This window comes from Alligator mississippiensis, chromosome 5 (genome assembly GCF_030867095.1).
Source record: "Alligator mississippiensis isolate rAllMis1 chromosome 5, rAllMis1, whole genome shotgun sequence".
Classification (NCBI taxonomy): Eukaryota; Metazoa; Chordata; order Crocodylia; family Alligatoridae; genus Alligator; species Alligator mississippiensis.
Window position 1 is genome coordinate 105,909,535 of NC_081828.1, and position 72,089 is coordinate 105,981,623.

Genomic DNA, 72,089 nt, shown 5'->3' on the forward strand with positions numbered 1-72,089 from the left:
GGGCATGGAGAGGCCCCAGTGTGCTCCCCAGCAGACCTGGAAGTGGACCAGAAGTACTTCTGGGTTCACTGCTGAGCACACTGTGGGACACTCCATGCACCCCACCACTGCAGTGATCAAAAGCCGCACTGCTCAAGGTATGTAGAAAAGGTATGTACCTCAAGGTATGTAGAAAAAACTTTTAAAGCTGTGCCTGCGTCTGAATTGCTGATTCGCTGAATCAGCATCAAATCATCAGATTTCAATTCAGCCGAATCGAATCAGGGATAGTGATCCAAATCAATGGATCGCATCACTGTCCCTGATTTGTGCCAAATCTGAATCTGAATTGAATATGGCCCATTTTGCACATCCCTACCGCCCAGCTTCTAAAAGGCTGAGGGCTGTATAGCCCTTGGCCACTAGGGGCCAGACCAACAGGACCGCAACTGGGGGGAAATGGGCCTCCAGGGGCTGCTTACCCTTGTGCCCCCCTGCAGCACCCCTCCCTGCTGTACCATGTGCCCAGGCAATCCCCACACTGCAGCACATACCCCCTCTTCTCCCCTCTACATCCCCCAAGATGTACTACATGTCCTGCCTCCCCATTGCTCCCTATACCTTCTAGGTGCCCCAACCCACCCTTCACTTCCCAGCCATGTGCTTCCCCATTTCATCATACCATTCAGCCCAGGCTGCAAGTTCCCCAGCACTGCAGGCTGTGCCATGCTGTACCACTCTGCTCCTTAGGGAAGGAGCAGGAAAGAGAAGTCAGAAGGGGCAGGAGCTGGGAGCCCCTGGCTGCTGTTGCAGCTGGAGCAATAGGGGGAGCAGCAACCAGATGGGAGTTCAGGGGTCACAGTTTCACAACTTGGGGGCCACATGTAGCCAGCAGACCACCAGTAGTACAGCCCTGCTCTATACAGATTCCAGGTTCATATTAGCTTGCTTTACTATGATTTCTCTCTTTTTTTTAAACTTGTTTTTGCCTGATTGTTGCATTTAATAAAAATGAATGTAAGATGGAATTTTGAGTTTTCACTATCCCCACTGAATATATCAAGATTTTCAAAACTAAAACCATGGATTCATATTCCAAGATGGGAACAAATACATAACCATTCTAACTACATATCCATTAGTTATTGGGTATCTTGTTAGAAATACAATGTGTAGCTTCAGAAATCAGTGACCTTCTCCTGAGAAGCAAGGGTACCTACATGAACTCTGTTGCTTGGAAGACCTTTTCCCATGCTTGGCAGGTGTGCCTTAAGTTAATTCCCATAGCTACATAAACTCCAATAGAGTATAGTTTATAGAAACTGGGACAAAATCTTTTATTCCTCTGCAGGAGATATCCCTAACAAGTAAAGCAGCAGGAACATTTCTATCTCCCCAGTGTAAAGTAATGGTTAAACACCCAGATTTATCTCCTCTTAATTCTTCACAAGGATGCTTGTGGCTGACTTCAATAGTAGGGGTTTTTTTTCACATCCATTGCTTTTCACTACTGTTTCAATGTAACACTCTTTAAAGGTATAGACTTTTGAAGCTGATAGATAAGGTATGTGAAATCCAGATCTTTTACATCACTCTTTTAATCTACCCAGCTCAATATTTTAAAAGATCTTTATTCTCTTTCAAAATTTCTGTAATGAAGATGTCATGCCTGTCAGGGATGACCTCCTATGTTGATACTTTCCCATTAATGTTTTACACTTTTTTCTTTCCAATTTTTTTTTTTCAGTCACTTCCTGGAGAGAGTCTAGATTGGCTTCTAATCATCTCTGCAACTTCTTGTGAATCTGACTCTCCCAGTCCACCTGGAGGGAAAGATAGAGACCAAAGTTATCACATGGCTGGAGTTCCCTAGTGTGGATGTTCCTCAGTGTTAACTTACCATGATAAGAGAGAAAAAAATAATACTGACATTATTCCTCTAATTTCTTAAGGAAAAATAATGCCATCCAGTAACTAAATTAAATAAAACAGAAGGGAAAAATGTGACTAACATATGGTGTTAGGTTCTGTCAACATAGCATTATTTTATTATTTCTTTGTACTTCCTTATTTGACTGTTGGCTTTGGTCACCATCAGGATCCCATTTTTGCTAATCACTGAATAGACACCAATAAAAATGGTCCCTGTCCCAAAGATTTTATACGATGTTGTTCCATCTTCATTCCTATGTATTAAGTATGAAAAGAAGATCCATTATAAGATTGTATGAATGAAATTCTACAAGAATTCACTTCCACATTTAAATTCATGTGGAACAACCCTATTGTTTCCATTTACTTGATTCCTTCTACTAGGAACGAAGTAAATGGAAATGAGACATAAGCACATTCTGAAGAATTAAGTTGAATTTAGTTGTATCCACAGATGTTGCACTAAAGATAAAATGGTGTAAGCGCATTCCACTCTCATGAAAGCCTTTGGGACAGAATAACTTGTGACTTTTAGGATTACATGCAGTAGATCAGTTGGCATAACATTTTACAACAGTGAACTTGCACTAGTGCTTTTCCATGGGTGTGCAAAACAAGTGTATTGTATTATTCAGATAATTACAATCATGTAATAAATAAAGCATGCATGTTATATTGAAGACACTGCTACAATACATGTAGCCAGTGAGTGCGTAGTGGGGAACACCATGAATCCCTATTGGGAAAAGTGAATAGAAATCCAATAATAAAAAAATAAATAAAAATAATAATTCTTATATAAACAGATATTTATTTAGATTAAATGGATTTCTTTTTAAGTAAAACTTATTTAAAATTAAATCTGAAAATCAATGTTAATTTTAACTTACTATTCCTGTTCAAAGAATATAAATTAATTATTGAGCAGTGTATACTTTCTGTCCAGGTTAAAAAAAAAAACAAACAAACAACAACAACTCCCGAAGTAATGGTAGTTACTGGCTAATTGCTTGAAAGGATTGGTGGATTTGTACTTTTAAGACTAAATCAGAGTTTCATAAGCTTTCATAAGCAGTTGCTTATTTTCTTATATACTAAGATCACTTGGAACCAGAGTTTCAAAGGAGCATGGGAAACAAGCAGGATGAACTAGCGCTCCTGCTTGCACAAAGCATCTATGACTTAGTGGGGCTAACGGAAACCTGGTGGGATTCATCCCATGACTGGGCGGTACATATTAAGGCCTATAGATTGTACAGAAAGGACAGGGTGGGGAAGAAAGGGGGAGGGGTTGCGCTCTATGTCAGTGAGCAATATACATCAACCCTCATCAAGACGGAATCCAAGGATAAGGAAGTAGAAGGATTGTGGTTTGGCTACATGGGGGGCAAGGAGAAAGGGATTTGGTGGTAGGGGTCTGCTACAGACCCCCACATCAAGGGGAAGAAAGAGATTCGGGGCTCCTGAGGCAACTCTCGGAGACCATAAAAGCTAAAGAGGCGGTAGTCACGGGGGACCTAAACTACCCAGACATCTGCTGGGAGACGCAGACAGCAAAGTCCCACCGCTCACACAGGTTTCTAACCTGTGTACAGGACCTCCACCTGACACAGGAGGTACATGGTCCCATTAGGGGGAATGCCATACTGGATCTGGTATTGGCAACGGGAGATGACATGGTAGCGGACCTCCAGATTGGTAGCCATCTGGGGGACAGTGATCACCTAATAATAGGATTCACCATAAGACTTCGAGTGAGTAAGGTAACTAGTAGGGTGAAAGTGCTAGACTTTAGGAAAGCTGATTTCAATGAACTCAGGCGATTAGTCAAGGACTCACTGCAGAGTAGGAGTTTTGAAGAAATGGAAGCCCAAGAAGGGTGGCTGTGCCTTAAGGAAACGATTCTTCGGGCACAAAGCAAGACGATCCCCGAGCGAGGCAAAAGAGGGAAAGGGGCCAGGAGGCTTCCCTGGCTGACCAGAGAAATCCAGGGCAGCCTAAGGGACAAAAGGGGAGCACATAAAAAGTGGAAACAGGGAGAGATCACCAAAGATGAATATACCTCCTCTGTTCGTGCTTGCAGGGAGGTGGTTAGACAGGCCAAAGCTACCATGGAGCTGAGGATGGCAACCCAAGTAAAAGACAACAAGAAATTGTTTTTTAGATATATAGGGAGTAAAAGGAAGGCCCAGGGAGGAATAGGACCCCTGCTAAATGGGCAGAAACAATTGGTGACAGACAGGGGGGACAAGGCTGAACTCCTCAACGAGTTCTTTGCCTCAGTGTTCCTAAGAGAGGGGCACAACAAGTCTCTCACTGGGGTTGTAGAAAGGCAGCAGCAAGGTGCCAGACTTCCATGCATAGACCCTGAGACGGTGCAGAGTCACTTGGAAGAACTGGATGCCTTTAAGTCGGCAGGCCCGGATGAGCTATATCCGAGGGTGCTGAAGACACTGGCCGACGACATTGCAGAGCCACTGGCGGGAATATTTGAACACTTGTGGCACACGGGCCAAGTCCCGGAGGACTGGAAAAGGGCCAACATGGTCCCCATTTTCAAAAAGGGGAGGAAGGAGGACCCGGGCAACTATAGGCCAGTCAGTCTCACCTCCATCCTTGGCAAAGTCTTTGAAAAAATTATCAAGGCTTACATTTGTGAGAGCCCAGCAGGGCTAATTATGCTGAGGGGAAATCAGCACGGGTTCGTGGCAGGCAGATCATGCCTGACCAATCTAGTTTCTTTTTATGACCAGGTTACGAAACACCTGGACACAGGAGGAGGGGTGGATGTCGTACACTTAGACTTCAGGAAGGCCTTCGATACGGTATCCCACCCCATACTGGTGAACAAGTTAAGAGGCTGTGACTTGGATGACTACACAGTCCAGTGGGTGGCGAATTGGCTGGAGGGTCGCACCCAGAGAGTCGTGGTGGATGTGTCGGTTTTGACCTGGAAGGGTGTGGTCAGTGGGGTCCCGCAGGGTTCGGTCCTTGGACCGATACTCTTTAATGTCTTTATCAGTGACTTGGATGAGGGAGTGAAATGCACTCTGTCCAAGTTTGCAGATGACAAAAAGCTATGGGGAGATGTGGACACGCCGGAGGGCAGGGAACAGCTCCAAGCAGATCTGGATAGGTTGGACAAGTGGGCAGAAAACAACAGAATGCAGTTCAAGAAGGAGAAATGCAAAGTGCTGCACCTAGGGAGGAAGAATGTCCAGCACACCTACAGCCTAGGGAATGACCTGCTGGGTGGCACTGAAGTGGAAAGGGATCTTGGAGTCCTAGTGGACTCCAAGATGAACATGAGTTGGCAGTGTGACGAAGCCATCAGAAAAGCCAATGGCACTTTATCGTGCATCAGCCGATGCATGACGAATAGGTCCAAGGAGGTGATACTTCCCCTCTATAGGGCGCTGGTCAGACCGCAGTTGGAGTACTGCGTGCAATTCTGGGTGCCGCAATTCAAGAGGGATGCGGATAACCTGGAGTGGGTCCAGAGAAGGGCCATTCGTATGGTTAAGGGCCTGCAGTCCAAGCCCTACGAGGAGAGACTAGAGAAACTGGACCTTTTCAGCCTCCGCAAGCGAAGGTTGAGAGGCGACCTTGTGGCCGCCTATAAATTCATTACAGGGGCACAGAAGGGAATTGGTGAGTATTTATTCACGAAGATGCCCCTGGGGGTTACAAGAAATAATGGCCACAAGCTACCAGAGAGCAGATTTAGATTGGACATTAGGAAGAACTTCTTCATAGTTCGAGTGGCCAGGGTCTGGAACGGGCTCCCAAGGGAGGTGGTGCTCTCCCCTACCCTGGGGGTCTTCAAGAGGAGGTTAGATGATCACCTAGCTGGGGTCATCTAGACCCAGCATTCTTTCCTGCTTATGCAGGGGGTTGGACTCGATGATCTATTGAGGTTCCTTCCGATCCTAACATCTATAAATCTATGAAAGTGCGTAATTACACATTACACTTAGAATGTGCAAAAGTTAAGCAGCATTAAAGTTAGATCATGTCTGAACAGTTGTACATTTGTGTCTTAATACCCGCTCTGACCTGTACTGCTCTGACTTGCTGCTGGAAGGCTGGCAAGCAGGGCTGTAGCTAGGAGTTACAAAGTCTATCCCTACTTGCCAACTCTCCAGTACCTGCCACTGCTTTTTCCCCCACAAAGGTGCCTCCTCCCTCCCCACTACCTTTTCCTTGTTTCTTGGCTTCCCACTCCTGAGCTGCTTCTGGTTCTGCCCCTGAAATATGTCACACCAGGGACTGTTCAGAGGGCTGCGTTCAGCCCAAAGTGGCAGTGATAGCAGCAGTGGCAATGTAGTTGGGGGTGGGGGGTTCTCTCCTTACCTACTACCTGGCAGATGGAGAAGAGAGGGGAGCTGTGCTCAGCCTGAGTGCAGCAGAAGCAGCAGTAGATGTCCCCATCCCCATCCCCATCCCTGTCTCCTTCCCTTCCTCTCTCCACATCCATCCACCAGTGCTTGGCTGTCCAGACTGTCTCTTCAGGGCATAGGAGTTTGGGAGGATAGCTAGTCACTTGGGAGTGGTGCCTTCTGCGATACTGAAGGACCACAAAATACTGATATTAGCCCTCTGGAACGGACTAAAGTTACTGCAATATGGGCTACTGAACACTATCTGGAGTTAAAACTCATTTGAAGAGAATTAACTCTGAGACATTCAGAGTTTGTCTTTTCCTGGCTTAATCTGCAGACACTTTCATTTTAAGAGCATTCAACACATTTGAAAGGTAATATGTAACTACATCCTTAAAGTACTAAAGAAGCTTTTGACAGAGGTAGCCCATTTTGCAGGTGAAGTGAGGATATGTTCTGTATTTCGATTTATTCAGCTATACCTTTCAAAGGTTAAAAGTGATTTTGTCAAATAAGCAGGACAATTTTCTTCTCCTTTTTTCAACCTATGAGTAAAATCAAGGTGAGATGATGAGATTTGCTTGCTCTCACCACTTAAAGAGCATCAAGACCAAAAAATTCAATTCAGCTCACTAATCACAGATAAATCTTTGTTCAATAAATGAGTTTAAATGTAAATATTTTTGCTAACATTTTTGTTTTTCTTTGTCAAGCATATTTGCCAAACATAATTAAAAATGATTTTTCAAAAGTTATTTTTGCTGTTTTTAACTGAATTCTAGTTTCTATCCAACTATAACAATTTGAAAAAATTATCAAGGCTCACATTTATGAGAGCCCGGCAGGGCAGATTATGCTGAGGGGAAACCAGCACGGGTTTGTGGCGGGCAGATCGTGCCTGACCAACCTAGTCTCTTTCTATGACCAGGTTACGAAACGCCTGGACACAGGAGGAGGGGTGGATGTCGTACACTTAGACTTCAGGAAGGCCTTCAATACGGTATCCCACCCCATACTGGTGAACAAGTTAAGAGGCTGTGACGTGGATGACTGCACAATCCGGTGGGTGGTGAATTGGCTAGAGGGTTGCACCCAAAGAGTCGTGGTAGATGGGTCGGTCTCAACCTGGAAGGGTGTGGGCAGTGGGGTCCTGCAGGGCTCGGTCCTTGGACCGATACTCTTTAATGTCTTCATCAGTGACTTGGATGAGGGAGTCAAATGTATTCTGTCCAATTTTGCAGATGACAAAAAGCTATGGGGAGAAGTGGACACGCCGGAGGGCAGGGAACAGCTGCAGGAAGACCTGGATAGGTTGGACAAGTGGGCAGAAAACAACAGGATGCAGTTCAACAAGGAGAAATGCAAAGTGCTGCACCTAGGGAGGAAAAATGTCCAGCACACCTACAGCCTAGGAAATGACCTGCTGGGTGGCACAGAGGTGGAAAGGGATCTTGGAGTCCTAGTGGACTCCAAGATGAACATGAGCCGGCAGTGTGATGAAGCAATCAGAAAAGCCAATGGCACTTTATCGTGCATCAGCAGATGCATGACGAATAGGTCCAAGGAGGTGATACTTCCCCTCTATAGGGCGTTGGTCAGACCGCAGTTGGAGTACTGCGTGCAATTCTGGGCGCCACACTTCAAAAAGGATGCGGATAACCTGGAGAGGGTCCAGAGAAGGGCAACTCGTATGGTCAAGGGCCTGCAGACCAAGCCCTACGAGGAGAGACTAGAGAAACTGGACCTTTTCAGCCTCCGCAAGAGAAGGTTGAGAGGCGACCTTGTGGCTGCCTATAAGTTCATCACGGGGGCACAGAAGGGAATTGGTGAGGATTTATTCACCAAGGCGCCCCCGGGGGTTACAAGAAACAATGGCCACAAGCTAGCAGAGAGCAGATTTAGATTGGACATTAGGAAGAACTTCTTCACAGTTCGAGTGGCCAAGGTCTGGAACGGGCTCCCAAGGGAGGTGGTGCTCTCCCCTACCCTGGGGGTCTTCAAGAGGAGGTTAGATGAGTATCTAGCTGGGGTCATCTGAACCCAGCACTCTTTCCTGCCTATGCAGGGGGTCGGACTCGATGATCTATTGAGGTCCCTTCCGACCCTAACATCTATGAATCTATGAATCTATTATTGCCCTAAATAATAAGTGAAAATTAGTCATTTAACAATGTGTTAACCATTTTCTAACATAATGAAATATAAAAAAACCCCGGAAAAATATGGTTTAAGTTATCTGTTTGAACAAATATCTATGAAAGCTATCAAAACTTCTGCTTAGTCAAAAAGTTATCAGATTTTACCAACTTCATGAACAAACTTCTCTGTAACAAAACAAAAAATGCAAGTGCATAACAAGATTGAAATAATTTATTTAAATCATGGTATCCTGATTCCTTTAAAACTAGTGTTTTAAATCACTCTGATTTAAGTCAGTCTTCTCTGGTATTAAGATGGAAGAGATACCCACACTGGGGAGCTTATGTTCACTATCCACCTGTTTTTGATCTCCTCATAGTCACTTGGCATATCTACCTGTGCCCCTATGGCACCGTTGTTATGTTGTGCCCCTATGGCACCGTTGTTCTTTTTGAAGTACTAAATGACGGCACAGTAACAGCCCGTACTGAACTGTGCCAGCAGCACACGGTTATTTTCAGCCGCTACATCACCGTAGCAATGTGCTATAGTGCAGAAGCACATTACTATGGGAACATAGTGGTGCTGTCACAGTTTGTGCTCACCAATGCTATGTCTCTGTAGCGTGTTGTTACAGTATTATAGTGTCTTACATAGATGTGTTGAGTATGATGCAATTTTAGTGCTGGTCCCTCTGTAGCTCCTCTCTCAACTCTCTTTTCTACAAGGTTGTAGCTAAAGCTATGAGTGTAAGCTAAATCAACTTCAGATTTGCACATGTTCAGTCTGTTTCAGATGCTTTTATTCGTTTCCCCATCCACTTTCTTTTATGCTCCTTTGTTGTGTGTTGGAATTGCTTTATGCATTTCCAAAATGTGTGGCTTGATACAATTTAAATTTAGGATAATGCCTGTCCCATGCTTAATCAAATACTGATTTAGATATGCACTCAGCTCTTCAACCAGCCATTTTATCTTTTTTTTTTTTTTTTACTTTTAGCCCACTCTAATCAGTTGTTTTAAAAAATTGCACACAAAAAGAATCTTTTTTTTTCTAAATATAGACATAGATTTAGGGAATTCATGTAGAACTGGTCAGGAATGCTTCTGTAAATTCTGATACCTTTTGTGGGAAAGGACAGTTTTGAAAAAAACTTCCCACTTTGAAAAGAAAAATGAAACAAATGTCTAAAATTTCCTGTCTTGATATTTTTGGGAACAAAAAAACTAATTTTCATTCCAGCATCATTTATTTTGTTAAAAAATTAAGTACAATATAACTGACAGAGGAAAATAGTAGGTTGAAATGAAAACAACAGTGTTTTAAATTTATCTAAATGAAGCAATTATCCCCCAGCACTGATAATATAAAATGCTCTATTTTTTTAACTTATTAATACATGAATTTTGTTAAAGATTCCCACATTGAATCCTGATATGAAATTAGAAATTTGTTCATGAACTTATATTCTCTCCTAGCCCACACCCCTGTCCTGAACTTCCCTCTCCCCTTCCCCGCCCCCTGCCCCCACCAAGCTCCGGTGCTATCTTCAGGATTCACAGGACAGGGAAGGGATGGAACTCAGTCTGGGGTTTGCCCAACCTGTACTAGAGGGTTTTGTGGGTAGGTTGGAGCCCCTCACTTCAGGGGGGCTCCAATCCACCTTTTCAACCTTCCTGTGCAGGCTGGGCAAAACCCAGATGGATCTCCCTCCCCTTCCTCCTCCCCCTCCCATTCTGAAGACAGCACTGGAGGTGGGGCTACTCTCAGTAAGTCCGTATCTGCTCCTGAGTATTGACAGATGATAATAAAGGCACTTTATGTAAAGGCCCTCATGTAATGAGGGTTCAGATTTTTGTGCAATTGGGCACTTCTAAAGTTCTTTGCAGCTATGCCCTTCTGTAAGGGTATGGCTATAGAGTGCTTTCAAGGGGCTGATTGTGTGACAAATGTAACTTATGTCTCTGCCTTTAAATTACTTAGGGTCTGTGTTTTATACAACAAGCAGGGTATGAAATATTTACCATCTTGCCATGGAGATTCATTTCTTTAACACAGCTAAAGAGTTGTTGTTTGTTGTTTTAGGGTTTAATTTTGCTTTTTGGAGTGTAGTATTTTCAGTAAAGTGCTCTATTTTAGTAAGAATATTTAGATGTATTTTCTTTATTTGTGAAAAAAAATACAATGAAACCCAACTTATAAAATATTGGTTTTGTCAAATAAATACAGGGCATGGCTACACAAATTCTCCATTATGCAGTTGGTACTGTATAGGCAGTATGTATTACCCACCCGTAAATGACTACGCAGTACCCGCCAGTACTGCACAGTCCGGGTGGCGCATGGGTCATATCTGATCGTACTGTGCAGTAGCAACAAGCTACTGTGCAGTAGTGGAAGTGTCAAGTTTATTGCCTGCCAACATTACATTGCCATAGCAATGAGCTACGTAGTCATAGCTTGTTGCTACAGCAGTGTAGCCTGTCATATAGACATGGCCACAGAGACCTGTATGATAAATTTTTTAACCTAAAAAGGATGTATAAAACATGCATATTTGATGCAAACAAGGTCATTTACACACACACACACACACACACACACACACACACACACACACACACACAGGATAATTACATTACAGATATCTGTTTGCATATGCCACCTGTTCTTTTTACATGTGAAACTGTTTATTTTGTGCTTATAGTTGTCACTTTTATAGTAAAATGTATATATTGGAACACTTGTCCTATTCCTGCTTGTCTCTCAGAACCTTTAAAATCATAGTTTAAAAAGTACAACTTGATGTACTCTCACAAATCTAGAAGTCTATCACTCCTAACAGATCCTCTTTTAAGATATCTCATAACTACTTAAATATAGAAAGAAAGCCAGAAAAAATATTAGAATCCTATAAAATGCCTGTTTAGCTTTAAGAGTATAATCATTGGTAATTATATACTATCCAGTTGCTTTATTATGATTATGTGCACCTGCACCATGTCTGATCTTTTTGACGACAGTCAGTAATTTATTTGATGGTCGTTTAGCATCCCCACATCACAATTTATAGACCTGGCATCATGGCCATTTGTGATTTGTTTAAAGCACTGCAGCAAAGCTGGTAAAAAGATGCCATGATGTGCTACAAAATTATTATGTTGTGCTTCCAGCATTTATAAAAAGTGATTTAATATTTAAGCCAGCTGTAGCCCTTAGGATCATTGTATTATTTGAAATTAACAATTAAATTAGATAGTTGAGTTCAAGTAGCAGAGTTTCATGAATGGAATAATATGGTAGTGGGTAGCTGATAGCAGTGCAGCTGGAACTTTATATTGTAAACTCTCATTTGCAGCAGCAGGTCAAACCAGTTAAACCAGCCTCCAATCATAACATGTATATTATTATTTTATAATCCTCTTATACTGAAATCTATTAGTTTTCCTCTAGTTTCTTCATATTTATTCATGTATTTGTCCAAATATCTCCAAGTTTGGGATATATACAATGCCTAAAAGAAAATGTGTCAAAAAATGATTGACTTGTGAAAAACTTTACTGTCAACAGCCCTGATTCCACAAAGCATGTACAAACCTGTCTAACCTTCACCTTTTGCTAAAAATCTAAAGGAATTAACGCACCTACCTTTTCCCAGCAATGCCCCAGAGATCTGTTGCTTCAGAGCAAACTTGATTAATCGAGTCTGCTCTGCATGTGAGCTGAGGCGAACTTCACTGTGCCTCTGTTGTCACCAAAGGACAGTGAGTTCGTGCCCGGTGCGCTTGTGCCAATAAACACACAGGGGTGAAGGATCCAACTTAATCTTTATTTCTGCGCAGAAAGTGGTGCTTGGCAATCATTCGCAAAGCAAGCACCCACACCCCAGTGGGTGTCTGCCTTATATAGCTACGTAACAGGTTAAACTTGCTGATGTGATGAAAGGTATAGCAAGCCCAGCAAGTAACCCCCCCTCCAGCTCCCCCCCAAGTAACCCCCCTTCCAGCTCCGGAACTTTGTTGATACAGCTTTTCCTTCTAGCGAGGCCAGCAATCAGCAACTACGCAACAGGCAATCTCCCCCAGCCTAAACAACCTAATCTATGCCCTTGGTTAGATAAAATACTTTTTCAAAACATAGAAAGCTGTTCCCTGGTTAAAATTAAGTGAAAGTCCAGGGGTGCTTCATCACCTCATGCATTTGTTTAAGCGGTGAAATGCACATCAGCACACAGAAAATAGCAGTGGTGCACTTTTGAACTAAAGTATTTAATTTTAAGCACGTTCATAAGTATTTCCAGATTCAAGGTGCTGAGGATGTGGTGCTACTCAGGTTCTTAAAGGAAAGAATGCACGTAAGTGATTTGAACTGGACCCAAAGTGGGAAACTTGTTATAGAACTGAGCTCTTTGTGAGGAATGACTGGATGACTTATTCTAAATAAAGTTAAGGTCATGTGTAAATCTTTACAGGAACAAGGCCTTGGATTGCAATTTGTCCATGCAGTTCTGTAAAGAGTAAAGAGTCAGAAAAATAAGTTCTTACTAAAAACCAAAACCATGATCAGTAGCTATAAAAAATTAGACTGATCATATTGAGATATAGTTATAAATTTTCTGCATCTGGCAATGCACTGCATTCCTTTTATTGATGATTTGTATTGTAGAAAAGTTATTTTGAAGTGAAAGTTGGTTACTCAATATACTTGTTTCAATTATCCTTACAGATTTTTTTTGTAATAAGTGTGTTACCAGATTTGCCCATCACTTTGGGGTGTGCTTATTTATTAGGGATACATTTCTAGGGTCTTTAATTGTATCAGTGTGCTGCCTGTGTTACTTGTGTTTCTATACGGAGCTGTATATCTCCCTTCTGCAAGCCCTCACTCCCAGTGGAGCTATCTTGCAGGACTCAGTTTCAGTGGGGTTGGGTTCCTCCAGCCACCAAATCAGTCAAATACACTCACAAACACACACACACATTGATGTGACACACCTGACCCGGCTGGGTTGATCAGCATGTACAGGCGGACACCCTCATATGCCAGGAATCAGTTCATTAAGGTAACAATAAAATGCAGTCAGACACAAGCACACAGTTGAACAGAATACCTCTGAATCTGGCTGGGTGTCCAGCTGACACCCTCATGGGCCAGCATTCAGTTCATTAGGGCACGTCTGAGCCAAACTGGGTCAATCAGCCTGTACAAGCTGATCCCCTTATGTGTCTCAAACTCAGCACATCCCAATCTTTTGCCCTAACTGTTCTAGTAGTGGTAGCCTCTTGATGAGCAGACCCCACAGTATTTCTGGGCTTCACAGGGATCTTTGGCTTAGGTAAAAGAAGCATTGCTGCAGAGCAAGTGGGGAAGGGGAAGAAGAGAAGGAAAAATACACCCGGTTACCACCAGTTTGACTATAAAAGTTATTTATTGCTAAGTATATGAAATTTATAATGGTACTAGTAGTAATAGACATGCAAAAGAAAACAAGCAAAAACAATTACAATATTACCCTGGTTTAATTGAGTATTTGGGGAAACGTCGTTCAGCTTAACTAATACAATTTAGGCTCAGAAAGCTATGCCTAGAGAGAGAAAGGTAGAAAGACAAAGAGAGAGTGAGAGCTGGGATCTCACCATTCCAAGGCACTTGGGTGATTTGTTGACAAGCAAAGTTCCCAGCACGATCATTGAAGGGAGACAATCTGTTTCTCTCAGCTTCTTGAGAACAACAGTGGATGGTGTCAGATATTTCTCTCTCTTGAAGCACACTGTTTGCTGCTTTACAGCTTTCTTATACCCTTAGTCCAGTCCCTTCAAAGCATTCTTTTAATTGTGTAAATCAAGAGGGTCCCAAGCCATAATTGATGGAAAATCCTGTTATATAAACAGTTTAAATTTAAATGAATTGCCTTTCTCAGTGACAAGGGGTTATCTAGTTTGGAACATCTCAAGAAATTGATTAACAACCAGGAAAACCATCAAGTTTTAAAGATTAACCAGGCATCTAGGAGCCAGCTTGAAATTATTATGTATATAGAAGATATACTGGAAAGGATACCACATTGTTTCTTCTCAATGGCCTAGCTATGCTTGTACTGTGAAGTCAGCATCAGTGTTTTGTATTTTACCTGTTGTGAATAAGCCTCAGCTTTGCATGACTTTCAGATCTTACTGTAGTCTTTTAACAGACCTGAAGGGATTACTTGGAGTGTTCATAAACTTGGTGGGGAGAACTTCCACCACTCATCCCGGGAAAAATATGACAGCATTTGTGGTTAGGGCTACAATGGACTGGATGCTGTGATGAACCCTTAATGATTGTTCAAATGTCGCCCATACCCCCTCTGACTCAGTCTCTTGCTTCAGCATTCCCTAACCCGGCAACCGAGTTTTAGTCAATCAAGTTTAAATAGGCCTCCCATACTGGGACAGGGGAATGTATGGCCTGAAATGCCTATTAAACTTTTCTTCTGCTTAGTTCTGGGTAGATGAGGCGTGGGGGGGGGGGGAAATAGAAAAAGTCCTTTGTAAGTCCAGCAAGTTGGGTGCCAGGGCTCCCTCAGCAACACAGAGCTGATGGGTAACAAGTGTCCCAGTCATACAAACAAATAACCTAGTCAAGATAGTCCAAACAAGACAGCCTTGCACTTGTACTTGGATCAGAAGTTGCCAGGTTTGTATTAGATTATAATGGTGTCTGCTTTGGATCCTCAGGACTACAAATCATAACACTAGAATCATCAACTCAAAATTATTTTTTAGGAATGCAGCATTCTTATGTAGGCTTTGTCTACCTTGCCCAATTCTCACGTTACTCAAACCACCCCATTCTGTGGAAAATGAGATGAAAATAGAACAGATTACTAGTTGGGATTGCAGAGCCTAGGAATGTAGCCTGTGGTAATTTAGGAGCTACATGTAGGGAAGGACGGAGCTTGATGGATATGTATCATTTCTTCACCAGTCCTACAGAAAGCCTGTAAAGAAACATGGACTGAATTAGTGTTTGTCTTTCCATGGCAGAGGAAGAGGGAGTTCAAAAATTAGGAAGGCCATGACAGCAGGGCTCCCTTCAAAGGCAAGCCTTTAAAGCAGATAGTCCTGGCCTCCTCCAAATCCCTGTAATTTCATTTCTAACTGCTTTTAGAAACCTGGACTGAATGAAATAGAAGAAAGAGTATCTATCGCAGAATTAGCACTCCTTTGGGAAGAAGGCATTTTTATGGAACAATCAAAGGCTATGTATTTACGTTGTACTAGTATTCTATTTTGTTTACTTTGCGTAATGGGAGAGGGATTATTATTCCAGCAGCAAACCTTAATGATACTGGGTAAACGGGAACAAAACAAAAATGACAAAGGAATTGATTGCAATAATCTTTTTTTTGAGGTACTAATTACCATACTTAGGGAGAAAGTGGTGTACTTGAACACTTTCTTCATTACCTTGTTTTTAATCAAGGAAAAAACAGCTGTAGTTTGTGTAATAATAAAGACTTTGTAGCAGACCACATATCACTTTTGTTAGACCACATGTAATTATGATATTACGGATTGGTGCCTAACACAATTAACATTATCTGTACACACTTGAAACTAAAGCCTGATGTGATTACTTAAAAATGGAGATGGCTGGGAATATCTTAGCAAATAAGTTTCCCATTGGAAAATGTTGATACATTGAAGCTGAAACTGTTAGCAAGAAAGTCTCAACAACATTTTTTACCTAAAAAACATATTGAAACAAATTTGAAAAGGACTGAATTCTCTCATTCTTGATATATTTAAATAAAAGAGAATCTTGTTTCCCAGTTCAAAATTATTTTGTTTGAACATTTGATTTTATTAAACAAACATTCAAAATCAAAGTGAAAAGTTTTAAATTTATCAAAGAAAAGTGTTCTGAATGACCCTAGATCAACATAAAAACATATTTTATGTTCTCAAAATATATCAGATTCTGACTTGTAGTCTCAATTTGGGAAAATATATATATATATTTTTTTAAATCTCAAATATTTACCTGCATAAGAAACCCATTTCCCACAGAGACTCCTTACTTTAAAACATCATTCAAATATGGGATCAAAAGAATTACTATACTTTTCCCTGATTCCTCTTTGCACAATAGAATGGCATACATTATGATCTGTATCACCAATGCAGTATTCTGATTTCACTAGCCCACGCAAACTGTGTGTGAAAAATTCCTGTTGCTGCGATGATCAGTGTGTCAGGGCACTGTTTGTGCCTGCCACTTTAAGGGCCAGAAGATAGCAGCCAGCAGGTGCCTGATTAGGGCAGCCATTTTAGATTCAGGGCTGACCATATAAACCGGACATTTTGATGTTGGGAGGCCAGGCAACAACATAGTCTGGCTGCAGGTATCATCTGGAGGTAAGGGATGGTTAGGAGGCTCCTGGTCCTGGGTACAACCTAAAACTGCATCCTGCCAGGAGTGGGTGGCCTGGTGGGGCTCTCAGTGGTGCAGAAGCCCCCAGGAAATACCAGGCCAGTTACCACCCTGGTGAAAGGTGGGTTGGGATGCCTTGACCTCTAGCCCCCACAACCAGGTGGGTTACCCCCTTTGTAGGGACTAGAAGGTGAACCCCAGAGAGAGAGAGAGAGAGAGAGAGAGTCGGGCCATAGACTCTTAACCTGTCTTGACATCCCCCGACAGGTCCAAGCTGGGGACAGTACCAGAAGGGTCAAAGGGATAGGGGCCCACCGTGAGGAACACCCAAGAGCTGAGAGCCTGGGGTTCCTACTGGCCTGGAGGTACGCCAGGGCCGATAGAGCCGAAGGTCCTGGGGGGACCACACCCATAAGGGGGAAGCAGCTCAGGGAGCTATCTAGCTGGGAATGAAGGCAGAACAGGCTGCCTGAACAGAGGGATCTAAGTGGGGGTCCAACTAGTAGGATTCTGGGGACCAGTGCAGGGCCAGTGATATGAATAACATCTGGATGCTATCTGTGAGGCTTGGGCTGTGGTGTAGGGGAGAACCGGAGCCGCAGATAGGGCCCCCTGGCATCAGGGCAAGAAATGGGCTGCCTCCTGCTTAATCGACATCAGTTAATCAATTAACTACAAGGCGTGGTGGGCAAGAAGGCAGGTGGTTAGCCCAGAAACAGAATGGTGGGCCACAGTGAGATCAGCCCTAAGCAGGCTCCCTGTTACAATCAGGGATCTGGGTTTTCCATTTCCCATGGAAAAAACTGAGTAAACTATGGATTGTACCTATTACCAGAAGCAAACATGGATTTCTCATTTTACCAGAGAAACTCATGGATTTTGAAATTTTTCACTGAGCTCCCTGCAGAGTTCCAGCCTTCAGATAGCTGGGAGGTAGCAGGAGGAAAGTGGTGAGATAGGGGGCACCACATGCATGTACATGCACATGGACAAGGCAGCCTGCAGAACAGCTCCAGCAGGTAAGTGGGGTGGAGGGGTGGATTGAGGCCCCTGTATGGGGGGAGGGAGCTGGGCAGAGCTGGGGCTGCTGCCCATCCAGGCAGTGCTTAGAGCCTGGGGCTGCAATATGTGGCTGCAGGGCCCCAGTATGGACCAAGATGGGGCTGTGAGTGGCTCATCTGGGGGAGGGAGAGAGGGCCAGCTCCTCACTGCCACATGCACTCATGGGGAGTAGAGGGGACCCATGCCCCCAGATCTGTATGCAAGGCAGGCTCAGTCTGTGGGCTCAGGCTCCTGCCCTTCTCCCTCCCCCAGGGCCTCTGCAGCCCAGTGGACATGACCCACTGCAGCAGGGAACAGTGGGGCCATGATGGGATCCACTGTGAGCTCTGCGCTGCCCTGGCAACACCTCCTGCACATGCTGCTGCTTTGATAGGTGCAATCCCACGCTGCTGTTCTCACTGCAGCCCTGTGCACAGGAGGTGCACTGCTAGAGAAGTGCAGAGCTCTCAGCAGTGAGAAGCTTCTCCACGTGGCTCCATTCTTCCCTGCCATGCTGGGTTGCTCCTGCTGGGCTGTGGAGGCCCCAGGAGAGTGCAGGGCAGGAGGGAAGATCAGAGCTGTGCAGAGAAGCTGATCACTGCTGTGAGCTACACACTGCCCTGGCAACACACCTCCTGTGCACAGGGCTGCAATGAAAGCAGCAGCAAAGGGTTGCACCCCTCAAAGCAGTGGCACATAGAGGCATGTTGCCAGAGCAGTGCAGAGCTCACAGTGGCAAGGAGCTCCCCATGTGCCCCCCCCCCCGTTCCCTGCCATGCCAGGTCATGCCTGCTGGGATGTGGAGGCCCTGGGGGAAGGGAAGCAGGATGGGAGCCCAAGCCCATAGCCTGTGCCTGCCCCACGTACACATCTAGGGGTTATGGGTCCCCCCTTACCCCCAGGAGTGCACACAGTGGTAGGGAAACACCCCTTCTGTCTGAGCCTGCAGCAGGGGGCATAGGAGGCAGGGGGCTGCAGCCCCAGGTCTATAGCCCTGGAAGCTAGATAGCCTCTGACAGAGCTGGGGGAACAGGGGCTGTGAGTGTTGAGCGAGGGGCACCAGCAAAGCTGTGGGGGCTGTAGAGGGGGGGAGTGAGAGGCAAAACCAGGACTGGTTGGACCGGGGGGACCTTTAATTTTAATTATGCATTTTGGGTTTCTTATTAGGGAATTTGCCTTTTTATTGGAGAACTTGCAATATTTTTTTTTATTAGGGAAAACCAGGATCCCTGGTGATGACGGGAGCATTTCTGGAATGGCAGTGATCAGGACGGGTATCAATACACTGGTGCAGTGTGTCATTCCTATATTCAGTGGAGTTACTGTTTGGGTTACCATCACTGAAAAAGGGCAAAGCAACCACTGGGAACAATGACAACTTGATTTCAGTGGAGTTGCAGTGGAGTAAAAATGTTTTAACAGACTGTAAAAATCTGTCACTAACTGATACATCAGTGCTAACTCATATATACTCAGAATTTAGATTTCCTAGGCACTCGATTTATAGTTTTGTTATGTTCATTTAATACGGGGGGGGTGCAAAATCTGGCCCATGAGCTGGATCCAGTCGGAAGTGGACTTCATTTCCGAGCAGCCCTTACCTGCATGATCAGGGCCACTTCCCATGGAGTCCCCAGCAGCAGCCAGACTCTTATAGTGTGGGACTGGGGTTTCTGTGGAAACCAGCTGCAGCAGTGCTTGGCTGGGTTCTTGTATGGTGACGGCATGGTCTGTAGTTTGGGCAGAGCTGCGATCTGATCCTCCGGGCAGGGGCATGTAGGCAGCATATCCCAGATCTGCCTCGGCTCCTTGCAACAATAACACCATGGTCTGGAGCCAGGTCAAAGCCACAATCTGCCGCCTGCATGCCTATGCCCAGAGCATGCAGGCGGCAGATTGTGGCTCTGCTCTGGCTCCAGACCATGCTGTCATTGCTGCAAGGTTCCAGCCTGGCCCTGGAGTGACTCCATGCCCTGCCACATGCCCTATCAGTGCTGCCAGGGCTGGTCTCCACAGAAACCCCAGCCTTGCACTATCACAGCACGGCTGCTGCGGTGTCCATGGAAACCAGCCCCAGCCATGTGGGTAGGGGCTGCTGGGAAATGGAGTTCAGCCACCTGCCAGATCCACCATTTTGCCCATCCCTGGTTTAATGGCAAGATGCAATCTGATCCCTGATCTGAAGAACCATACTGCCTCCCATGCCACATGTGCATGGCGCAAGGCACGATTTTTTAGATTAGATCCAGTCAATGAATTATTACTTGCCAGTGCAGGAGAAACCTATAATATGATCCCAGGTTCACTTTGCAATGTCAGATTGAAAGAAGAATGCCTTCCAGTTCTGCTCATAATCAGTTCATTGTCATCTCTGGCTCCTGGGATTGCAACAGTGGACTTGAACCAGCACCAGTGTGGACTGGAGCTTGAGTCCTCAGAGCAGTGACTCATTGTTGGTCCCAGCTGGGACATCCTCAAGGCTAGTTTGAGACTGGGACTATCTAGGACAGGGGAATAGGTACAGAGGATCAGAGGCTGCTGATAGGGGTGGGGAACCAAAGGGGACTTTAAACCTCACCAGGGGCCTCTAATCCTCTGTACTCAGTGGCCAGGCCAAAGCTGCTGGGTACTGTGTCCCAAATCCTCAGTGAGGAAGCCTGGGGAATTTCTCAGCACATTCTTTAAAGCTCCCCTAGTACTGTAGTGATTGAAGTTATAATTTAATGCTAGGGTCACGGCACCCCGTCCCACTCCCATCTGCTGCTGGGGATCAGACAGGGGCACTGGGTTTGACCAATGAGAGGATGGCTGTGTCTAAGATACAGCTGGATCTCTACACTCAACTAGTTATTAGGATCTGTCATGGATTAGCCCTGACATGCCACACATTCAGTTTAAGGGGTAATATAAACAAGGCACAAAGGGTGCATCCCCATGAGCATTCAGGGGTATTTCCCTGGGGACAAGTAGCAGTTGCACATTTTTATGCTGCTGCTAGTTGTCCCCAGGGAATGCTCCTGCACACATTCTCTGGCAAATTGCCCTGGGTGGGGTAGAGGAGGCTGGGGCCAGCTTACCTGAGGTCTTGAGGGCCTCCCAAGGCTGCAGCAGTGGGGATCTGGGCATGCAGACCCTGGCCAGAAGCTAGAGCATGACTCTGGCACACCAGGCTCCAGTTTTGGACAGCACACACTGCAGTTATGTGCATCACACTGCATTTTTTCTCCATGCTTGTTCTAGATACTGGGATTTCCTGGTATCTAATTTTGCCATAGCATTGCAAATATGCAGTGCAGCAAACCAATTCACACGGGACATGTGCATTTTGTGGCACTTCAAAAGCCTTCCAGGTGCCTCAAAGTGCACATTCCTACTCATGAGCACATGGCCAAAGGTGTTAAACATTATAAAGGAAATATCTTTGTGGTTTATTTGCTATTTTATCATGCCATAAATTGGCTTTAACATGCCATCAGGTCACTCCTTTTGGAATGATTAATATGGTAATCATGTCCTAGATATAAAGAATGCCAGGGCCCTTGATACTTGTTGTAATTGGAATGAAGTAATATACCACTGAACTTATTAATACTCAAGTATATTATTTTTGCAAAGATATTTGGGCCTGTTTGAAGTCACAGAATTTGGCAGGAATCTGTGACACTTTATTGAACAATCAAATGCATTGATACCAGACCTACATGGCGCTGCCTAAGAGATGATCTGCCATATCCTGTGTTGCTTTATAGGGTTTCAATGCTAAGCAGTTTAGATGCTGGCCCAAATCTTTGCTCTGAACACATAGATGCTAAACTAAGGCATGTTTGTTTTTGGGAGAGCATTTATATCTTTAGTAGCAAAACAAAAAGGAAGGTGACATGGGCTTCTCTGAACTGAAGTCTTCAATACACTCCATCCTCAAATTATTATTATGTATTTACATTACTTGATATCCCAACACAAATAGTGAGCTAAACAACCAGAGAATAACTTTTATTTTATTTTAAGGAAAGAGTGGGTGCATATACATGAGATGCTTAATGTGCATTGGATTAATTCTACTGTGCATTAGTATGGCTGGAAAAACTATCCTAATGTGCAGTGGCTTTAGTACAATGCACATCAAACATCACACAAAAAGCATTCATTAGTGCTAATGCACAGTAGCACCAATTTAAGGTGCATTAAGTTAGTACTGTTACAGGTACTAAACTTAATGCTCAGTAACTTTGGTGCATTAATGAACATGCAGACATGCCCACTAGGTACTATGGAATATCTGACATATTAGAAAGCTTAACCTTCCTTTACTTCACAATAAATAGTTAATGTGTCCATGCACTCTAGTAGTCCTCTTAGAAAAATCTTAGCACACAATATGTCATTAAGTGACACACAATGAAAAAAGTGCAACCAACTTTAAGATTCTAGCTAAACAGGGAAGTGTAAATCATCAGTGAGCTACAAATTATAGGTGTCTATTAAATTGACATTAAATAGACACCCATTAACTCATCCCCTCTGATCTTCTTTGCCATATACTTGCATTTTCACAGACCTGCATTTTGCATATTGGCTTAAGCTTCTTTCAACCCTAGAGAGAACACCAGCAGACTCTTCCCATGCCTGAAGAAGGGTGCCTGTGCCCGCAAGTAAAGAACAATTTTTTTTCCAATTATTCAGGTGGTCTAATAAAACATTTCACATTTACCCAAATAACCTTGTCTGCCTGTTAAATAGACATAGCCTCATTCCTTGACAAACTGTTTTCACAATACAAGGTTTGTACCTGAATTATATTCCATTGTAACCTTTATACCTATAATATGAAAATTCTAGATAAACTTATATTCACAGGGTAAACACTTGACTAGTAGCTTCCCAGAGAACTTCCTAACTCGCATATGGGGTTTTAATAACTCAGTGTTAGAATTGCTGAAATGTTTGTGATTTCTTTATATCTCAATTCATTCCCCAAGGACAGATTGGAGGGGGGGGGGGGGGGTGGAATCCCATGTAACCATTCTCTAAGCTTAGCCAGATTTTTAATAATAAACCTATAATATTCATTTTTTTTTTCTTGACTAAGTAGTTTTGCTGACAGCTCCACTCTTACGTTACGTTAATAAATGCTTCTGTTTTTCCAAATCTAACAAAAAGAGAGAGGTGGGGGGTTTTTTTGTTTTTTTTTTTTTTTTTTTGCTCTGATGTGCTGAACATTGCTTCAAAATGACATATGGTAGTGAATTGTTCTTGAAGATAACTGCCTCAATTTGCATGCTGAATAAGATGTTCATTTAAACTCACAAATGTACATCGCAATGCTTCTTCATAAAAAAAAGTTACTTGGAAAATCCTCCGCAATCAGTAGAAAAAAGATTAAAGGATTTCACTATTTAAAGCAAAATTTATATCTAACATAGATCTCCTGGTTTATTTTTTCTTTGTGAAACCTGGAGATATGGCCAAAAATTGTCAGCATTTGCAGTTTTATCAGGGTACATGAAAATAGGTTTTATTGCCTGAGTTGAAGGATTCACATGAGATAATCTTGGTCATGCATTGTTGGGCAATATTTTTAAAAATACTTCCAATATTTTCAAAGGTACACTACATGCAGCCCTAGCTATGGAGTTGCATGGGAATTTTCTGCAATTTAATAACAAGGAACTGGCAAAACAATAACAACAGAAAATGACAAGCACAGTATAATATTTGAAATGCAATTCAACTGAGTAGAGAATCAGCAATGGTAATTAACTCACCTTACTTGCATTTATTTTCATTATTGTAAACTGTTGCTAAATCTACAAGCCAGCGGCACATTTTCTCAGCGCTTGTAGTGTAGTTACCTTTGGGATCCATTTAAAATTGTTACTTAAATAATTACTTGTCTATCAATGAAGAATATAATGCTTCTTTTGTATTATTTATTTTATTTTTCTTTGCATGTTTTTTTCTGACTTTTCTCTGCATAATATACAATAATGCTGAGACACAAGTTTCAGGAAAAATTCCTATGAAGCTTTAAGAGGGATGCTCAAAACTGTTTTTGTTTATATACTGTAATGGAACAGAAAGATACTAGAAAGGGTCAGAACTGTGATTATGTTCTATCCAAAGGCAGGAACTAGCCTTTGGATAAACATAAGAATATATGGTGCCTCCATTAAGAGAGACAACTTTGCTCAATACTATACAAGCCCACAAAAAGGCTTCCATACATAATATTGGAATGTGCAGTTCTTTCTCAACACAGAAGTTGTTGGACATTAAAATAAAGGATTATTATTCAAATTGGACAACATTGCTTATTTTACTGGATCCTTTAAAATAGCCCCGTCTTGTTTGTAGTGATAGATTTCAGCTCCTTCATCATCTTCCACAGGCTAAATTTGGAGGTCCTTATTCACTTAATTTGACTAGAATTTGACTTGGACAAATTCTCTCTCTCTCTCTCTCTCTCTCTCTCTCTCTCTCTCTCACGATACTCTTTTCTTAAGTAAGATACATATATATATAGAGAGAGAGAGAATAAGATATAAATATAGAATAAGATATATGTGTGTGTGTGTATATCTTACTCTAATTTTCTTAAGCGTCATGTGAAAATTGTCTCAGGACCCTTGGGAGTTTTAGTCATCATAAACAGATGTAAATTATATTGCATGACTTTATATTTTCTCTCCGTCTCTGAGCCTATAGAAAACACAGAAAATTACTAATGACAGGAATCGTGTGAAACAATAAGCTTTAAGAATTGCAAAGCCTTGTATTTTTCCCATGTGTGGTTTATGTTCTGTGCTGTTCCAGTCTCTGGAATTCCCTGAACTGAGTTATGTTATGAATAATTCAGCCACACTGAGAGAGGTGAGATCTCTGCTCCTCTGCCTTTCCTACCCCCCCCCCCCAAAAAAAAAAGGAGTATTCTGCTGGTCTGAGTATATGCACTGTGCATGGAGAATCCCTCTACTTCTTTGTAAAGTTCTTAAAAGGTAACATACAGTGTAACTTGCTGTGCCTGTCTTGAGCTCTCCACTTACGGTTTTTCTAATCGCCCAGAGCTAATTGCGGCCTTACAGACCAACAGTTTGGTCACTGGCACCAGTTACCAAGATCACTAATGGTTCTCTCCTGCCATGTCTTTCATGGAACTTCAATCTTGGAAGAATGGTGCTAGATCACAGATCAGTGGTATCTTGTTAGGTCTAATTATTAGTGTGAGAACATTAGGGCTCTGCCTCCCCTACACCCTGCCTAGCACCAACCCATTGTCATACAAATGTTGCCTGGAAGCAATTTCACTTAGATTTAGTTCAGTTCCACTCTAGGCTTGGCTCGCCTGCATCAAGTTCCAGTCTATACTTGGCCCTTTTAGGCTCAGTCCAAATAAACTAATATACCCCAAAAGGATTCCAGAGGGACAGCATCCACCTCCTCTCTTTCACTCATGGTTCTTTACAAATCAGCTCTCTCTCCTTGTCCTGCAGATCCACCGCTGCCTCAGCTCCACTCTCTGAAGCTGGACCTCGACATCCTGCTTTCAGGTAAGTCATCTGAGTCCTCGGAGTCAGCTTACAGTGCCAGCTCCTGTGTTGGAGGCTGCAACCAATCACCCTTCCTGGGGCCTTTAGCTTGACTGCAGCTTTCATTTAGTTGCTGGGAACCCATTTCTGGTCCCCCTCTTGGGCAGTCTTGTGGGGTTTTTGACTTCTTCTCATCATTTCTGCTGGCAAATCAGCATTGACATGTGCTTACAAAGCACGTCCATGCTGGTGGCAGCTTTTATTTTTCCTTCAGACACCCTTGCCCCTGCCAGTTTCAGCTCGGGACCTAGAAGTGCCTCCAGTGAGTCTTGTGGTGTGGTGGCCTCACCTTTGCAGCCATGTTTCCATGGCATGGCAATCTTGCTGCCCCTGCCACATACAGCAACCAGCAATATGTGATTATTGTTATTATAAAGGCTAATATCCAGGATGTTCCCGAGAATGCCATTGCAGGATCTGAGGTATTTTTTGTGAAATAGATGGAGAAGAGCAGATGTTCTTGTCACAACATCATTGGGATGTAAGGGAATTGGATAGATCACTAAATTTTCCATGGAATACCTGCATGACATTGGAGAAATTATTTAGGACTGTATTCTCAAATCCACTATAGCTATTTTGTATCTCTCAGGTAGAATGGAAGAGCAAAACTTTCAAAAGCTGCCCAGCTTCTGTAGGAAAAAGTTCCCCTATAACTATTTCTATGCCCATCACAACATAAGGGTAATGGAATAATCACTGCTATACAGCTTCTCAGTTGGCGTGTGACTACCTAGGGTGATCTAACTCATGCCAAGGCTGGAGCTGGACCCGAAGCCGACACACTTTCTAAACCTTTTAAGGGTTTGAAACATGTTTCTATAAGTCTATCTCTATCTACTCTGGTGGTTTGCAGTATATTTAAAATCCTGTATTATGCATGGGTTGTTATAGAGCTCATAATGAAAACATGGGGGTAGAAGGAAAAAAAAGCTAAAGGGGAATAGTCATTAAATATAGTTGCATTCCTGGACCTTCACATATCTGCATAAATTCTCAACCACAAGCTTCAGGCTGTAAGTGAGGGAAAAACAGTGGAGAAACAAGGGACATACCCAGTTCACTCTTCTTTTCAGCATCCACTCTCTGCCACTGTGTGACACAGGATATTGGGAATAAGACCCTTGAGGCATTATTGTGGCTATGGGGGAGGCTGAAGGCTATAATTAATACCCCTAAGGTGACTTAGTGTCTGAAGGCATGGATAGGGCCAACAGAGCCCAATCTGTAAATGAGATACAGGTGTCAGTGGGGCACAGAAAGGGATAGTGGATTTGGGGCCTGTTGCCATGAATAGAACTGCAGGCATGGCAGGCAGATGAAGTCAGGTCATGTGTGGATCTGTTGGGCACAGTCAGGGACTCTGGGGGACTGCCTCTCAAAGTAAAATCCAATTTCCATCAAGGCATGGAAGGCAGGATAGTGAGGAGGATGCCCTGAAGAGCAGAGTGACAGGTAGTTCAGCCACTAGGGGACATTGCAACTGCCCTTGGCAGCCAGCCCTGCTACATTGGTGCATTGACTATGAAAGTCATGTGTGAGGGACTCTCTTTTCTTAGTTAGAAATGAGAACCTTTTTTTAGGAACAAAGAAAGGAATAGGAATAAGGAAAGTAATGGCTAGAGGTTTCCTAGCCCAGCCACAAGCAGAGACGAGAGTAGAAGGTGAAGTAAATGGGTGAAGTCACAGCTAGGTAAGATTGAGCATAAGAAGCTACAATTTTATCTTGAAGGATCAATTGATTGGAGAGTACCAATGGAGATACAGCAAACAGTACCAATACTGACAGAACTATGAGATGATGTTAGGCACTGGATAAAAGGGATCTGTGAACAGGTTGATGTAATAGTTACCTGTAGGCACTATTACAGGTATATCAAGCACTTAAGGGCACTTAAGGGTTCCACAGAAACAAAGTCTGAAGATCCAACTAGTGTGGGTAAAAATGTAACAAAAATTTCTGGATCAACTATCTGCCCTAGGGCTGGAAGAAAAGGGCAGCAGGAAGAAACAGAAAGCCAGCTCTGAGACTGAGACCACAGAGGGACTAAAGCACCACCTGCTACACTCCTAGCTATTTTCAGATGAAGTAGCTGAACAAGCAGTATGCTTGTGATGGAAGCTTGCATCTGAATGGTGCAGCCATGAGCAAGCTGAAGGTGACATCACTGAGACAACAGATGAAGATGCAGGAGAAAAAGCAAAATGCAGAGAACTGAGATGCCTAATTGCTACAGAGGCAGAGAGAAGCAAGGAGCTGAAACAACTGCTACTAGTTGAGTCTGAGAAAAGTAAGAAGTGAGGAGAGGTTGGCAGTGTTAAGAAAGGAGATAGCTAATGCTACATGTCATATGTCAGAAAAGGTTCACACCTCAAAGACAGGGGGACCTTAAAACTCAAAAGAAAAGGATAGCCTAGAGGTATCCAAAGATACTTTGAAATAGCAACTAAAAACTCAAAACAAGCACCAGAAGGAGATCCATGAAGAGTGAAAGACTGGCAGAGGAAATAGGTCCAGACTGAGAAGGTCTTGGTGTCATTCCAGGAGTAACTTGCTAAGGCTGAAGCCCTGGTGGAAGAACTAGTGTCATTGAGCTATACGTACCAAGGCCAAGAAAATTAACTGTCCCCCATAGAGTATAAGAATCGGGAAGAGAGGCAGAAGGACATCAGTGCTTTGTAGAACAAGCTTGCCATACTCTGAGAAGACATCAGGTTAGCTGAGGAGAGCCAGGCACTTAGTGAAAAGTTAAGTCTTGAGTGATGAAAGTTTGAGCAGAACTCAACCAGCTAAGGAGACACACTGAGAGCCTAGGGCCTCTGTTGCTAGAGTCCAGGAAGATGGGGGATGTGAACAAACAGCTAAAAGAGAATGAATGAAAGCTGGAAAGAACCCTAGAGAGTGGGGCTGTAGCTCTGCAGACTGGAACAGACAGAGAGAATGGGAGGGAAAATTAAGTAAATACCAAAGGGAAGGTGGACTAACAGCCTCTAGGACCCCACCCATGTTATGAGTCAGCAGGGAGAGATGAAAAGAAATGTTACCTGCACTGGGGAATAGGCAGGAGCAGCAACCCAAAATGACAGCAGGAAAAGATCAGGGTGCTATGATAGGCCTACCTCAGTTGCAGCCACAGCTACAACAGTCACACAAAAATGAGGTAGTGACAGCAAACATAGCTGCAGATGAGCATGGGCGTAATGAAAAAGGCACCAAGATGGGAATGAGAAACAATCAAAGGGAAAAACCCCAACAAGAAATGAGGAGAAAAGGAGTCCTCACCAGAACTGCATCCATGGGCCTCAAGGAGTGCCAGAGGTGGTGCTGAAATGAAGGAACATACTGAGCAAACAGCCCCTGGGAAGCAATAAATGAAGCTACAGACAGTAGGGGAAGCCACCCTCAGCTGCAACTTTGGCAGAGGCAACAGTGCAAAGAGAAAGGGATGACAATAGGCACAGTGGCAAGACGGAACAGCTGAGGTCATAAAGAATCCAGAGTGGGAGTTGCAAAGATTGTGAAGGAGGAAAAAATCCCCAAAGATCGGACAGGATGTTCCAGAAGATGAGGCCAGTCCAATAGTAGGAGACAAGAAGGAGTTCCTGCCCAAATCAGAGGTATTGGGAGGGAATGTGAGAGGGAAAACTGTAGGAAGTAGATGGATATCCATAGGCAGCCTTCCTGATAATTGATTGGTGGACTCTTAAGAAACTGCTTAGGAGGGAAGTGGGGAGTGTTGCTTATGTGAAACTGTTCAAAGGTGCTGAGGGAAAACCAAATCTCTGTGGCATGATAGAGTTTAAAACTATGCCCAAAAAGCTCTAAAGGCTGTGAATCAATGTGACCTTGGGTTGGGGGAGAGACTTTTGGACCTTAAGGGAATCCCAGAGGAGGTCAGTGGAGTATTACAGCATGGAAGAAAGCAAGTTCCAAGGACCAGGGGGGTTGGTTCAGTACCAGAGATATGAGAATTGCCATCCATGGTCATAGAGTGGAGTAGTCCTCCCAAAGATAATAGAAGTCCAAAGATGAGCAGAAGAGAGGCTACAATTCTGGTAGACAATTTGGATTTTATGGTCAGCTGGAGGATGTTAAAGGAAATATTTGGTATGGTAGGAGCTATGAAGTGGGCAGATATCCAAAGGGACATAGATGCCAAGGCCAGGGTGCTATCATATTTGAACAACCCAGAGACATCATGTAGGCTGCATCTATGTTCAATGGACAGTTTCTGCTTGGGAGCCCCACACAAGTAGGAGTGGACATAAGAGCAGCTCCCTGTGCAGTTCTTTAAATAGAGACTCACAAAGTACTGTAGTGACCCCGGGTCTTAGGGGATGGTGGACTAGGACTGGCAGAACCTCCAGTAATCACACCCTGAGAGTGTCCAAGATCAGTCAGAATGAGGGGTGGATGCCAAGAAGATAGCATTGTACAAAGGGCTGAAGCTTGTGCAGGTTGTAATATCATAAACCAATATGATTAAAGCACCCCCAACAACACCCAGTTTAAGTGGGAACCAACAGTCACATAGGCGCCAAGCAGGAGGTCAGACAATCTGTGTATGACCTGTTGGTGCAGAGAATAAGAGTAACTGCAACTGGGGCTCTAACACCCCCCCCCCCACCCCCAACCAGCCATCTCCAAAGTAAGCAATGAGAAGGAGGCAGTCTGTAAAATACCTTTTCCTATGGTTATTTTATATAAAGTTCAGAGTTTGTTTGTTTTTTAAAGTCTGTTGCCTCTTTCTATTTACAAGGTTTTTCTATGTTCTTTTTTTCCCAAAGTCACCTTTGCTTTACGTGTTAAACGTCTGTCCTTATAACTCTATTACTGTCTGTCTAGTTTCATAACTGGGATAAAAATACAGTAATGATGATTAAGACACTTTCATGCTAATCCTTAATTTCCCTTGAACACAGTCTTCCTCAGAGTTTATCATTTTGTCTTTCAGTAACTCCTACTGGGTATAACTCCAATAAGGTCCTCATTATCTGAGGCTCTGTACATATATGAAAGTTTATTTTTAAGAAGGATAGTAATAAATCATTTTCTGTGACTGAAGCAGACAGAGCAAAAAGTAACTGTCTTAAATTGCAGCAAGAAAAAACTAGATTGGATATAAGGATGAAAATTTTAGCTTTGTGAGTGATTTAAAACTGAAACAGTTGATCTAGAGAGGCTGTGTAATCTCCATTTTTGGAAGTTTTAAAGAACAGGTTATACAACACTTACCATATTTTACAGTGTATAAGTTGAAGATTGTAGCCAAAATATTTACTCTTGATATTCCTCCCCAGTTTATATACCATATCAGTACTATGAAATAAAAAAATATTGTGTTTCAAAGTTTGTTCATCTTCAGTCAGACCCCATGCTGGCACCCTGCTGCACCCAACCCATGGAGAGGCAGTGGGGTGGTGTCTAGGTGTTTCCATGGTGCTGGCTGAGGCTAAGCCAGGCTCCTGCCCAATGGTGCAGGAGCTGTGGTACTGCCACCAGCAGCACCAGGATGCAGAGCAACAGCAGTGAGTGGCACTTGCTGGGCAGGAGCCACTTGCAGGCTGCCAAGCTTCGCTTCGCTGCTGCCCACCTGGCCACCACTAACCCACATATTTAAAGCATTGGGATGGGATGACAGCCAGGGTCAAATGCCTGATGCCCCCCTTGGAGGTGGCTGCAGTGAGGCAAGGTTGACTTATACATAAGATCTATGAAAATCCTAACTTGTTTTGGTCAGAAATATGGGGTTGACCTATATACTACATAGACTTGTACACTGAAAAATATGGTAGTTGAAATGGTTTAGATGTGAGATCCTGCTTTGAGCAGGGGGTTGGATTAGATGACTTCCTAAGGTTTGTTCTCTGCCAATTATTCTAAATACATAATGACAGACCATCTCTGACCCAAGAATCTTATGTTCTAAATTAACAAAAAATAGCAAAGAATAAAAGGGGAAACAGAGAGAGTGAGGTGAAGTGATTTGATTTGATCAAGGTCATCCAGAAGTCCAGTAGCACTGCTGGGGAGAGAATGTAGATTTCCTGATGCTCAGCATACTGCCTTAGCCACTTGACTTTTCTGCCAGTCCAAGAGCGGTTTGTACCATCTTTTTCATTGTAAGTCAATGTTACTCTAAATAAGACTACTATACAGGACAGTATTGATGTCACAGGGATGTTTCACAGTACCACCTAAATAATATTTTTAGAAAGTCCCATTTTCTCTGACACTTAAAGAAATTAAGCAAAACCAGCAGGCTAAGGCACTCAAGGGAATCTACCCCTACCCCAGCCCTGGAACGATGTCCTCCTGGGAGTATAGGGAAGACTAACGCCTCCAATGGGACACTTGCGTGTCTCTACACCAATGCCAGGAGCTTGGGGAACAAGCAGGAGGAACTGGTTTTCCTGCTAAACAAGAATGACTACGATCTCGTAGGGATAATGGAAACCTGGTGGGACTCCACCTATAACTGGGCCAAAGGTATAAATGGCTCTCCCAAATACAGGAGAGATCCTGCAGATAAAAGGGGCGGGGGAACTGTTGCCTGTCAGGAACAGGATACAATTAAATATCCACACTTTTGTATAAAATTTATTTTATTATTGATGACAAGCATAGTTTAAATGGAAGTTATTTTCATTTGCTCTTTAATCTAACAATTATTTACATAGCTACTGGTGTTGTGTATGGATATTATAAAGCATTGAATCTTGAGGGAGATTTGAAAGATTTTTTTTCTTTTTCTTTTTAATCTATATGCAACTTAAAAAAAAAACCATGATTCAAAGTACCACAGTCTTGTGTGAATATATATATATCATTACTCCTGTCATTATTCCTATTTATAGGTTGCAGATCTAAGGTTCCTTTTTTTTAATGTCATGAGACTGTTTCTCCTCACGTTACTTTTATGCTTGAGACCAAATGTCTCACTGTTTGCAGCCAGCTGGCTGGGAGGACTTCATAGTATTGTCATCATATTGATGACATCATGTTGTCATCAATGACAGACTGCATACACCATCATGAGCTAAGGTCCTCCAAAAAATTAAGTGACCTATATCTATGGGTCTCATTGATTTTTTTAAAGGCAAGCTATGGGTGACTCGAGGTGAGACGACCAAGGGTAATGTCACTTTTTTCTATGATATCAGTGCAGACTTTCATAGCTATTTCTCCCAGGAAATGGGATTGAAAAATCTTAAAACTAGCCCCAGTATTTCTGCATCTTGCAAATCAGAGGTCTTTGTACAGATCCCTTATGTTGGATCTGCCTGCCATGGTCAACAGGGTATTTCAGCTACTTACTAGCTCTTACTAAGGTTGATTTTTTTAAATAAAGGAGAGAGAAGAATCCTAAATCTAATCAAGCCATTTTCTGCAGCACGATAGAAGCTTTTCTGTAAATTCTAAACAGCAGTCTTTTGTAATTTGCAAGACTATGAAAATAGCCCCATGTTGTTACTAACTGTCAGGAGGATTCCTTGGACAATTCATTTTTAACCTTTAAAATAAGTATTTTTGTACATCAACAAAAGCACTTTTTTCACACGCACTCTTTCAATATCTGCTACCTGGATGGACTTGGTTGAAAGAACCTGTTATCTGAAAGATGCCACATGTGGCATTGACAGGCAGCTATTCAGAGAATGGCAGACAGCCAATAAATCACTCGGTGAAGTTTCGGGTCCTTCCAGCCATGTCTTACAAAATCTACAATTTCTGCCTTCACACAGCATACTTCAATGTCAGAGTTTATGTTCTATTTAAACTTTTATATCCACTTTTGACAAAAAAATACACATTCTGTCACTAATTGATTTTCCTCCCCTTTTAGAGATCAAGTGCACAAATCCCAGCATTTGTTAACAAGTCTCTTGCAGTGCTTCAAAGCAGTCACAGTGCATGCAAACAAAGGGGTTGGGTTTTTTTTCTTCTTTTTCTTTTCTTTTTTTTACCTTCTGCTGTTGCAGGGGGGAGGGGAGAGGCAGTGGGTATCATGCTACAATGACCGTGGATCATCCAAAATACTGCTAGAATAGCAACAATTTCTATTGTTGCAGATAACCTTTAGACCTGGAGCTGAAATTTCTATTCTCATCATAATATACAATTGGCATGTAAACTTATACACATGTATATTATTTATTAAAATTATAAATTAAAAATCCTATAAAGTGGGTTGTTAAAAAGTTTTCTGTATTGGCCTAACTATTCTTATGACAGTTGATAAATACTTCTAAATTTTGGAACTAAAAATTACAATAAATCAGATCAGGAAAAAATTATACATATAAGTATGCATATATACATAAAAGTATACCTACATTTCCACATACATGTACATGGTCAAATATAAAGACTCCTTGAGGGTGCTAAAGTTGAACAGGCCAAACTGCCATAACAAAGAACACTAGTCACCCTTGATAACTAAAGCTATTTGCTTACATGAATCCAAACTTAAGGAGAAGAAGGTTGGGATTCCGTAGTAGTTTGGGGGCACAAAACTGGCCACAGTTTTCCAAAAAAACCAACCAAAAAATCCCCAAACCCTTACTATATTTAAAGGTCTAGCTACATATCCACACATAAACTATAAAGAAGGGACTAGAAAGTTGTGTTTAAATGTAAATAAAGCAATTGGTTTTATTTTTATTTTGTTCAATTCGAAATATTCTCACATAAAAGATAGTTAAAATGCTGTGTCAGTTTTGGAGGAACCAAAGCTATGAGTGAATGAAAATACAAAGCTACACGAGTAAGCAATGTCACTATTAAAACCTTTACTGTTGCTAATGTTTAACGGCTGTTCCATTTTCTTATTTTTCTGTATCTGCTTTGAATAGTTTAGCTAGCCCGCAAGCTGAAGACTTATACAGAGGAAAATTTGTAATGAAAATTATGGACATGGTATTACATTGGTTGAAACTGGGGGAGTATCAACTCTGAACAGGGCGTGGGAGAAGGTGGTATTGCACTCTAAGGAAGTCCTAGCAAAAAGCCAATTGGCCCCTCTACAGATGCAGGCAGAAGGTATGCTTGAGGTATCACATATTAAATCCCATAACACGTTATTGCCAGTGCCGGGGGAGCCTGATTTCTCCCCTGCCTTCCCCTACCCCCCCGCCCCGATCTAGAAAATGACAGCTGCTGCAATCTCTCCTGAAGCTGGGAGATCCTGGCAGCTGTATCTTCAGGCCACAGGAGCTCTACACACCCCGAGAACTGAGATACCACAGCCATGCCCCATGATCTGCTGTATGCCACACACACAGACTTCCAAGCTGCTGGTGGCACCTGTGCTGCAGGTTGGTCACCCCTGGTCTCCCTCAACTAGGAAAGTCTATAATGACTATGCACTCATGAAAGAGAATAATAAACATCTCAAAACCAAGGGTCCAAGGACTTGTATAAAATGTATGGAACTGCATGCTCAGTTGGCATTTGCAACTATGGCAGTTATACATACAATAAAAAAGTGCATGCACATATAGCCAATTAGATGGAAAAAATAGAACCACACAAATACCTAGTTTGTGTGCTAATTTGTGATACTGGATAGAGCAACTATGATAACTTCATGTGTAAAATAACATATAGATGCATATTCTTATGTGTCTTCCTCAGCTTTTCAGAGCAATTCTTTTATAAATAAGCTATTCCTGGTTAGCAAAAGCCTAAATATTTAGACATATGCTGGTCTCCAAATCTGAAGAAAAAGCATGCATAAGTGTATCTACTGGAATGCAGTATCTTTTTCATCCTCATTAAGTTTCTCTTACTTCAGTCCTCTAAATCTGAGGATGAAAATAGAGCCATTCCTTTTACTAAATTATTTTATTCTGATTTTCATAAGCTTTTTGGTACTTCTGATATCCTTCCTTTTCTTTGGAGTGAATAATAGAAGGAGGCTTAATTCAACAAATGGAGTGCTGGCTTGGGACCTTAGAGACCATGCTTTGTTATCTGTTTAAATGGGAACTTCCCATGCCTCCTTTGGCAGGTTATTAGAGGTATATTATGCTACTACTAATCTCCCAACCTACCCTATATCCCAAACTTCTTGACCGTGTACACTAAAATCCTGATTTCAACTTGTAAATACTATTAGATATGAACTGAAATTGGGAGAGAGTAGTAGAAATTACAAATTTTAACCAGATACCCTAGCTAGTAAGTAATTCATATATGAGGTAGTATATTAACTTCAAATTATAGAAACATTTTATATACCCTTGGGATAAATACAAGAATAACCACACCACTTCTCATTGTCATCTGATGTCATTAAAGCTGCTTAATTCATCTAACTGAACATGGAGAAGTGAAATAATGTACACTCAGCAAGGTGTGTAATAAACATTTTGGCCACATCCACATATGCAAGCACATAAAGTTTGTGGCACCACAAACCGTATACCTTGTACATTAACCCATGCAGCATACTACTAATTTGCAGTGTGGTGACAATTTGCTACCGAAATTTCCTGGGCTTGCTGCTTCCCTTTCTTCGTATGCCTCAGCAAGGGGGTTCTGCTGCAGAGCCTCCATGCTGAGGCCCATGGACAGGGGGGAGTGGGCAGCCCTGAGCTGCTTGCTCCCACATCTCCACGTGCTGCTCCTTGGCTGGCAGGGGCACAGGGTACCCCAGTGCGGGAGCTGCCTTCCTGCTAGCACTGTGTTGAGGCACCCTGTGCCCCAGCCAGCCCTCCCTGTAGCACATAGAGCCTAGCCAGGAGGGGCTGGGCATGGGTAGTTTCCCTGAAGTGGGACAGTTTCCTTTAACAAAGCACATGTGCAGTGGCATATGTTGTGGTAGAAAGTAGCAACACAAATTTGTGCCACTACTATTTGTGCTGCTGCAAGCACACACCCTTGTTCAGCCGGATGCAGCCTTTCTGTTTTTCCACATCTTTCCTATAGATGATGTGCCCCAAAACTTACCTAACATCTCTTCCAACTATATAATTAGTCCAACACAAGATATCACCAAGCCCCCACCTTGCTTCTGTAATAAAGCTGCTATTTAAAGATATAATTTATTGTTGGAAGAATTTCAGATAATTCAGAGTCACTGAAATGTGACTATTTCTTTAAAGAGAACCATTGCTGACTCTCTCTTTTTTAAATATATTTCTAAGAAATGTAAAGAAACAAAACATGAGTAAAAAATGAATAATCAGGCCTACACTATAAAATCTGATAACTTTCTTAGAGTGAGTAGTACTTGTATCCTGATATTAGACCATGGTAGATCTAGTTAAGGCAGAGAACAAGATAGAAAGTTAAGTCCTGGCTTCATGACAGGGGTGAAGACATTATGTGAATTTCACATCATGTAAAGATATTTGCAGTGACATAAGCCCTGCCAAAAGGTTGAGGATCATGAGACATGTATCTCATAGCTGCACATGACATTAAAAGTGGATGAGAAAGAGAGCTTGCAGGGCAGGATGGAGACAAATGACTAAAGGAAACTCAAAAATCGGTGCCCAAATTATTGCATTAATACATGTGATTAATGCCTAGTTGAAAATTTTCTGTCAAATGTTTTTTTAGCAAAAGTAAATTTGCATTTAAATAGGTTTTTTAGTTTTTTCATTTGTTTTGTTTTTCTTGAAAAACTCCTTTTTATATCTGAAATGGTAATGGTTGTTTCCCCTCTCCTTACCCAGAAGAACCAACTTTGTCCCAGCCCCAAGGTTCATCTAGTGCAACATCTTATCTTTGAGAGTGACAAGCAGCTGGTGCTTCAGAGAAATGTTTAAGAACTGTGTGGTAGGCACAGATGGTATAATCTGTCACCACAAAGATCATAAGACATATTAATTTAAGATTAATTAAATCTAGAACATTGCCATTGTTAAATAACACTCAGAGTTCTCAGAGTGTTCATCTTCATGTTACCTACATACATACATACATATCTACATATATGCATGTGTGTGTTTCTGTAGCAAAACCCCCAGTTTCTTTTTTTTTTTCTAATTGCTTTCCCTCCCCTTCCCCAACCATTTCTGACTTTTCCTCTCCCTCTCTATTCCCTATAGATAAGTATAAGTGAGCTCAGACTTAGGATAAGCTTTAAACATTTCTATTTTGCTAGCAAGTTTTTGGTTTTGGATATCCACCATTTTAGGTTTGTATTGATTTTTACTGTTGTACATTGTATTATTATCATTTTCGTATTGATTTTTTTATTGTTTCATATGGATATTGTATGGTTTAGGCCTGTGTTTGTAAGTGAATCAAAGTCATGCCAAGTTTCCATTTTATATGTCAAGCCTCCAGCTTCTGTCCTCTGTCTGGGCATCCCATGTTGCAACTGTATGAGTCATGTACACCTCCCATGTAAATTGGTTCCCTGATGAATGAGAGTGATGGGAAATGATTGAAATACAATGGTAGTAGGCCTCTTCTGAATGGCCTGTAAGGACTGGACCATCACCTCGCATTGATTCACCCAGGAACCACGGACCTCACCCAGAAACAGAGACAAGACCAGCATTTGAAAGACAAAGGATCCTGCAAAACCAGCAACTCTCACCATTACAGACACCCAAAACTGCACATCTCTGCAAAAAGCACACATGCTCAGTACGCCAGGGGCTGACCCTTGCCTGGACATGCCTCCTGTCACTAGGGTCACACAAGGTCTGCCCCTATAAAAGGGGGCAGTGAAGACAGGTCCAGTGGGAACACCATTTCCATCGGGACCAGCACCATGCCATACCACCTATCCACCCAGAGGCCCTGCCGGTGGCCCCCCTCTGGACAACACCTACTAGACAAGGACCCCTTTCCAGCCTGGATAGGTAGATATTATCTGCATGCCTCCTCTTACAATTTGGACTCTCTCTCTCTCTCTCTGTCTCTCTCTGTCTCTCTCCTCCTGGACTTCAGTGGACTTCAGCCCCTGCAACAAGCCTCTTTAACCCCTGCTGCCATTGTGTGTGTGTGTGTGTGTGTGTGTGTGTGTGTGGGTGCAAAGAAACCAACTTGGCATTGTGTCACCATCTTCCCTGTTCAATAAAACCACTGTCATTTGCAACCCCGAGTTGGGTCATGTTTTACTGAATCCCAGTCCCTTCCCTATCTTAAATTCCAGCCTCATTCTCTCTCTCTCTCTCTCAGCTCCAGTCCTCACCCTCTCTGCTAGTTTCCCGACCTCCTCCCGATTCTATCTTCCCCTTTCTGCCACCTCTCAGCCTCTCCTTGCTTTCCTGCTGTCCCTGCTGCCTGCTGCTTTTCCAGTGTCCGTCTTTCTGTTTTCAGACTTCCCCCGCACCTTCTGTAATCTCCCCCCCCAACTTCAGCTTCCCAGCTGCTCTTAGCTGTCTCCAGCTTCCAGCACCTACTGCTGCTCCCTGCAACTTCTTTAGCTGCTCCGGAGCCATCCTCTGGCTCCCTACACACAAAGCCCCTCTTTAACACCCACACTTTACCTTAGTCCAATTTTTCCTGTCCACATCTACCTTTTCAGCTCCCCTGTAGCTCTGGCTCCAGTCCCAGACTGTGTGCCGGCATGCTTCCCTGTTCTGCAGGCTTTGGGCATTGTCTTTTAATTGATTAAGATCAATTAACCTAAAGTTACCCCAAGCCTCAGTTCTTCAGCGCAGGCCCCTCTAGTTGTCTGGTTCTAATCCCGGTCCTAGTGACTTTCATTTCCAGTAACTTTAACTCCTTTCGCTTCTACTTCCTTACCTTAACCTTTCCCCAGGTATCCCAAGTACACGAAGCACATGCATTCATACACATTACAACACCCAACTTAGGAACTCACCTGTGTGTATGTGTAGGTGGGTGGTATGTGTGTGAATTAGTGAATACACACACACACACACACACACATATATATACACATATATAGATATCATTGTGTGTGTGTGGTATATGAATTAGTAATCCATTTATGTGTATTGGATGTGCAGGTGTTGGCAACTGATTCTGTCTAAATGTGGTGTGTGTAGCATATATGTGCTTAAACTGGTGATAGGTGTGCATGAATCTAGACTGGTTATTTTGAATTTGTGTGTATCTGAGTTGCTAGTGTGTGTGTGTGTGTAATATATATGGCATTGTGTGCATGATATACGAATTAGTAATCTGTGTCTATCTTTTGGGGTGTATAGTGTATGTGCTTGAATTGGCGTTAAGTATGCATGTGCCTAGGCTGGTTTGGATGTGTATGCACCTAATTGATTTGTGTGTGTTTTGTATATGTGCAATAGTGTCACATCATCCTGTCTAACAGCACAATATTGAGATGCTGAGAGTTGGCCTGATCCCCCAGGGCAACATTTCCAGTGAGCTTAATGAGCTCCACAACTTAGTCATGCAAAGGTATCTTCTGTATCAGGTTTAAATTTCCCACCTTTTAGTTTCATTGCATATACTCTTATATTTCTAATTTCCTCAAGTCATAATGCACATTCCCAGTCTTACCTTCTCTAGACCAATAATTATTTTATTTTCATATCACTATATACCTTATATACATACGTTTTACACATATTACCAGCTGATAACTTTCTTAGGTAAGTAACAGCAATCTCTTTAATTCCTTTCATGAGAGTTTTTCCATGCCTTTGATCTTTCTGTTATCTTCATTTCTGAACCTCCTCTAGTTCAAAATATGTCTTTTTCTGAGATAAACACTGTATAGTATTCAGATGAGGTCATACCACTGATTTATGCAAAGGCATTATAATAATCTTTGTACTATTTACCATTCCATCCTTTATGCACCCCAATACCTTTTCTTTCTTTCTTACTTTCTTTCTTGGTGGGGATGAAGGATGTGGGTGTGGCAATGCTTGGAGTGGGGCCTATGCCCTGCTGCCACTTGCCCAGCTGGGGTGGGGGTGGGGTGCATGCAATGCAGGTATATCTCACTCCAGACAGCAGCAGGGCATAGCCCCCACTCCCAGTGCTGCCACACCCATATCAGTGCTGGAAGTGGGGACTCCACGCTACCGTCGCTTGCCCCCTTCCACACAGAGTGAGCTGCACTCCCATCTCCCCCCTCACCCTGCCCCAGCTGGGCAAGAGGCAGCAGGGCATAAGCCCAGCTTCCAGCACTGCTGCGCCTGCCTCCCATGCTCCCCCACCCCCTCCCTGAGTAATGTGTCCCCCTGCCCCAGCTGCCTGTTTAGTCTATGGCCGAATCTCTGAAGTGGCCAAATCTTTTCCAAAGCTTTTCTGAATCGATTTGGATGGTTCAAATTGATTTGGAGCTTTTAATTGGTCTCCCAATTTGATTCAGATTTGGAGGTTCAGTCCCTGAATCAGGCCGAATTTCCTCTGAATTGAATTGGCTACTGAAGCTTCGCACTGCCCTAGTGGATAGATAGCTGTCTCAACAGCTTCAAGAAAAGGGTAATGATTAACAGGTAAGAATGATAGGTTATTTCAAGCAAAAGGGTAATGATTAACATGTAAGAATGGTCAGAGATTTTGAGTGGAATCCCAAAGGGGTATGTCTTGAGACTGGTGCTTTTGTATATGTTTATTAATGATTTGGATGCTGCCATAGAAAGCGTCTTGACCAAGTTTGCAGATGACATGAAACTGGGAAGGATTGTGAACATGTTGGAGTAAGTGAGCACAATTCAGAAGGATTTCAAAAGATTGGAAAATTGGGCTAGAGCTAATAGGATAAAGTTCAGTGCAGACAAAAACCTGGCACTATACCTCAGGAAGAATAATCAAAAACACAAATATAAAATAGGTGAGACATGGCTGAATGGCAGCACTATGGAAAAGGATTTGGGAGTCTAGGTATGTCACAGACTCCATATGAGTCTGCAGTGTGAGGCATAAAAAAAGTGAATGTGGTTTTTGAATACATTAATAGAAGCATTAGGTACAAGACAGTCAGGGACAGTGTCTCTCTACTTAGCACTGGTTAGGTCTCATCTGGAGTACTGTGTGAAGTTCTGGGGTCCACATTTTAAAAAGGATGTGGAGAAGTTAGAGAGGCATGCAGTACTTCCCAGAGGTGGGCAGCCAAGATGATAAAGGGCTTTGAAGGCAAGTCATATGAGGAGAGGCTGAAGGAGCTAGGCATGTTCAGCTTGCGGAAAAGGTGCTTGAAGAGGAGACATGATTGGAGTCTTCAAGTACTTGAAGGGGTGCCATGTGTCATGACCCAAAGGTCTGATTTTTTTTGTGTGTGTGCTTCGGCACTAAGAATTATCCCCGTGGGTTTACAACTTCGTTGCGCGGAGGAGTTCTGCTGCGCGGAGAACCCGCGTGCAGGGAAGTTTTCCCACCACTTTGCAGCGATCTTTGCAGGGTGCATTTCCTTTGCAGCACAGAAATGCACGGTGCAAAGGTTTCCCGCTCGTCGTATGCAAATTCGTGCCCCGCAATTGGCTAGTGCTAAATTATTCACACGTGGCGGCTAGCGATTGGCCTGCTAGCCATATAAGAGGCTTGAGCAGTTTCCGCCCAAGCCGAACAGGACTCCGCATCCATCTCGTGGGGACTCTGGGTGTGCGCGGCAGGGTAATAGAAACCCTGTGTGTCGCTCAGAGGAGTTTGGCGGCCTGATCCACCGCCCACCTCTTCCCGTCCTCGAACAGAGCCTACTATAGGACGTAACGACGAGTTTAATGCGCGCTTGTCCTGGACATCCGGAGTTTGTCTGCGTGGAGCCTAGCAACCTCCACGTGTGTTCGTGTTCTGTCTGCGTGGAGCCTTGCAACCTCCACATGTGTTCGTGTTTTTTGTTGTAACTGCAACTCAAGCAAGTTCTCAGCCTACACCACGACCATCTCGGTGTAAGTAAAACAATCTTAAAATCAACCGTTACGTGTCTGTGCCTAATTCTAGCTTGGCGCCCGCGCTCTCCGATCCGGCCTGCCCGGGCTACTGGCCACAGCCCGCATGCAGAGCGACGTAAGCGACCCGGGGTCAGACCCGGTGCGCACACCATGAAGAAGAGGGAAAGCACTTTTTTTCTCCTGCTGCAGAAAGGAGGATGAGGACCAATGGCTTGAAGTTGCAGCAAAGTAAGTTTAGATTGGAAATCTGGAAAAAACTTCTTCACTGTTAGAATAGTAAGCCAGTGGAATAGATTGCCAAAGGAAGTTGTTCATCACTGGAGGTGTTCAAAAAGAGGTTGGACAGTCGCTGGTCAGGAATGATCTCGGCATAGCTTTGCCTATATTCTACTAAGGACTTATGGGCTTTGCTGGTTGCCCCTGACCCTCCCCCCCACATCTTCTGTGTGTGTCAGGGTGTTTTTGAGCCTTCCTCAGAGCCTTCCTCAGAGGTGTTTGTTACAGCCATGACTGGGGACTTTGAGTGGGGTGTGCCAATGCTGCTGCTGGGACCATATCTGAAGGGTCAGGCTAGAGGGTCTTTCTCTTCTACTCAGGAAGGCCAATCACCATATTTGGGACCAGGAAGGAATTTTAACTCTTGGTCAGATTGGTATGGACTGTGGTAATTTTTGCCTTTCTTTGTAGCAGATGGCTGGGCCCTCACCCAGGAAATCGTGAGCAAATATTGACAACATTTCATAAAAGCAGGACATTGGCTACCATGGCTCTTTGCTTTACCTGTGGCATGTTAGGGTGCTAGGTTTATGTTGTGTCAGGGTTGATAGTAATCTGATGTAGAATTTAGATTACAGTTTGTATAAACAGGTTTTAATGGGGATGATACTGCCTTAGATAGGGGTCTGGACTAGGTGAGCTCTGGAGATCCTTTCCAGCTCTACTTCAATATAATTCTATTATATGATTCATTTTAATATTTATTTTTTTACCAGATAAAATAGGAAACTACCTATATTTATTTAGGTATTTATTTATTTTTATAAATACATATTTATGTTTTTATTTTTTTATATTTTTTTTATCAAATAAAATAGGAAACTACCTTACCAACTAATGATCAGTTAGAGATAGTCAAGTTAGAAGCTAGAGTTCAAAGCAAGAAATAATTTTTATTGAATACGTATCAAATACTAAAGTGGAAATTAAACAACTTTATTCTTCATTTTTGTGTTTAATGTTGAATTGTTTTGTTTTCAATAATTACATTTTGGAAATCTGTTTTCTTCCAGTGTCACTTTCTTTTTATTCATAATTAAATAAATCTAATGGTGTTCAACGCCGATAAATGCAAGGTTCTCCACCTTGGGAAAAAAAAACCCGCAGCATCCTTATAGGTTCGGCAGTGCTATGTTGGCTAGCACTACGGAAGAAAGAGACTTGGGGGTCATCATTGACCACAAGATGAACATGAGCCTGCAATGCGATGCTGCGGCTAGTAAAGCGACCAAAACGCTGGCTTGCATCCGTAGATGCTTCTCAAGCAAATCCCGGGATGTCATTCTCCCCCTGTACTCGGCCTTAGTGAGGCCGCAGCTGGAGTACTGCGTCCAGTTTTGGGCTCCACAATTCAAAAAGGATGTGGAGAAGCTTGAGAGAGTCCAATGAAGAGCCACGCGCATGATCAGAGGTCAGGGAAGCAAACCCTACGATGACAGGCTGAGAGCCCTGGGGCTCTTTAGCCTGGAAAAGCGCAGGCTCAGGGGTGATCTGATGGCCACCTACAAGTTTATAGGGGTGACCACCAGTATCTGGGGGAACGTTTGTTCGCCAGAGCGCCCCAAGGGATGACGAGGTCGAATGGTCACAAACTACTACAAGATCGTTTCAGGCTGGACGTAAGGAAGAATTTCTTTACTGTCTGAGCCCCCAAGGTCTGGAACAGCTTGCCACCGGAGGTTGTTCAAGCGCCTTCATTGAACACCTTCAAGATGAAACTAGATGCTTATCTTGCTGGGATCCTATGACCCCAGCTGACTTCCTGCCCTTTGGGCGGGGGGCTGGACTCGATGATCTTCCGAGGTCCCTTCCAGCCCTAATGTCTATGAAATCAAAATTTTAGATTATTACATGGATCAAGAATTCAGGCCCTAACTAGTTCTTCATCATGTATTTTGAAAGTTGTACTACTTTACTACACTACATGACAATAAACTGATTTCATATTGTCCATTAAAATTGGTAGCAGTTTTTCAAAAAGGTAGGTAGGGTACTATTTGTGTATATATGTATGCATGGATGTGTATGCAAAAAAAAGTTTCAAGAAGTCTCCAGATCTTGCAGTAGTAAAGTTTCAACTTTACCCATGTACTATGATACTGACTTTTAATGGACAATGGGTAGTTAACTTGATTCATGTGTCATTTCCTTTTAAAGATTTGTAGACTTGATTTCAATTGGTAGGCAACAAAGTGCTATTGCAATTAGTCTAATGGGTTTGTTTTTCTAAATATTGGATTTATTTTTTTTTTTTAGTTCCAAATACAAAGCATGTCCTTTAGACATTTCCTGGTAGGAAAATTACCTTTTTTTGTGGGAAAACTCACTAGAAGATTGAACTCTCTCTTTCTTTCAACGAAAACAAACAAACAAACTAAAAATCCCTCTGGCTAGTGATTCTGTTTGATTAGATAAGTTTTATAAACAGCTTAGTTGAGCTGAGCCCTTTAACATTTTTCATGTCTTTTCACCATGTGCATTGCTTTTGGTTAATAGGAAATTTTAGTCCCTTGTGAAGAACAGTACTTTCCTATATCATTCATATTATTTCCATTTCATTTTTTCAGAAAAGAAGAAAAGGAAAGAGAGAAAATGTCTCTCTCTTTCAAATTCAATTTGAGACATTTTTTGCTTGATGAAATGGGTATTTGCATAAACAGTTGTCACTGGAGATGGTGTCTAAATTTGCACTGTATAACTTGACAGCATTACTTTACAATCTACAAATTCTATTCAATGAATTCTACCTGCATCATAGTATTTATGTGATTTTCAGTTCCTATTTATCTTAAATTACAAATAAATTATGCTTTTAACCATGCATGCAGCGATTCAGTGGTATAGAAAGAGTATGGAATAAACAATAATAGTTGTCAATATGTCAGATGAGCAAACTGCACAATGGAATGACAGAACTCACTTGCAAGGGCTTTATCTCTCTATTCAATAAATATTATATTTAAGCAATATGTCCTTTTTCTATGCTGGAAGAATGTTTTAATGGGATCCCTTAATGCAAATGCAGAGGTGAGAAATATACAAACCTGGTCATGTCCAGGAATCTATCAAGAAAACCAAATGAAATGCATAAGAAAACAGGTGTGATTTTTTTAATTGATTCTTTGGTGGGGTCATTGATTGTTTTGAAACTATGGGTATACACGTGTTCTTTGTTATCACGATGTCAGTGGTTTGATCATGTTCCATTAACTTTATTGGATTTAGTGAAAAAATGGCCAAACATAGCTACAAAATATATATTCTAAGTCTGAAACATTTTACTTAGATATAAAAATACTTAAACAAGTAGCCTCAGTCAGGGTATTTACTATATGGGCAAATCGAATGCATACTATCTAAGGTGAATGTGGTTTGTGGAACAGTAAGTATTAGCAAGTTATATGAATATAATACTCACTTAGCTCCTTCAGCACATACTCACAGAAGGTGGTCTTGTGTATACATTTATAAATGGTACAGAGTGGATTTCTACCACTCTCAGAACATATTTTATATACTTTTTATGTAAGTGCTTCTCTATAACAGTTCCATTTATAACTGGAATTGAAATATTCATATTTCAAAGTACTGAAATCATATATGTCACTCATTTTACCTCACTAATGATGACATTTCACTGTATTGCAGTTAACTTCTGTAGGATCATAGAAATGTAAGGCTGAAAGGGACCACATAAGGTCATCTTGTTCAGCCCCCAATTTAAGACAGGATCATTCCCAACTAAATCATCCTAGCCAGCTGTCTGTCTTATCTACTTAAGAACTTATTCATCTGCACTGATTTCTGGCAGTGGGCAAGATCCTTAATAGTAGTAAAAAATGTACATGCCCAAAAGTACATCAACAAAAGTATGCACACTAATATGTAGCATCACCACTTTCTAACTTGTCTGTGGAAACCAAATGCATGTGTAAAACGTAGATTGGGAGAAGCACTTACACTGTCCTACAGGATGCGGGACCAGAAACCAATGGGCACATCCAGATGAGCCTGCACGTGCCTCTTGCAGTATCTCAAACCCCTTTTAGATGCTGCAAGAAGCATGTGTGGGAATGGGAAAGGTTCCCCCCGCTGCAAGTTTTCAATGCAGGGGCAAAATTAGACCTCTGGATAACCAGGGGTAAAAAAAAAATGAAAAAAAAACAAAAACAGGGCAGGGCACGGTCCCAGACTGTGCCCTGAGGCAACCAGAGGCTGGGTCCTCCACAGAGACATCTTTGTGGTTGGCCCTCACCCTGATGCTGAAGCACGCTGCCAGCAGCAGAACTCCAGTGCCAGTAAGTAAGGGGTTGGGGAGGCTGGAGGAGGGGGGAGGGGGTCATGGGGGGATCCCCACTGAACCCGCCCACTCCCCTAGCCCCCCGATCCCTTCCCCACCCAGCCCCTGCCTGCCTCCCAAGCCCCCCCATCCCTGCCCTACCCAGCTTCATCCCCTGCCCACTCCCCCAGCACCCTGATCACTACCCCCCACCCTAGCATTCCCACAATTAAAAAAACAAAAGACAAGCCCCAGCACTTACTGGCAGCTCTAGCTGCCCATCTGAGTCACTGGGGCCTTGTCTGCACAGCAGGAATAGGTGACAGCCACAGCAGCCCAGGGGGGCGGGGGGGGTCTTTGCCAGGAGGTGCCAGAGTCCCCACAGTCTCTGCTTCTCTGGTGAGTACAGGCTTTTTTTTTTTTTCTTTTAAATGCCAGAGCCTGGGATTCGGGGGGCAGCCATGTAGGGGCTGGAGATACAAAGAGAGCAGGGGCCAGGTGGGGCAGCCACTGGGGATCTTGGGGAGTGTGGGGGTAGGACTGGGTGGGCCAGACATTGGCAGGGCGGGGCTGCAGGAGCCCACAGGGGATGGTGCCAGGTGGGGCAGCAAGCAGGGGGCTAGGCTGGGGCACATGAGCCCTGCATAGGGGGTGATAGCCCCTGCAGGGGGCCATTTGTCACCTGTTGGGGGGGCTATAACCCCTGGTGGGGAGCTGTAGCCCCTATGGAGGGCGACAAAACAAATAGGTATTTAGAATTAATTTTATTATGATGATAGAGACACTGCTAGGCATCCAAATTGCTTTAACATTGTAGATATATCAATAAAACATGCCAACTGATCGCTGTCTCTCACTTATATATATTGTGATCTTTTGTTTTAATCATGGAGGAACATGGATTTCAGGGTGTTCTACAGAGTGACATTGGGATTTTTTTTTTTTTATTAGGGATTTTTCAAGTTTTCCAATAAAGAACACCAGAATTTCTGCTAGGGAGGCCAGTGACAGGACCCTGCCTGCTCAGACTTGGCAACTTGGACCCAACCAAAGGTGGCTGACCTTCTGGCCAATTTGGGCCAGGAGGACATGCTTTGACAGTTCAAAGCAGGTCATCACACTGGGAACATCTTCAGGATGATAGCTACCCAGATGGCCAGGGAGGGGCACACATGGCAGTAGTGCCGCAAAAAGGCCAACCCTGCAGCCACAGACCACTGGCAACTGGCCCAGAGGGGCAGATGCCTCTACTGGCTGTGCAGTCCCCATGCAGGTCTGGCAGGTCACAGCCAGGCAGCAGCCCCCACTGCCAGACTGCTGCAGTGGATAAAGGGCGCAGGGGACTCTCAGGGCTGCTTCAGCAGTCCAGCTGGCACAAGGTATAGTGTCCCCAGGTACCAATTGCCTGGGCCCCAGAAGCTCCTGACAGTAAGTAGCCCTGAGCTACCTGCCAGGGCAGCTTTTTGAACTGCTGGGGCCAGGACAGGGCACCTTTTTATACTGCTGGAGACAGCACAGGTGCTGGCTCCCGGCTCTTTCTCCCCCTGGCTGCCGGTTTGGGAGGAGCCAAGCAGTGGCACAATTTGCTGCACAACAAAGTGCATGGCCAAGCACGTGCACTGAGACAAAAAGCCCTGGCTCAAATTTGCACTGCTTCTATTTGAGCTGCTGCAAGTGCACATGATTGCATGTGTGAATGTACCCCATGAATCCAGCTAACAGATAAGAAGTCCCAGAAACCTTGGAGGTACTTTTTATTAGACCAACTAACTTGATACTGATCATCTAAAATATATCACTGTCACAGCGGGGTCCTCTCAGGAGGGCCGTGATCTCCTCGAGGTCCCTCGCTCCGTGTCAAGGCCGGCCCAAGGCACCCTCTTATTCTCGCCACCACGTCTTTGATGTTTGTATATATATAGTTGGGAGGCTGCCTATGACTCCCTGGGCACGGCTACTCAGGACCTCTGTCCCCGCGGTTCTTCCGGACCCCTGCGGTCTCCCGGTATGACGGGTGCTCCCCAAGCACCCTAGCCTTAGGGGCGGTAGGAGCCATGCGCAGCCTATAATACCACGCCCCAAGCCTCACTGATGTGAGACACTTTGTTGTGTCTGCACGCCCGCTTCCCGGGCCCTTTTTCTATGATCTAGCCCACTCTTGGGCCTTCCCTACAATAGGCTAGTCCCCTCTGGGACATCCTCTTGATCCACCGGTCTTTTAGGCCCACCGCACCACCACCCTCTCTGGTACGGGCTCACTGCGCTGCTACACCCGTCCTCTCGGGGGCAACCACAGCACCTTGTCCTTCTCTGGGTTTTCTGCGGTGCTAGCCTGTTACTGGGCTCCTCAGTATGGCCCCTCTCAGGCTCCTCAGTCATCACCCCTCCCTGGGGTTGGGGTCTATGCACCCCGCAAGCGACGCCCTTGCTGGCATCTGCTGTGCCTGTCCTGGGCTTCCTAATATGGCGCTCCCCCTCTTCAGGGTTCACCGTGCCCACCTTGGGCTCCCTGATAGAAATCGCCCCTCTCTGGGGCTGGGGTCTACATACCCCACACACAACCCGGGGTCTGTGTCCCCCATCTGCAACCCACTGGGTGCACCCGCAACCCACTGGTTGCGCTCCTCACTGTGAGCTGCGCCCGCACTGGCGCTGCACCCACACTGGCGCTGGGGTCCCCATACCACTGGGGTACTTATAAGGATACTGCGCCCTCTTGGCACTAGACTGCGCCCTCACTGGCACTGGGGCCCCACACTCTCTGGGGTCCCTATGAGGCTCAGCCGCTCTTCTCTGAGCTTAACTGACCTCACAACTCTGCCCTGTAACTCTCAGGGCCTAGCGCGCCCTCACCGGCGCCGGGGCCTCACACTCCCTTGTGAGTCCCCGATGAGGCTTCCTCCAACCCCTACAGCCTCACCCAAACCTCCAGTTGTAATACCAACACTAACCAAACAAAACACAAGCCTCCTGGCTGTAACTTAACTTAAGGCTGCCTGGCTGCAATAACATAGGTCCTGCACCACAAAGCCACCATCCTTCAGCCTGCTCAAGCATTACTCGTATCTTAACCCCATAAGCTCCTACCTCGCTGGTAGGGAACTACCAGCCTGGCCTCAGCCCTGGGCTTTATAAGGGCCAGGCCCTGCCCCCTACAGACAGCTGGCTCCCCTTAGTTGCTCCGGCAACCTGCAGCTGTGCTTGTTACCCTGGCAACCCGCAGCTGTGCTCAACTGGCTCTGCCAGGGCTCTCTCCCTGGCAGTTTCTCCTCTCTAGGAGCAGGCACTGAGGTGCCCTGCAACAATCACATTTACCTAAAGAACCTTGTCTGCCTATGTCCTTAGCCTAACATGGCTACAACCAACATCCCAGAAACCTTGGATGCATACACTAACCAATAAAGAAATAGAGTGTTTCTTTGTTCTTATGTCCTAAAGCCATTTTCTAAAATGACACAGCATCTATGATGTTCCTCTTAGGAAAAAACCTCACATTCTTCAAAGGGAGCAGAGGAAACATTCCCTGCCTTCCCAATCTGCTCCTTGCAAAAGAAGCAGTGATTTGATTTTCCCTTTTGAACCCAGTAGATTTTCTAAAATCTGCACAGCATTTTGGAAGCTACCAAACAATCAGGGTCAGTCTCCTGAAGTCCTAGTGAGTGGAGGCAGTCAGGCTGTCCCATTTGCCAGCTCATACCCCAGAAAAGATGAATTAGGATCACCAGGTGTTTGGTACTATGTTAATATTCCATCAGTTCTTTTTTTAATTACCTAATTAGCTAGCACCATAGATTAGTAGTTAATCAGAGCCATTGTGTATTTGCAGACAGGCAGTGGAGTCACAACCCCCCCAGTCAGGACAATACACTGGTTACCAATAAATTGTTCAAAAGTTTTAAAAGCCATTGTGTACTTGCACATGGGGCAAAAAGCCTCCTGTTGTCTGTTTTCTGAAGTGGTCTATTGAATAGTACAGTGAACTTTGGGGGACTGGAGGGGGTTAAGTTTATCACAGAGCCCTTCAGTCACATGCAAGTTGTTGAAATGTAGTAACACTCTTAAATCTGAAATTAGGGTAATTTTTCCTTGATTTCAAGTGAAGCAGGATTAGGTCTTTGTACCAGACTGTTCAGTCAATTAAGTACATCTCTAGACTGCCCTTGTTTTGTTTCCTTGCAGTGCAGTAAAGAACTTGCCTGAGCTGGGGAAAATCACTTCCCCAGCTGGGTAACCATTAAGAGCAGTTACAAGTATGCAAACATTCTACATTTTGGGGTAAAGGGGAGAGAGAAGGCAGCACATTCAGGGGTGAATGAAATCAAATAAGGCTTGTTAAGTGAAGCTGCTGAGCTCCATAAGATCCAGTGCTGTGTGTAGGTGTAAATTAGGAAGCAAAATCTTGTATGACATATTTTAATAGCACTCCACTTTCTTCATCTGAAGGCTTTTGTGGAGAAAAAAAATAACAAAACAAGTGGACCGTCTTTTTTGGTATCTGCAATCTATAATATCTACTTCTGCCATCCTGCATTCTCCAAAGTGATTTTAGAGGCATCTAATGCAGTAAGCGGCTGCTTACATTCAAACGTATTTTGTAGTGTTCTGATGCAACCAGTGTGTTTTGCAAACCAAGTTTGAATTTTCCTGAGACTTAGGTTAGTTCTCAGCTCCGACCCAAACACTCTCCAGAATTGCCTAGTTCATTCAAAAATAACGTTGAGATGAAATTTCAATTTAAGTACACAGGGGAGTGTTTGCATTACACTATTGAATCTGAACCTGGCATATGGTTTTGTTTCCAGAACTAAAATAGTTATGTTTGCCTGGTCTTGAAGGCTTACAGCACTGGATGATGGAAAGTAATGATAGGAGATGATTTTTCCTTATTTCTGTGTCAGAACTCCTCCATAACCTTATTCCTTTTAAAACGTCAAGTCTTTCTACACTGCATCTGCCACCATGAGTCATCCTAAATTTCTACCTTGCTCAGATTTATAAACTACATCTCTAGAAGCATTTATTTCTTTTTCAAGTAACAAAATAAATTTGTAAAAACACAAAACAACCACTTGACAGTACTGTGCCTTGTGGCTCCTAACTTGTGACATCTGTATTTATATTGAAATCTCCTCATAACATGGACTTTATACAGTGCCAGTTAAGGGATGGGGAAAGAAAAAGTACAAGTGAATAACTCAAATCTAATAAAATTTGGGAAGTACTAAAGTCTTCCATGTTAAAAGGGTATAAAGTAAGTGGCTAAGTTGGGCCTTAAATAGTTGCCATCCCTTTTCTTTCCTTTTTTTTCTGGAGGCAAGGCTCCTGTCATGTGCTTCATTCTCATTCAGTGCAGATTGATTCCCCCTCTTCTTCCTCACTGATCAACTACATAGTAGATGATCAGCTAGCTAGTTGAGTGTGGCAGAGGGAGGCACTAAACCTCCAAACTGGGGTGAGCAGAGACAGCTCTGTCATCCCATTCTCAAACCCCACCCACCCTGCTGCTTTCAAAGGTTTGCTGTTTTGTGTAAATTAGGAGGAAAGACCAAGCTGAGACACAGGCAGTGTTCAACAGATTTTCTTTATTAAATGCAGGAAAAGTTTGGCAACCACAAATTTTATACTGAGGCCCATCTCTTCCTCATGCCACAACACAGTCTCCCACACCCTTATGTGCCCCTTCAGGCCGGCTCCAAACTCCCCCAAAAGAAAACACCTGTTCTGCTTCCTCCTGACCTAAATAGAGGTGCTTAAAGTAAAGCTTAAAAGTTAGAGCACTTGTGCTGCAGGCTTCTTGAACCCCTGTACTTAGCCAGAGATTCTATAACTTCTCAGGCTGGGCTCCTGTTGCATTTTCCATTGTTCTGTTTAATCTGGAGGGCTTGCTCCTGTACCATTAAGATGGTAGTGATGGACTATATCAATTGGTTCCCTTGTATAAATTCATAGAAAACTTTGATTAGCATGTTGAACTAAAAGGTGCGGGTAATAATTAGGGAAGTCCAGGTCTAGATTCCTCATTTAATCAATTCTGGAGAGGAAAACCCAGTGAAAAATTCAAATATGGATTCATGTTCATATTCTGAAAAGAATAAAGCATAAGTGACGTGTACATGCCCCCCCCGCCCCCCCCCCCAAGATGGGCCCTTGCTGGCCAGGGCATGGGGGTGCTGAGAGAAGCACTGGCCAGTGCCCCCCTAAGATTGGTGCCCACCGGGGAGTGGGGGTGCTAAGAGAAGCACTGGCTGCACTTCCAGTTGGCGATCAGCCGCTGCAGGACTCCCAGACTCAGGAGGCATCAGTCGCCCATGAAACAAAGTTTAGGAACCTTGGGATCTGAAGTGTTGGTTTTATTCTTGACCACTTTTTGAACATACATGCCATAATGAAGATGTAGTTATTGTCATAATAGTACTTTTACATAATTTTCTCTATGAATATAAACATGTTGTACAAAGAAAATTAAGTGTCATTATCTTTAGGGTTAAAGAATTGAAAATGGACATTTTCCAACTGTGTTAAAAGAAGAGGCAAATTTCAAAGCTTTACTCAATATGACTGTCTTCTTTGGTTACATTAGTGCTTACCCTTATTTTGAACATGAAGTGAGGCAGAGAAGTGTGAAGTGACTTGCTCAAGGTTACACACCAAATCAGTGACAGAGACAGCAAAAGACCTCTAGTGTCCTGACTTCCTACTAAGTATCTTGTCCACAGCACACTAAAGATTTGCAAACAGAACGGAAAGCTCAGGAGGTAGAACTTCTGTTTTTGAAACAAGAGAATGAAATGATTGATTCCTTTTCAGCTACATCTGATATACATCAGATGTTAAATGATTCCCAGAGGATATTGTTGAAGATTTTTCTTCCATTCTTCAGCTCCAGCTTGTGCCATAAAGGGAATTTAATGGAAGATAATAGCTTAGATGTTAATTTAATCATTTTTCATAGAACAGCTCAAGGAGAACTAAAAACTGAATTCTTTTACAAGGATATTGCTAAGTCTGAAAGGGGGATGGGAGAAAGTTTGAATGTCACAGAGGGATAAGTTAAAGTGTATTTCAGTTTCAAAGAGTAATCTATTCATGTTTTGCTTATTGTTCAACCACGTGTTAACCTTCCTATGTAGTAGATAAAAAATATACTTACACATCATTTAGATCCAATTTCAGGGTTGTTGGTTGTAGTCAGGATGGTCTAGGGACATAGGCAAGCAAGGCTCTTCTTTTATTAGACCAACTAAAATACTTGGGAAAAGTTCTTTGGAAGCTTTCAGCCACAAATACCCTTCTTCAGGTATTGGGAGACTGCTGCTGTTATGTGTTCTCCAAGATAGAAAAGAAGCTAAAGTACAACAAGAAGTCTGTAAAAATGCAAATGACTGGACTTTGGAAGACAAAGGGTAGAGATAGAAGGGGAGCGGGGGGTTGAGGAGGGGGAAGGGAGGGAAATGTCTGAAGGGATTCAAGTGGTCAGCTTGAGACAGGTTACCTGGTATGTCAGATGTCAGGCAGGTTGTAATATGTCATAAATCCAATGTCTATATTAAGTCCATAGTTTTTTTTGTATCCAGTAGATTTATGAACCTTGTCTGCCTAGGTTAAGTTTAATGAATTCTGAGATTTTATACATGTATAATATTATAAAAAGCCTTAGTCTGTCTGCCTGCCCATAATACTTTATTCACACTCTGATTGTTGGTTGTCTGAAACAACCAATCAGAATGCTCCAAGAACATTCTGGACAGGAGGCAGTGGCAGCATGCTGCCATGATGGTGGGGATGAAGCAGTGCTGGCCTTGTTCCCTCCCCCCCTCCCTGCTCCCTACAGGTGGTGGTGGCACAGGGTGCTGGCTGAAGGGGATGGAGGGGATGGCAGGGCAAGGTCCCCCCTCTACTTCTGGGAGTCAGTGGCAGCAGGGGGTAGTGGGTGGCTGTGCTCTTTCCCCACCTGCCCCCTCTCCCCCACCATTCCTAACAGACAATTGACTAATATATATCCCCCCACCTTGAGCATAGACAAATGTCCAAAAGGCACCAGAATGCCAAAGGTTTGTGCTGACTTAGTTAAAGAGCACTTGGAAGGGGTGGATGGGTACAAGTCAGCTGGCCCGGATGACGTCCATCCATGGGTGCTGAAGGAATTGGCCAGTGTCATTGTTGAGCTGCTGGCATGGCTGTTTGAGCTTTCATGGTGCTCTGGCCAGTTCCCTGAGGACTGGAAAAAGGCCAACGTGGTGCCCATTTATATGAAGGGGAGAAGGGAAGAGCTGAGCAACTTTAAGCCAGTCAGCCTTGCCTCTATCCCTGGGAAAATACTAGAAAAAAATCATCAAAGAGTGTATTTATGAATTCCCAGCAGGGGAAACAATGCTGAAAGGAAACCAGCATGGATTTGTCACAGGTAGATCCTGCCTGACAAACCTCATAGCTTTTTATAACCAGGTCACATACTTCCTTGACACAGGAGCTGAGGCCGATGTAATCTACCTGGATTTTAGGAAGGCATTCAACACAGTTTCGCATCCTATTCTCATAGGGAAGCTAACGGGCTATAGAGTAGATACCTACACAGTCAGGTGGGTGGGTAACTGGTTTAGGGACTGCACCCAGAAAGTGGTGGTTGACGGGTCATTCTCGGCCTGGAAGGAGGTGGGCATCAGGGGTCCCGCAGGGCTCAGTCCTTGGGCCACTGCTATTTAATATCTTCATCAGTGATTTGGACAAGGGTGTGGTGAGCACCCTCTCCAAGTTTGCGGGTGATACCAAATTATGGGGAAAATTTAATACACCAGAGGGCGGGAGCAGATACAGGCTGACCTGGACAAGTTAAATCAATAGGCGGAATGTAATAGGCTGCAATTCAACAAAGATAAAAGTAAGGTACTCCACCTAGGAAGGAGGAATCCCCAGCACACCTACAGTTTGGGGCATGTCCTCCTCAGCAGCTCAGATGCTGAGAGAGATCTTGTAGTCATAGTTGACTCCAAGATGAATATGAGCTGGCAGTGTAACGAGGCCATCAACAAAGCCAATCACACCTTGTCATGTATTAGCAGATGTATGAACAACAGATTGAGGGAGGTGATGCTCCCCCTCTATGCATCATTAGTCAGACTGCAGTTGGAGTACTGTGTCCAGTTTTGGGTGCCGCACTTCAAGAGGGATACAGAGGATCTGGAGAGGGTTCAGAGGAGGTCCACTCACCTGATTAGTGGTCTCCATGAAAGACCCTACCAGGAGAGGTTGAGAGATCTGGATCTCTTCAGCCTATACAATAAGGATGGCTGAGGGGTGACTTTGTAGCCGCCTATAAATTTATCAGGGGAGGACAGCAGGGAATTGGGGATGTGCTGTTTACCAGAGCACCCCAAGGAGTAACTAGGAATAATGGATGCAAACTAGTGGAGAGTAAATTTAGATTAGACATTAGGAAGAATTTTTTTACAATAAGGGTGGCCAAAGTCTGGAATGGGCTTCCAAGAGAGGTGGTGCTATCACCTAACTTGGAGGTCTTCAAGAGGAGGCTTGTCAATCACCTGGACAGGGTCATCTGACCTCGGTACTCTTTCCTGCCAGGGGTAGGGGATCAGACACAATGATCCATTGGGTCCCTTCTGACTCTATAATCTATGAATCGATAAATACACACACACACACACACACACACACACACACACACTCTAGCCAATTGCCCATCAAGAATGATGGGGGTGGGGAGCAGGCAGGGACGGAGCCCTGGGTCCCCCACTGTCCAGGCCCACTCTCCCTTCCCTCCTGCTGCTTGTGGTCCAGGCCCTCTCTCCCCCTCCCTGCTGCAGTGGTGGGGAGAAGGGAAGAAGGGAGGAGCAGGTTCAGGACCAATGCGGTGGAGGACCAGGCCTGAGCATGGGGAGAAGCCAGGCTGCTGTGGCAGGGGGATGAAAGGGCAGTATGCCCAGCCCAACCCAGTGCTGATGTGTGGATGGGAGGAGTGGGCTCAGGGTTGACAATGGGGAATGGATCTGAGGGGGGGAGGAGGTCTGCTCCTTCCCTCATGCAGCCGCGGCAGCAGCAGCAGCAGCTGCATCAGGATGGGCCTGCTGCCCTTCGTCCTGCTGCAGCAGACCAGCTTTTCTCCTGCTTGTCACCCTGTATTGGGCCCGGACCCATGCCCCTCTCTCCCCTAGGTTGGGCCCAGGCCTGCTCCCCAGCCCCCCGCATTACCTGCAGGGTAACCTCCCTACTTTGTACCCTGTGTCGCCACCATCATGGCAGTGGACTGCCTTCTGTCAGAGCACTTCTTCGCACTCTAGCATGAATAAAGTGTTGCCAACAGACAGACAGAGAGATTAGGCTTTTATAATATTAGTAATATTAGTAATATAATTATTAATATTTTATATATTATAATATATTATATATATATTAAATTCTAATATTATAAAAGCCTAAGTCTGTCTGTCTGTCTGTTAGTAATGCTTTATTCATATATATGTATGAAGTTACAAACAAACTAAGCAAGCACTTGAAGTACTCAAATATTGAGAACTACTATTGCAATTCAGAGTTGCAAATTTGAAGGGTCACTTTGCATAAGGTAAACTAGTCCTGTATAAAATGTTCTTGACATAAAAGTGACTGATACTCATGATGTCTGTGAAATCACAGACTTCCTATTTAATTGCAGAAAGAGGACAACCTTGTTTCACTTATTAGAATTGGCCTAGATCTTCATGTGCCACAGCTTCCAGAGGAGATGCATCATCCACTCAACCTTATTTGCTACACAGGAAAGTAAGCAAACAAAAATAAGCATCAATGGCAAGGGAAATTAAGGATTCTCAAAGGAATAAAGGGCAAAAAGAAAAAGAATTACATGCTTTTGAAACTTTTTTGATGTGTTCATTCTTGGAGATACGGTCAAACTCTAAATATTCTGGTAGTATCTCTTTCTATAACTTGTCCAAAAAAAATATGTATATACATATCTCAAAGCCTCTCAAGCAAATGTAGTCATAGAGGTAGTGCTACCAAAGAAAGCAATTACAATGACTCTGTGACACTGAAAGAGACTGACATTTTAAGAGGATAGTTTACTCTTGAGTTTAAATGATATTCGCCTACCTGGACCACAGAATGAATAGCTATAAGCCAGCACATTGATAACTGACATGGAAAAGACTCTAAGGAAAAAATGCCATAAATATTGTCCATTAGGCCTGTGCAAAACAGTAAGTATTTACTTTGGATTCAGATTCATAGTTTCATAGTTTCTAGGGTCAGAAGGGACCTGAACAGATCATCGAGTCCAACCAGTGCATGGGCAGGAACGAGTGCTGGGATCATAACACCCCAGCCAGATATCTATCCAACCTCCTCTTGAAGACCCCCAAGGTAGAGGAGAGCACTACTTTCCTTGGGAGCCCATTCCAGAGCCTGGCAGCCCTAACCATAAAGTAATACCTCCTGATACCAAGCCTGAATCTGCTCTCAATCAATTTGTGGCCATTATTTCTTATTATCCCAGGTGGTGCCTGGGGGAACAGTGCCTCACTTATTTTCCACTGGTCCCCGCTGGTGAGTTTATAGATGGCCACCAGTTCCCCACTTAGTCTTCTCTTGTGGAGGCTGAATAGATTTAGGCCCTTTAATCCATCTTTGCAGGGCCTGGCCTGCTGCCCCCTGACCATGTGAGTGGCCCACCTCTGGACACTTTCAAGGTTAGTCACATGCCTCTTGAAGTATGGCACTCAGAACTGCATGCAGTACTCCAACTGTGGCCTGACCAGCACCACATAGAGGGGAAGGATCACCTCCCTGGACCTGCTTGTGATGCATCTGTAGATGAATGACAAGGTGCAGTTAGCCTTACTGACCACTTTCTTGCATTGGCATCTCATGTCCATCCTGGAGTCAACAATGACTCCATGATCCCTTTCTGCCACTGTGTTGACAAGCAGGGTGTTCTGCAGCTTATAGATATGTTGCAGGTTCCTTCTCCCTAGATGCAGTGCCTTGCACTTGTTTGCATTGAATTCCATTCTATTCTCATCTGCCCACCTCTGTAACCTGTCTAGATCTAGTAGCTGATTCGGAGGGACAATGATTCAATTTGGTAATTTGAATCATTGTCCTGATTCAATTCAGCTGATTCAGATCTAGAGATTTGGTGCCGATTCAGAGATTTGGGCATAGACTATATACGCAGAGGTCCTCCACAATGCTGGACACATCTGTCTCCGTAGTGGGGAGGGAAGGGATATGTGGGAGGGCAGATCAATGCCCCTACAGTGAGGGAAGGATTGGGGCTGGGACAAGCTGTCCACCTGGGGCGGCAGGACATGGGAGTTGGGGAGGGGAGCTCCCACCACTGCATGCCACCACGTGCCATTGGTCTGGGAGCTGCTTTTCTGGTAGCTCCTCTGGTGGCTCTTGATGCCAATCCAGGAAGGCATGGGAGTGGGTGTGTGCCTCCAATTTGCACAGGGTGGGCTAGGCCAGGTTGCACTCTGGACACATGGTGGAAGGTACTGGAAGCAGGGGCTATGCCCTCCCAACACTTGCCCAGTCTTCCTGCACCTCCCAGACAAGCAACAGCTTTATCCCAGCTGGGTGAGCAGCAGCAGGGCATGGGGGTGGGTGCGTGCACCCAGATAGGGGCAGGGCTGGTGACAGGGACTGTGGGGAATTTTAGGGTGGCTGCAGCCCCACCATGGCCCCCACTCCAGTGCACTTTGTGGGGTGGGTGGAGCCAGGGCTGTGCTCTGGGCTGCAGCCGGGGTTACGAACCCAGAACACAGCCCTGGCTCCACCTGCCTCGTGGATTGCAGCCTGGTGGCAGGCAGCTGGGGATAGCATCTTGGAGTGCAGCCTGGCCCAATCCACCCTACACAGATCCAGTGGCACATGCCCACTTCCATGCCCTCCCAGACCGGTGCTTCTAAAGAGCAGCTCCTGGACTGGCGGTGCAAGCCCCCCTCCCTGAATCTCGCACCTCCCCACCTTGCTGGGCATCTTGTCTCAGCCCCAGCCCCAATCCCTCTCTCACTATGAGGCCATAGATCTGCCCCACAAGCCCCTTCCCTCCCCACTCTGCCCACCACAACAGATTTACCAAATGGAGGCAGCTGTGTCCAGCATTGTCAAGGACTGCTTCCTGTATAGTCTATGGCTGAATCTCCAAATCTCTCTGAATCGATTTGGAAGCTTCAATCAATCAATTCAGACCTTTTAATGGGCCTTGTGATTCAATTAGGATTTGGAGATTTGGCCACCAAATTGGGCCAAATCTCCTCTGAATTGAATCAGCTACCAAAGCTTTGCACTTCCCTACTGTCCATTTAGTTCTAGGTAGCTTTGACATAGTGATTTTTAATTGAAATAGCTATTATATCATATATCTTTTAGAAATATCTAGCTGTGAGCATTAGAATTGGAACTGGTGAGTCCTAAGCATCTTGGTATATCATTTTTTCTGATTAAATCTTATCTTTACTTGAAAATTGGAAGTTTTCAGGCTTTTGCCAAAAAAAAAAATCCATTTTTTAAGAATAAAAAATTCTACTCCCTTTGTTCAATACCTGCTGTATTCAATTACTGTACAATGAAACAATGTAGAAGCATGCTGGCAGGAAGGAATTGAACCCTTAGATTTAGATTAGACATCAGGAAGAACTTCTTTACAGTAAGAGTTACCAGAATCTTGAATGGGCTTTCAAGAGAGTTGGTGCTCTCCCCTACCTGGGAGGACAAGCACCTGGCTAGGGTCACCAGACCCCAGTGCTCTTTCCTGCCTAGGGCAGGGGGTCAGACTCGAATATCTACTAAGGTCCCTTCCAACCCTAAACATCTATGAAATCTATGAAACCCAGGATCCCTTCTTTGTGATTCAGTGGACATCTCCCTGGGCCAGAGTCATATTGCCTCTTGCTTTTTCTCATTCTAGTCTTCTCACTGTGTGGGTTGCCCAGGTGGCCCAGGTTCAACAGAAGGGGCAGAAGATCTTCTGTTTTGCCTATCTTGTATCCTGGTGGTCTATAGGATCATATTGTCTCTGGATAGGGGGGACCTGGACAGTAGAAATCAAGCTCATTCTGTGAGTGCCTAACAGGTTTTTTCATGTACCTTCCCATGAGAGCTAGGACTGGAAGGGAGTGAAAGTGGCATTATATTCCTTTTAATGCCCTGAAACTTTTCTTGAAACATGGTACGAAACAAGTTAATTTCAGGCACAAAGAGGACAGTAAAGCACTTTTAAAGACAAGACAGAAGGCCCTGCTATACATTAAAGCTGGACAGAAACCAGCTATAGAGTTGTTACACATTTTCCAGCACTAACTTTATAGCTGGATAGTAATTTTTAACTTGTGATAATTACTTTGCACATGTAGCTGGTTTAAATTTATTGCAACATTAAGCAGTTAAGTGCATAATATATGTAAGATGCAGCAGTAGCTGTACCTGTAGGCACCCATATGAAAATTATATCATTGATGCCCAAATGCTATTTAGGATGTTTTATGGAGGTTTAATAGGATACTGTAGTATGGTATAGATGTCTAACATCTCAGAGGGGAAGAGAGGTACATTAGAGTATTAGAACTATTTAGACCTAAATTTCTTGGAGAATTAAAAAATGGCTTAAGTATTGGATGCTTTTAATGTTTATGTAGTTCCCATTACTCTAGGACTTTGAGCACCATGTTATTTTAATGTAATTATTAGTGTCTTACAGCGTAGAGTAATATTATCATCTTCACTTTTACAGAATGGGAAATGAGGGACAAAATGATCAAGTGATTTGTCTAGTGCCAAGCAGTCAATGTGGCCCTCCTCGCCACATGCAGGTAAGTGCACATTGGGATCTAATGTGTGATTCACACAATCATTCCTCCTTGCATGCCACACTTGCATGGCAGGAAGCATGATTGTAGGATCACACATTAGATCCCATCACATCTTATTGCTGGTACAGAAAGAGTCCAATCCCTGGTTCCCCCTGCACTGGTAAGAAACAGGCTTATATTACTGGGAGCCCCATGCACCCCAGTTGAGGGGCTTCCTGCTGTGGGGTGCCCCATGTGTTCCCCAGGGCCAGAGGATCCCCACTGTGGTGATCCTCCCCACCCCGGTGGTGCAGGGAAACATCCAGGGATGGGGGATCATCACACAATCCCTAGGGCTCAGGGGGTTTTCATTGGGCATGGTGTCTAGGATCTGTGTCACCTGATGGGGCTCAGAGATGCAAGAGTGACACTGCTGCATGCACAAATTAGAACTTGATAGCAAGCAGCTATAACATTAGTATACATTTGTGAGGTCTAACTTAATAGCTTGTTAGAGCTTTTTATTGTGTGATAGCTACTTTGCACATGTAGCTGGTCTCCAGGTAATTCTGCAATTAACCAGGTAATTGTGCAATACCTGTAACATGAAAACAGGACCTGAATGGCTAAATCATGAGCAAACATGAATCTTCAGAGCCCTAGGCTAAATTTCCTAACCACTGGACCATCCTTCCCCCATCTTATTCACTGTGGGTGTAGTCATAATTACGTGGTTAATGTTGAATTTACAATATTTTCAGTTTCAATAAGATATGGAAAATAAAGTGTCTCTATTAACCCACAACACTCAACTCATATTTGCTATAGGATTCAATAGTCTTATCATCCACCACTAGGCAATTTATGCAGTGATTTCCCCACTAGGCAAAGGGAGCATAATTGAGTGTAATTCACTCCTATTCTATATGGTGTTTTTTTGCAATTAGTTTGCAATCTTTTTGGACAAGTGTACATTATATCAGAAGATCTTATGTAATTATCAATCAGGCTCTTGGTGTTTAATTCTTTCATGAATGCATTCATTCGTCAGTGGCATGGATTATAAGCAGAGCTGAGTGAGAAATGGTTTTCCCATTATGTGAGGATTTAAAAAAAAATTCTCGAAAGGGAACTAAATAAATAGGAAAGGTTTCCCAAGATCTGAAAATTATCCACTGATAACTTGAAAAATATGTAGATTTTGGTAGTCAGAATATATATATATATATTTTAACTTTGGACTTTTTACAATGGTTTAACCATTTTTAAAAGAGTGAATGAAAATAGATTTTTTTACGAATGAAAATGGGCATTTTATTTTAAAAAAATAAATATATATATATGCATATATATATTTATTAATGAATCCAAATATAAAATAACAGATCCAACATTCAAAACCACGTGCAGTGCCCTAAAATAAACATGACAGATACCAGTATCACTACCACAACCCAAATTCATATCCACAGAAGTCTTGTTCTCCTTTCCCTTTCCCCTATTCCCTGACAGCTTCCCAATGCCACCATTTATCTACACTTTTGTGTTTCTTCATCTCTATAAAATAATTCACTCCCTCTCTCCCTCTCCAGAACTCAGCACAATACAAATCCCACTATATTCCGCTCACCAGTACTTCCAAATGTAAAATTTATTCCAAACTAATTCCCAAATGTTAGTTCAAAAAATGAAAATGTCTCATTTTTGTTTAAATCATTAAAAAAAATTGTTATAATCCCAACCCCCCAATGTTAAAGCCAAGCTGTATTCTAATGCATTCAAGTAATTTTAAATTGAAATAAATAAGCACACTGCCATATAAGCATGCTGCCATATTTTTTTAAAGAATAGAAAGAAGGAAACAATCAGCTTTTGATAATAGTTTCTTTTGCAGGTGCAGAGATAATATTATTTTCATTTCACTGTATTCACCTACTTCAGTTCAGTAACTTGTTGATTATAACTTGAGAAACTAATTTTAAGCAGAACAACAAAGGAAGTTTGTTTTCTTCTCCCAGCCTATAAATGCAAACTAACTATAAGATGGTAAGATGTATATGTTTTGAAAACTGGAAGGACCCAGTGACCAGAAACGATTGTCCCTCACTATAGGTAACACTTTGTTTAATAAACAGATTCTAAACGCAAAACATGTTTTGATAACCTTGCTTTTATGATGCACTCTGAACATTCAAAGTAGTTGTTTTTAACTGATAAAAACACATTTGAAATGCTGTGTTTGTACGTGTTTAATTGAATGCTAATTTTTTACCCAAATAGACCTTAACACAAATCAAAAGTAAAAAGAAAAAAAAATGATCATAAAGTAGAAAAAGAAAATGAATCATTCATTATGATCTAACTTGGAAAATAAATTTTAAAAAATCCAAATGAATGTTAAGGTACATAATTGCTTAAATATATGTGCATAAATATAATGTTTCCTTCTAGACAGGAAAAAGAAATGCCACATTTCATGTAAAATCTGCCAATCAATGAAAATCAAGTTTTATTTAAGAAAATAAATAAGAAGTACAAATGAAGAATGAGATTCAAATTAAGGTTTTAAATCAAGTTTTCCAGCTTGCTAATGCAAAGCGTGATTAAAATTAGTGTTTTAAACAGGTCTCATTTAATTTAATCCATGCTTTAAAAAAAAACAAATAAAATAAAGTTTTAAGCCAAAAAAAGAAAACCTAAACACTTTGTTTAGAAAAATGTTGAAATGGATTGCTTTGGCCATTTAAAAATTGTTTTTAAAATTGCTTTAAAATAAGGAGATAGATTAAAATGATGCTTTCTCCTGAAGAAGGGACATTGAAATGGCCCAGATTTGAAGAAACACACTTTGACCCCAAAACCTTTTCCAACTTCTCTCCTAAATAAGCAGCTGTTCTACTAAAAGATATTAACTTCCCTGGCCTTCCTCCCCCACCACGCTACCTCTTCTACATGTCTCCTGAACAACATTGGGTTCAACAACATGGTATTTTTCCTTCTAAACGTGTTTTATTGGAAAATTCCCAACTGACTTCAAGGGGTTACTTGGGCAGAGACTATTTCATATTTTGTACAGTGCTTAGCACATTGTACTTCCTTATCTCAATTGGTTTTAGTCACAGTAAAGCTAAATGATAGCTGTAAATAATCTGTCCATCCTTCCCTTGAAAATAAGATACAATCACTCATCATTGCTAGATATATGAACTATTAGCCATCTTGAAATATAATCTCATTGGAGAAAATATTGCTTTCTAGCGCAGAAGAAAACCCATTTGAATTCAGCAACTAAAAAAGCCAAAGGCTCAAGTGTTTTCTGTTAACTGCCAATTCAGTAGAAAGTTAGGCACTGGTCATATGTAATTAATTCTCTCAAATCGATGCAGAGCTAAATTTGTCTGTGGTCTGTTCTGAATAGGCACATGTGTTTTAAATACATAATGCAAGATTTGTGAATCTCGTTTTTTTTGTAAAATACTTGTACCTTTTCCCCATCTCCCTTTTCTTCTGAATGGTTTGGCCTGGTCTGGCAGGCTGTAGCTATCATCACATCAGTAGAACAGTCTGACAGATTCTAAATAGCCAAGTATCTGATCATTGAGTATAAATCATCTTTGCACACAGCTTCAGGGTTTTAAGGATTGTCATCTTTAGGAATTGGCTTAGGTCCTACATCAGGATTTATTTTTTGCTTTCAGTCTTTCAGATATAAAAGTAGAACATTTCTGATATCTCTTGCTGTTATGGTGTGTGGTCTAATTAATAAAGAAGGCAAAACTATATGGACTTCATAATCTAGAAACCTCATCACTTACTGAGAAGGAAAACTTAAATTTTGCTACAACTTGTTCCATAGACAAAATCTGTTAATTGCAAAAGTGTTCGACACACCAACAAAAAAACAACACGACAAGGAAAAAACAAACAAACAAGCAACTCTTGTTTTTCATGGAGCATCAAATTTGCTAACGTGAATGCTTCTATTGCAGGAGAAATATGCTCTTTCTACTTCATAAACTGAAAATCTAAGATTACACTGAGCAGGGCTGGCCTTAAGGAAAATGGCCCCACCAGAGTTGTATTTTGGCACTCCTCCTTTGAGTTTAAGGGTGTTCATACAATGTGCTTTGGCTGGGGGTGGGGAGGGGCACTTTAATTAGAACAGCTCCAAGAGCCACTCTAAAATACTCCCCACCCCCTCCCAGAGCACATGTATAATATCTTGTGTATCACCTTTCCCATGCTTAAAAATGAAAAGTGTGGGCACTTTATCAAAAACTTGTCAAATGAGCTTTAGATAAAGTACCCCCACCACCATTTTTAAGTGCAGAGACACTGATACACAAGATGCTAGAGGCTGCTGAGCATGGTAATTACCATACTGTAGACTCAATCGATTGACACTGCTCATGTATAGGCACCCTAAGTATGTAGTAGTATTAGTGAAAGTGTGACAGACTTACTAATGCAGCCCGGCACACGCAGGCTTGGAGAATCTTTGTTGTGATTGGTGGAGCACGTGAGTGCCTCATATTTTGTAACACTGAGTCTTACATTTTATGTATTTTTATAATTGTATATTGGTAGTTTAATAGTCTATACCCTGCTGGAGGGGGGGGGGGGGAACCTGCAGGGACCCCTTGCTGCTATTTACCTGTGTCTACCTGTCACTCATCTGAATCCCTGGTGGAGGTAACCCATTATAGAGAATAAGGTTTACAGTTATATATATGAATATATACTTATGTACATATATCTGTACATATGTTTATATTTATGTTTATCTTTTACCCACTTATGTAAATAATAATACGTTTGTATATAGTTAAGTTTCAGATTATCCTGGCCTGGCTCCTATGGGATAGAGGGAAACTGTGAGTAGTTTGCAGTTTCATCCACAGTACACTTGCCAGCTAATAATCCCCTTCAATTGGAGAAGGGAGTACATACCCATGTATACCCAGGGTACAAAAGATTCAGAAATAAAGCCCCAGGGGGAGCTGCTGTGCTAGATTGGGAGACTTGCTTCCCTATGGCATCCTTTGATAGTGGCCAAGCAGGGCAAGGGGAGAAAAGTAGGGTAGGGTGGGGAATGCGGTGGCTCATCTCTTACCAGCCCCGAAGTGAAGAAAGCACTGAGCAGAGCCAGGCAGGTGCCCATAACAATGAGCAGCAGAAACATGAGGAGCAGATGTTGCTGGCTCATGCAGTAGTAATACTCACAGAACCAGTAGCAAGTGTGGGGTGGTGAGTGCTGCTTACAGCCTGCCTGCCCTACTTAGCAGGTAGCAGTGCCTTCTGATCATTTCCAAGCCCCACAGCCAGCCAACTTCCAACATTCCCTCCCCCACCCCACCAAGTCAGGGGTGAAACTGCAGGCAGAGGAAAAGGCAGGTGGACAGGGGTGCAGAGTACAGTCTGGCAGGGAGGCTGTGTGTGTGTGTGTGTGTGTGTGTGTGTGTGTGTGTGTGTGTGTGTGTGTGTCCACATTGCCCAATTGCCCACCCATAAGACAAGTCCTGACCGGCCCTGACACTGAGGTCACTCTGACTTCATTAGGAAAATCTGCCTACTGTCTTTAATTTCCAAGCTGATAGTAGGTTAGTTATGAATTGGAAAAAATCAGGACTTGGTGATCTCAATTTGAAAATGAAACTAAACTGATATGCTGAAGACTGGAGCTCAAGCTTCTCTTCTTGTTTCTGAAACTGATTTATGACATGGCTGCATACCATACCATATTGTATTGTTTTATAAATAACATCATTATTTGAGAGCATATCATAATATATAGACATTATGAAGCAATTCTTAGGTGGAAGATTCCACCTTCGCGGGCCAAATATCTCTTATAGGAAATGAAGCAAGCACTGAGAAGCTCTGTGAATATAGCCTTTGTCACTTGTAATTTCAGTATCATTACAATAACAAGGGGTATCCATAGACTTCAATGAGAGCTGCACATGCTCAGCAGGGCACTGAAATCAGTAGGAGGTTTTCCATTGATTTCAACAGGCTTTTGATTAGGGGATAGCACAACTCAGCATTTGCCTACTAGATATTATGACCTAGATAATGACCAGCTAGTATAAATCAGCATAGATACATTTATATGAATAGAGATATGTCTTTTTTGTGTGTCTGGTACTAAAATTCTTTGGGGAAAAATGTGATTTTCAACTTTTCAAGAAGTACCTTTAATTGAAACTTAAATTACATTTTGTTCATACTAACTGTAACATCTAAACAATCAATGGCTTTATACTTTTGGTAATAATTCCTTAAATTAGAATGACTGAAAAGGCTTCTGAGAAGTGAAAAACAGAATAAAGCATTATTGATGTCCCAATAAGAGTAATTGACTTGCACTGTAAACAGGTATAGTGCAATAAGAAAGTTATTATTATGCTTTTTTATGCCACTTTTCTCATGAGTCGGCTGTAAACAGATTAACTGATGTACACAGTATTTCATAACTTGGGCAAATTTATGGATGAAGGAACTGCAGGATCTGATGTATGACAAAAGGTTGGAAAAACTGGGATTACCAGTATTTCATAGATGTTAGGGCTGGAAGGTGTGCGGGCCGGGGGCGAGCCGGGCCCGTCTTTGCGCACGCGGGCTGTGGCCAGCAGCCCGGGCACACGGGGCCGGAGAGAACCGTGCGGCGGCAAGGCACGCACGGGCTAGAATTAGTCACAGAGGCGTAATGGTTGATTTAAAGATTATTTACTTACACCCTAGATGGTCACGGTGTAGGCTGGACAGTTTCCCAGGTACAGCTCCGCTTAAATCCTCATTGGAGGACTACGACAAATTCGGTTCTTTGGCCCTGGAGTTGTTAAGGCTCCGTGGGTTCGGCAATTTCTTTCCCACAGAGTTGTCGAAGCTCTGTGGGTTTGGTTTGGCTCTCTGGCCCCGGAGTTATTAAAGCTCCGTGGGTTCGAATATTGAGTATATAGGAAAGGGATACGTCTAGGATTGCGCTCGGCGATGGGGAGAGGCCAGAGGCTGTTTAGACCTCTGTTGCCTGCTTAAGAAATGCGTTGGGTCCGTGAGGATCTGCAGCGCTTAGAGATCTTCACACAGCGCAAAGTCTCCTCCTCCTGGTGAGTTCTCTAATTCCTCCAACTTGGGCGGAAGCTACCCAAGCACTTTATACGGCTAACAAGCCAATCGCTAGCCATTACGTGTACATATATTAGAATTGGCCAATAACATGGCACGAATCTTTATACAAATGGCAGGAACTCCTTTGCACCGTGCATTTCTGAGATGCAAAAGAAATGCACTATGCAAAGAAAGCTACAAATCTGGCGGGAATACTCCGTTGCACCGGAGCTGTCTTCTGCAGCAGAAAACTCCACCATGCAAGGAAGCTGCAATTTAGCAGGAACATAATTTAGCAGCGCCAAAGCGCACACAAACAAAAACTCACAACTTTGGGTTGTGACAGAAGGAACCTCAGAAGATCTTCGAACCCAGCCCCTTGCCCAGGGGCAGGAAGTCAGCAGGGGTCATAGGATCCCAGCAAGTTAAACATCCAAATGTCTCTTGAAGGCATTCAAAGTAGGTGCTTGAACCACCTCTGGCGGCAGTCTATTCCAGACTTTGGGGGCTTGGACAGTAAAGAAGTTCTTCCTTATGTCCAGCCTGAAACGGTCATGGAGGAGTTTGTAACCATTTAACCTTGTCATCCCTTGGGGTGCTCTGGTGAACAGGCATTCCCCCAGATCCTGGTGAGAACCCCTTATAAGTGTATAGGTGGCCACCAGACCACCCCTGAGCCTGCACTTTTTCAGGTGGAAAAATCCCATGGCTCTCAGCCTCTCATCATAAGGTCTCTTTTCCTGACCTCTGATCATGCACGTGGCTCTCCTCTGGATTCTCTCAAGCTTCTCCACATCCTTTTTGAATTGTGGAGCCCAAAACTGGATGCAGTACTCTAGCTGCGGCCTCACCAAGGCCAAGTACAATCGGAGAATGATGTCCTGGGATTTGCTTGAGAAGCAGCTATGGATGCAAGCCAGCAGGCTCATGTTCATCTTGTGGTCAATGATGACCCCCAAGTCTCTTTCGTCCATAGTGCTAGCCAGTGCAGCACTGCCAAGCCTATTAGCATGCTGCAGGTTTTTCCTCCCAAAGTGGAGAACCTTGCATTTTTCAGTGTTAAACGCCATCAGGTTCTCATCCGCCCATTTGCTGAGCCTGTCAAGGTCAGCCTGGATCGTTTTCCTGTCCTCAGGTGTGGATGCTTTACCCAAACTTTGGTGTTGTTGGTGAACTTGGCCAGTCCACTTCTGATACCAATGTCCACATCATTAATTTAGTCTGGAAGAAAGAAGACAAGGGGGGAGACTTAATAACAATCTTCAAATACAAAAAATGTTGTTATACAGGATACTAGCAACTATTTCTGTATCCACAAGGGTCAGAACAAGATGCAATAGAAAAAAAATAAATAAATAATACAAATTTCAACCAGGGAGATTTTGGCTTGGTATTAGGACCTTTCTAAATATGGGGATGGTTAAGCACTGGGACAGATTATCTAAATAGACTATAGAATCCCCGTCAGACATTGGAAATGCATTAGTGGTACCAGTTAAGCAAACACTTGGTTGGGGTGGCTTCAACAGAAATATTCTTGCCTTGAGCAGGGGGTTAGACTGTGACCTCCTGAGGTCCCTTCCATACAACATATAAACTGAATTAAGGGTGTAAGTTTGAGTTTTTTGCATAGCACATATTTTCCATTTACCATATTTACCTGATTCTATGATGACTCCAAAATTAAGATGACCCCCCATAACTATGTTATAGACATGAACAATTATACATTTGTTATAATTTTCCATATCTAGATCTAATTATTGGGGGGGGTCTCTTAAATGTGTCCCCGCTCTCCCCAGTCCTGAAGCAGAAAAACAGCAGCAGGGAAGGCAGGTAATGGGAAAAGCAGAAACGAGGGGGACAGATCGGGGGGGGGGAATAGAGGTAGGGGTAATCAGTGGGGAAAACAGAGGTAAGGAGCAGGAGACATGAAAGCAGGGAAAAGCAGGGATGGAGGAAGTAAGGATGGAGGAGCAGGCATCCTGACCCTCATCCCTTACCCCCCTGATGACTACCACTACACCATTTGCCTCCACCTTCTGCTGCTTTCCCCATTGATCTGGGTAGAGGTTGAGCCCCATGCTGCGGGAAGCAGCCACACTCTCTTTCCTTTTTTTCTCCTCCCACTTAAATGGGGAGACAGGAGTCAGAAGGGATTAAGGCAGAGAAGCAGAAATCTGCACAATGCAGAGCTAGGTTCCCCGCACAGCTGCTTTCTGCAGTGTGGGGCAGGCTGGAGAACAAAGCAACAGAAGCAGCTTGCAAACTCTTCCTTTCCTGCCTGGCTCCCTGCCAGTGAAGGAAGGGAGAGGGAATCCAGGCAGAGAGCAGAGCTGATGCTGTCCCTTTCCTTGCACAACATTTCTCACAGCTCCCAGTTGTGATATGTGATTCTAAGCCAAGGTTTTGTTTTCCCTACGATGAATGGAGGGGAAAAACCTCATCTTAGAATCAAGTAAATACAGTAAATATTTTTCATTTTTTACATTAACTTAAAATAATAGGATATTTCTGATGGATTTTGTTAAACATATACCATCTGTGAGGGGATTATTCCAGGCGACAGCAAACTAAAGGATTATTAGAAAAGTTCTGATTTTAAACTGGTAGATAGAAACTAAACTAGAGGATTATGCAGCCAAGCATGTTCATAGCTAGCTAGTGTTCCACAGCCTGCAGATGACAATCACCAGGTTTGTAAGATCCAGTGACCTCTATGCTAGGGACAAAAATTACACATAAACTGGTAAAAGCAATCAGGAACTGGTTCAAATCTGTAACATAACAGAAGCTCAATGCACATAAACTACTTTCAAAATGACCCAAACTGGTTTAAGGTAACCCTGGATGGATGCAGTAACAGACTTAACTCATTTAGGTTAAATTGGTTTATTGAACTTCTGCCCTCCTCCAAATTCAAGTTAACTCACAGTGCCCCGGCATCCCAGAACGTTTTCCACAGCCCCGCTTGCAGGGTGGGTTGGCTAGCTTTGGCCCAAACTGTCTACTCCAGCTGAGCAGGGAGGTGTGGTCTAGCACCCTCCAACTTCTGGCCTGGGCCACTACAGGCATGTGGCTGCATTTCCAAAATTAAATGTCTGTTCACTTGCTTATCAGTTCAATCTATGCAGCTTAGACTTACCTGAGAAGATTGAATTGACTCAGGCTTTTTGACTGTCTATGTTTAACCCTAGAGTCTCACTACAGTAAATCTTCCCCTGGAACTCCTGCTTTCCTCTCTGAAATACCTAAACTATTTTCATCTTGGAAACTGCCTTCACTTGTGATTAAACCTTCACACCTTGGAACAGGGTGATATGACCCATTAAGAAGAGACAGTCAG

At 43.3% G+C, this 72,089-nt stretch overlaps 4 long non-coding RNA genes across 4 annotated transcripts; 2 read left to right on the forward strand and 2 right to left on the reverse strand.

The window, feature by feature from the left end:
* Nucleotides 1-1,590: 1,590 nt before the first annotated feature.
* Nucleotides 1,591-12,617, reverse strand: LOC109282282 (uncharacterized). Its single transcript, XR_002089221.2, has 2 exons — nucleotides 12,081-12,617; nucleotides 1,591-1,802 (listed from the first exon to the last, which is right to left on the reverse strand). It is a non-coding gene; the product is annotated as an uncharacterized LOC109282282 (long non-coding RNA).
* Nucleotides 12,618-13,847: 1,230 nt separating this feature from the next.
* LOC132250857 (uncharacterized) lies at nucleotides 13,848-54,167 on the reverse strand. The gene is made up of 3 exons (XR_009462514.1): nucleotides 53,977-54,167; nucleotides 22,447-22,528; nucleotides 13,848-15,411 (listed from the first exon to the last, which is right to left on the reverse strand). It is a non-coding gene; the product is annotated as an uncharacterized LOC132250857 (long non-coding RNA).
* Nucleotides 16,674-19,725, forward strand: LOC132250856 (uncharacterized). The gene is made up of 3 exons (XR_009462513.1): nucleotides 16,674-16,831; nucleotides 17,712-17,866; nucleotides 19,103-19,725. It is a non-coding gene; the product is annotated as an uncharacterized LOC132250856 (long non-coding RNA).
* Nucleotides 22,909-30,840, forward strand: LOC132250858 (uncharacterized). The gene is made up of 3 exons (XR_009462515.1): nucleotides 22,909-23,640; nucleotides 25,379-25,435; nucleotides 27,457-30,840. It is a non-coding gene; the product is annotated as an uncharacterized LOC132250858 (long non-coding RNA).
* Nucleotides 54,168-72,089: the final 17,922 nt, after the last annotated feature.